The sequence below is a fragment of the Melitaea cinxia genome, chromosome 1, assembly GCF_905220565.1.
Source record: "Melitaea cinxia chromosome 1, ilMelCinx1.1, whole genome shotgun sequence".
Lineage (NCBI taxonomy): Eukaryota > Metazoa > Arthropoda > Insecta > Lepidoptera > Nymphalidae > Melitaea > Melitaea cinxia.
The window spans coordinates 535,716-607,804 of record NC_059394.1 but is presented as its reverse complement, the minus strand read 5'-3'; the positions used below and the strand labels follow the sequence as shown (position 1 = coordinate 607,804).

The window sequence follows — 72,089 nt, the reverse complement described above, 5'->3', positions numbered from 1 at the left end:
TTATTCAAAAGCTTCATTGTCAATTTTATATTTTTATTTTTATATTTTTTAACCGATTTCAAAAAAAAGGAGGAGGTTACGCAATGCGACCGTATATATATATATAATGTATGTTTGGGGAAAACTCCGTCGTTTATGAACCGATTTTGATAATTCTTTTTTTGTTGTAAAAAAGATATCTCTAGTTTGGTACCATGATAAGGAAACCAGGATCTGATGATGGGATCCCAAAGAAATCGAGGGAATCTTTCGAAATTCCGGATAACTTGTTACTGGGTGTGTCGATTTTAATGATTTTTAGTGTAATCGAAAGCCGATATTTATCATGTGTTCGTATTTAAATTTTATCGAGATCTAATTATAACTTTTGGAGTAATCTTTGATAATGCGTATTTACTTGACTATCTTTTCGTCTACCTACGTTGTATTACTTGACGATATAATTGAAGTCGGTTTATCTTCGTTTGCGTGCAAACACAATTATTTTTAATAATTTCATTACAATTTTTACAAACCTTTTGGTAAAGTTAAATATAAAACGACGGATTAATAAAGAAAAAAGAAAAAAAAAAAGAAAACGATATTGTTTGTGTTGATATTTTCTTCGCCAAGATATTGGTAACAATATCTTCGATAAATATTTATTTGTTGGTAAAATATGAGAAATAATCTTTTTTGCACGAAGTTGTATATTTTATTGGACCTCATTTGTATATTTTATTGTTACAAAATTTATTTCACGGATATTTGTATTTTATTTACTTTTAAATATTGTATATTATTGGTGAATGCGAAAGATATTTAGAAAGTAGGTTCGTAGGGCACAGCCGGAAATTTCTTGCTCAAAATATGGAACACGCCGATTAGGGTAGTACATACCTTACATAATCACAGCTAAATAATAGTGTTTTTAAGTAATGTTGTGTTCCTGTGGTAAGTAAGGTGACCAGAGCTCCTGGGGGAATAGGGGATAGGGTCGGCTACGTGCTTGCGATGCTTCTGGTGTTGTAAATACCTTATAGGGAAGTTATCTGATAACTCGTTCTTGAGCAGCGTCTAAGCTTCAAGTCTTTATCAATTAAGAAAATAGGCTTTTGTGCAGCGGTAAGATGTACAGGTGTCGTTCCTTTAGTTCAAAACATAGTAAACAAATACTAATTTGATATCCCACATAAACCGAGCATGTATAGGATTAACCACAACTTTTTTTTGTTAGTTGACCTAAAATTTCGCGCTTGTAGTGTGAAAAAGGAAACCGATATAACGAACTCGAAATATTTAAAAGTAAAACCAAGGTTTGCAATTATCAAATTAAAGAAAAAAGGCAAATAATGAGAGATGTAAATGAGAAATGTAAAATTATTCTCGATATGAACAAGTTTAAATTTATAATGAATCTCATTCCTTGGAAGTGCTAATTAAGTTCATTTCTTAGCGAAATTATGTTAATTTAAAATTCATATTCATGTTACAATTAATCCTATAGAACAGAGGCTCCCAACCTGTGGCACCTTTACCTCTGGTTACCTCACCATTGGGGGTGCAGCATTAATCCTATAGAACAGCGGTTTCCAACCTGTGGTATATTTACCTCTTGTGTACGTGTACCTTACCATTGGGGGCGTAGCAATGTACAAATACAAATTTCAATTCCGAGCGGGAATCAAACTAACAAACCGCCGGTCGTGTTGTCTTAAGCGCTAAATTGACGCACGCACCGAATCACTAGATCACCGAATGAAATCACTAGATCAGAGTGATTGTGTTAAAGCTTACTTATTACAAACGATCACTTCTTTCAAGAGACAATAACCTTTAAACAAAGGAGACCTATTTTCGGGATTATGTAATTATCAGATGGTGATTTATAAACGGATACGAGAACAAAAAAGGTTGAGAAGCACTGGCCTTAGAACATCACTCAGATTTAGAGTGAAGCATTTCAAACACTATTATACTTACAGAATATTAAGTAGAAACCGAACGCGAGGCGGTGTGTCAGCATTTCACTCGTGTCATGTGTATGCTGTTAGTCATTAATTTTCCTTGACTTATGTTTACTGTACACAAGAGTATATTTTTGCCTTTGTACGTGTCATGTATATTCGATTGATCTGTTTTCTTTATTTTTTAATTTGTAATTGCTAATGTAGTCAATCTTCGTCATGCATTTTATTCATATATCTTATAATATATGTATATGTGGGTACGCCACAATCACATTGATTTGAATTACATTAATTTTAAATGCCCTAATTAAACATGCAGCCCTTTTTTGTAGTACACCTAGACCCATTAAAAACCCATTAAAATTTTAATTAATACACTAGCAAACTTTATATGAACAAATTTGTGTTGGTTTGTTGTTTTAAAAAAGCCCATGTGTGTGTGCTTTTTTTAAATTTATAACTAGCTCGGCAAACAAGCGTACAGCTCACCTGATGGTAAGCGATTACCGTAGCTTTTAGTCGTCTGCAACGACTCAATTCCCCCCAGGAGCTCTGGTCACCTTACTCACCACAGGAACACAACACTGCTTGAAAGCAGTATTATTTAGCTGTGGTCTTCTGTAAGGTCGAGGTACTACCCCAGTCGGGCTGCACCAGATTTAGAACTTGATATTTCCTGCTACACCATACCTCAGTAAAATAATCCTTTTTCATATTCTCCCGTTGTAACTAAATGTAAATATTATTATTGGGCTACGCATCTTACCCAATGAATTGTTATACAAGTTTTTGGTTGCAATAAAACACGTTTAATAGATAGCCAAAGTGAGTTATTTATAGCCGGCCGCGAAAAGTATGTTATAGGTATTATATCTCAATTTTTCTCCCTTTATTATATACTAGTGACCCGCCCCGGCTTCGCACGGGTGCAATGCTGATACTAAATATGCTACAGAATGTCTTTATTTATAGTATGAAGCTAGCTTATAGTATGGTTATTAACATAATTACAACATTCAAATATGCGTCGTTAGATTACAAGTTGTTACAGAATGCGTTCGAGAAATAAAGGTTCACTGCTCGTTTCCCGTAGGTGATAGCGTGATAATATGTAGCCTATATGTTGACTCGACTTCTTAATAATATTCGTGCCAAATTTGAAGTAAATCCATGCAGTACTTTTTGAGTTTATCCCGGAAGTACATACAGACAAACAGACAAAAATTCTAAAAACTATATTTTTGCTTTCGGTATTGATTGTAGATTACTACCCAAGTATTTTTTTAAAAAAATATTCAATGTACAGTTTTGACTTTCCTACCATTTTATTATATGTATAGATTTACGACTTGTTTGATAAAATCGTTTCAAAATTTATTTGTCTAGTTACTTGCGTTAGTTGCGTTTCTTAAGTTAAAATTGAACTAAACTGACACAGTTCGTAACAAATTTACATTACCTGAACAAAGAAATAGCCAAAAGAACATTGAGAAAATATATTTAAAAAAATTATTTTTGAGTTTCTTGATTAATGAATTGAGTTGATTAATTTTTAATTCAATTTTAATTAATGAGTGATGCTTTGCTTTCCGTTCTTGTGTACCTATTCGTAAGATCTTAGGATCAGATCCGTTTGTACGAGTTTTTAAATTATAAGTTAATTTTTTACTATTATAGATATGTAGATATAAATTAATACGTGAAGCATAAAACTTTGTACCCCTTTTTTACGAAAATTGCGCGGACGGAGGAGTACGAAATTTCGCACACTTATAGTTTATATAGAGATTTTTTTATAGATTTCTTTATAGATTTTTTTTAAATTATGCATAAAAATATATTAAATGAATAAAAAATATATATCACACACACTACCATGTATTGGACACACACACGCATATTATACTCTTTTTATTGATAGTCAAAGTCTGTAATCAAATTAAAAATTTAAAAAATGTTCTTTATTTTCATTATTTTTTGTTGTGTTTAAATTTAAATTTTAAAATTCAAATTTCGACCACTGGACGACCACTAGTAAACATAATATTAATATCGAAATCCCACAAGATCCAAGTTGTCCTGTAGAGATCATATTCCTCAGCACCAGTGGACATGTGTGGTTGATTAAACAGACGGCGAGAGAATTTATCGTATGTGACGTTGATTTAAGCCTTTCTATGAATATCTCATGAGTTTGGTGTTCTGATTAACTAATTCAATTACCATAGAAGATTCATTTGCACCATTAAATTAATTAAAGTACGTCCATGCAATCAAACAATAAACACAATTTATATAATTATATTTTTACTAGCTGACCCCGCAAACGTTTCTTTGCCATATATGTTATTAAGACGCTTAATCCCCCCCCCCCCCTTATAACTTAGGGGTATGAAAAATAGATGTTGGCCGATTCTCAGACCTACCCGATATGCCCACAAAATTTTATTAAAATCGGTCGAGCCGTTTCGGAGGAGTTCAATGTTTAACACCATGACACGAGAATTTTATATATTAGAAGATTATTTTTATACGACTTCACAAAAAGGGTAAGTTTTTATCGGTTGTATTTTTTTAAAATGTATTTTCCCCGAAGTTCTTTTTGGGCAGACCGATTTTGATGATTCTTTTTTAAATTAGAAGTTAGTGTTTGTAACATGGTGGACATCAGTAAAAGAAATAAATAAACAAATGCAACGATACGTTGGCGCAGTGGTCACAGCACTGGCTGTTGCGCTGGCCGTTGCTGGTTTGATAGATGTTTGTCGTGGACTTGGCGTTTGTGCTCGTGTAATCTGTGTGTATCCGGATTCCCGACACAGGAGAAAATCCTACTGGGGCCGTTGAATGTGAAGCGTTTTTTTAATTTAAGAAGCGTTTCATGATTGAAACCCGATGTAAAAAGTATGTACGAAAAACACTACAGCGATAATAAAATAAGTGTTGATTGAAGCTAATGATATTTTCAAAAAAGTTATTATTTAAATAAATAGGCTGAAAATGCTCTCCAAAAACTTTCAGTAATAATGGTAACGAACTAAAATCCATATCAATAAAAACCATCAGTACCAAAGAATGAAAACCCACGGAAGTGCAAACAAATTACCCAAAACCACAGACAAAAATGTGTTTGTGGAGACCATTTGTTGTTAAAGATATTGGCCATATGGTAGACCAATATTTGTGAAAATTACGGTGAATCATGTCACTGTATACTCCAATAAATTTTTTCATGGCCAACGTCCAGACCAATATTTTGTAACCAAATACGGTCATTTTGAAACAGTGTGATGTAATATAAATACAGGAATAGCTGCATCAACAAAGGCCTATTTAGGTTAACATATTGGATAACTAAATAGGACTCGTACCCAATGTAAATAGATGCTGGTTGGTGATTTAATGGCAAAGCTAACGAATGTGACTCATTAGGACTATTAGCTTGGCTGCGGTTGTGGCCAAACAAATGTGCCCGATACGTTTAACGGAAGAACAAGAATATGTTTCGAAGCGGAAGCTACTCTATTGGAAGTAATTTCCGGCATGTCTTGAAACAGGCAGGTAATCTTCTGCACAATATTCTGAAGATTGTTTCAAATCCGCAAAGGATGTAGGTTACAATAAATTTTGAAGGGTAGATAACCAAAATAGATTGGCGTTTACTAATTTAATTGAAGTTATTTTTATCCACATTTTACAAGCTCAGTATTATATAATTTTACGCATCCAAATCTCGCTAGGATTCGCAATATTCTTGTCATTGGGATTCTTATTTTTAATTATTAGTAAATTTAACTTCTGCAACTAATAGAAGAAAGAAAATACTGTATTGTAGTTACTACTATCTAATGATATATTTTATTTGTTTAAATTCATAAAACCATTAAGTCAACCATACATTAAAAACGTATATAAGTAAAAAACATAAGCTTTCTTCGCCAGTTATGTACCTGAAAGTAAATTAAGTGCGATGTATTGCCCCTACCCCACCTGCCCCTGGTTTTGAGGTTTTCAAAGACATTTGTTTAATTAACAGCGAAGTTGAATCTCTTTCAGGAGATCAAATAACTTTGTTCTTAAGGAAAGAGGTGCAAATTATAATTAAACTTTTAAATGTAATTGTTTGATTAAATATTGAATTTACTTCTCTAATATCATTAGTTTAACTTTTATCATTAATCTTCTTTTGAAGTTGAGTTCTAGATAGATGCAAAATATACCCAGGATATTTACAGGAGCTTTTGAAACAAAAATCAAAAAAAAAATCTTGATTCAAGTTGGCCTCATTATTACTTTGGTTTTCAAAATATAATTAATTAGAAAGAAGAAACTCAAGAAAAGAAAAAACTTTTTATAACTTTTTTTTGTTTTTGTTTTAAAACTGTTGATAACAATAAATTTCGGCATGTCTTACATGAGACACAGTTCCACTTAACCAACACATCGCTTACACGCTTCACACTCAACGGCCCCCAGTAGGATTTTTTCCTGTGTCGGGGGTCCGGAAAGACACAATACACAAGAACGAACGCCCATACTACGACAAACATCTATATGACCCAAACAAATGTTTGTAGTGAGCGTGGATCGAAACCGCGACCGGTAGCGCAACAGCCAGTAGTATAACTTTATATTCAAAAGCCCAATAGACCTATTCTTACACCGAAAAATGAATATAACACAATTACAATTCAAAGCGTAATTAAGATATCGAATTATACTCAAAGTACCTAACCGAATTGGTGTGACCATGTCATGGCCGTCTAATGCATAGAGCGGCACTTTAGGCCATTAGTGCGAGTTATCAACGCAGTTTCTGATAGTGATCGTTAACATCTCAGGTAGTTAATTAATTTGATGTGTTGCTGTTTGCCTCCCAGAGGGGTTCCAGAGGTCAGGCGCCAATCGATCCACTATCTGAACTATCGCATAGTTAAGTGAATGGTCGTGTTACTGTGTATATGGAAAGGTAATGGATTGGAATTGATAAGGTTTTTCTAGGCTAGGTTTTTTCAGTTCCTTTACTTTTTACCTAAACTGGTTAGTTTTTTTATTTGCACTTGTATATTTATTTTGAGCCCAAATGGGTGCTCTAAAAATTCACACTCCATTATCACAAATCCACACAAAAGTTTCCTTATAATATTTTAAGATTCTTAGTATCTAAATTAAATATTTTTATTTAAAACAAGACAATCAATTCACACATTACAATTATCAAAAAAAAAAAAAAGTAAAAAAACGTCCTCTCGATCCTCAAAGTTCCGACGATATTGAAATTTCGTTTAAGGTTGAAGACAGCACAGTGTTTTAGACCAAACACAAATGACCCTGTGACCTCAAGACTTCTTTTTTTGGAGAGTCCTAGTTGTGTGGAAAGTTGGATACAGAGTAGGTCGAATGGGTCGCTGAAATTTTTGGCTGTCTAAAAGAGTCGTGATATGAAAAACGATCGGAAACTTAGCTTTGCAAAATATTTGGCATATTTTCATACGCCTGCCTAAAATGTCAGTAACTTAGGTATACATATGGCAAAGTTCCTTCCCATATTTTAGGGTACTTTAAAATCAAAATCAAAGATTAATTTATTTTCACTAATTAAATATATACTTTATTAGTTTCAAAGAAAATAAATTTTAGTTAATGTGAAGCTACACGTACATACGACTCACTTGATGGTAAGCGATTACCGTAGCTTATAGACGTCTGCAACACTTACCACCGACCCTACCAAGGAGCTCTGCCCACCTTACTCACCACAGGAATACGATCAGTCAACGAGAGCAGACACGAGAGGCGTATATAAAACGAACGTTGTCATTGTAAAAATCGCCATCAAAGATTTGTTGTTTAAATATCAATTCCGTCACTCGATGTTTGTATGGTTAGCAGCGGTGCTGCGTGTGACTGTTCAATTTGTACCGCGGGATTGATACGTAAATAAACGTTTTATTTCCGACGCATGGAATGAATTCGGTTTCGACTTCATTGGTGAAAAATAACTATGTATGTAGGACAAAATCTCTTGCAGTTACTTGTCTTTTTCATAATGCACGCCATGGAGACTTTACAGCTAAATGTGTTAGTATATTTGGGAGCAATCAAAATCAATATCAAAAATAACTTTATTAAAATAGGCCCCAAGAGTACATTCGAATCTTCATTTTACAAATTAAAATTTAATGGTGTTTATTATCGATTTATCGAACCCACAACCTCCGACAAAGAAAGCAGGGTCACTAGAAACTGCGCCAACGGGCTAGTCAAAATCTTTTTAAAGCTCTTAATATGATTTGGTTGTATTGTGATAAAAATATAAAATGTATTTCTTCATCTCATTTCCTTTGAATCGAATCGAATATAAGAGAGATCTTATATAATTACATTAATTACTGTATATTCATATATCATTATAATATCCTAATTAATATATTTATTGAAAAAAATATCCTACTGTTTGAAGCGTTTTTTAATCAAGGCTCGTATTGAATATTGTTCGTTCGTATTGTACAGAAAGTTATTGCACATCTCATAATTTTTAAACATGTTGTCGAAATTAATAAAATTTTATTTAAATTAATAAATCGTTTAAGAAAACGTTGTGAAATTAATACAGCATGAGTAAGCTCCATTATAAATGAAGACAGCGTAGTTCTCGGCTTACTGCCATAAATTCGCGGTGACCGCCCCCTTTCCCCACCCAGCGACCCAGAGAGAAGTCGCTTCTTTGGTGAACTGGCTGTGTTCACCGTCTGAGTTACAAGCTATAGCGACTGAACCGTATATAATATACGATAATAAGTACTAAATTAATAAATAATTGATGAAATAGGAAATAATTAGTAAATAGTATAAGATTCTAAGCATTCACTCACTCACCCTTTGGTGACTTTTAATGAAAAATAACAATTTCGTTAGATGAATCTATATCACTTTTTACTTTCAAGAAACTACTTAAAATTTATATACAAAATCAATCATTATTTCAATATTCATATTATTTAAATTTTAACTAAATTAAAACTACAAATTATAGAATTAGTCAAGGAATAAAGAAAAATAATACAAAAAAAATTTATAAAAATTATATACATATAATATAGTAAAACAACAAATATTTGGCACTTCTTAGGTCCAACATTGATGACAGGAGTATTAATTTTTTCTTATAAACATAAAATAAATCTCTAACAATGACACTTCCAGTTGCGCGTCTTTCTATTAACTTTGTGTACAGATCTTTTAATCCTACCCTCCACATTGGTTGTTTCTTGTCTCGATTATGAATTGTTTTCTATGGTATTGCGATGTACCCAACATATAAATTTTTGTTTAATTTTAATGTGTCTAATTGCTCACATGAGCTAAGTAAGTTAATTGTATTATTTGTGACAAATAAACGATCATCTTAAATCTTATTTTAGTAAATGTAGGGTAATTGCATATAGTAACAATTATTATTAGCAGTAACATTAACTAACTAAAACGTGTTTATACATTATTTTTCAAAAGAGTAACTGCGGAGTTTCTTGCCAATTCTTATCTACACTCGGAATCTTTGGAGCTTTACTTTTACAAAAATAATAATTTATTTTTAAAGTTTTAATTTGTGAAATGACGATTCAAAAGTGCTCTTGGGGCCTATTTGAATAAAGCTGTTTTTTATTTTGATTTTAATTAAATCACTTTGAATTTGCAAACAGCAATTAAATTTCAAGGTGTAATTCTACTTCACCAGATCACTACCATATCGTTTATTTATATTAAAATACAAAAAAAAACCTAACACATATTGCACATACATACAAAACTGCTGCGACCTTTTTTCGCAACTCTTTTGAAGCCAGTGACATAATTGTTAAATAAAATCGACTAAATTAAGACAAACATTTCTGACTGAAAAGTTTTTTCATCAGTAGGTACTTTCTGTTTCACTGTTCTAGTTGTAAATTTAGTAGCAGATCTCCTAACTTGGGCCGCACGAGATAAGTTACAGTCCGGCGTCGCTTCTGAAACTTCTGTATATTTTGCTTTGCATGTTGCATGTATGCGATGTCATTGTGAGATACGGCCGCATAAGTAAGAGTGCTATCAAAACTTGCTTTCGGAATTCAGCAAGAAACTATTGAATAACTCATTATAGCAAAACTTTTTCGGACTTTATCGTGGTTTATTAAGTTTTTAGATGCCCGACGAGACGGATACTTTACAGCAACCATGGTCATAGGAGTCCTCCCCTCGTCCTCCGAAAAAGCTATATCATTATAATGAGTAAAATTCACGTAATCATTAAAAAACAATATTGAATAACACAATAAATAATAATAATAATAGGACCTGGGTGACCGAGCTTAGCTCGGTATTTTTAGTAAATCGTGTTTTTTGAAAATCATTTTTAAATACGAATTACATATTGATAAAATATGAATAATATTTTTCGATTTTATTTTTTTTAGAAAAAAAAAAGAAAAAATACGATAATCGATATGGAATACGTGAGGATTCGAACCATGATCTTTTCGGTCGAGCGCTATCGGCCGATTTCCCCTGAGCTATTACAACTTTATTGACAGATGCGAAATTTACCTTCTTATTCTAACGATATTGTAGCCATTTTTTCATTGCCTAAAAACAGGGATAAAACGACATTTTCTAAAAATGAATCCTAGCTAGATTTATTTATCTCCCCCGTAATCCCCTGTATACTAAATTTCATGAAAATCGTTGGAGCCGTTTCCGAGATTCAGATTATATATATATATACAAGAATTGCTCGTTTAATAGTATAAGATATTTAATTTTATTATGAAGTGATTTTTGAAATAATATTAGCTTATTTCGTTTTACAAATGTTGCTGGTTTTACATATAACAATTCGGTAATATTGTTTTAAATCTAAGAACAAAGAGAAAATGTTTTTTGAGCTGACAGAATAAATTTGCAATAATAAGAAAAGTACAATAACAGATAACAGAATTAAATTTCGACAGTCAAAATATTGACTGGCTAGCTGCAAATGGACGAACTCGGAATTACTATACTCGGTATTGACTACTGCTGTCTACCGACTGGAAATAGCTCCTTAAGCCCGTCCTCCTTAAGTCAACCGGTCAAAGCATATTGAGACGAGACCTTGCCCAATCGGGCCGAAAATAAGTCAAGGTTAAAAAGTTCTGGTTGCTATCAGAGATGATTTAACCGGGCAGGTAATAACGGGCTGCCAAACCCATCAAGGTCTGCCAGGATAAGCAACACATTTATCACTACTCAACGAGTCATGTTTTGTACTATCTACCACTGAAAAATGATTATCTGGAAATAATATAATACTCTTATTGTACACCATTAAAATATACAAAATAGTAGTACAATTTGAGGAAGATGTATAAAGGCGGTCTTATTCCTAAAAGAGCCATCTTTTCCAGAAAACCTTTCGGTAAAAAATCACAAAAATGTACGTATATGTACGTGTATGTGTGTGTTTACGTAATATGATTAAAATTAACTTCAAGCATTCGATCGTTCAATAATTGCACAATTATCGTTAATTATCTAATTGAACCTAAAACGCCGACGTTTTATATAATTGTCACATAATAGACAGTTCGAATAATATAAATTTTGAAAGGTTAAATTATTGAAATGTCATTAGCAATAATAAAACCCTTATTCGATATCTCATAAAGTATAACTCAATTGAATTCGGTTCCGTAGCGACCCTATTCGAACGTCTGAGATGTGACTTCATAGAAATGTTAAGTACAGCCACGCACTGAAGAATTTTACCCATATTTCCACTCTATAGTTTTTTAATGAAATTGCTGTTATGATAAATGTTTTTATTTTTATTTTAATATATTCTCTTTCTAATTTTTTTTTTACAACTAGGCCGGCAAATAAGCTACTAACTACGGCTACCCTGTGGGTAAGCGATTACCGTAGCTTATAGACGTCTGCAACACCAGAAGCATCGCAAACGTACTGCCGACCCTACTCCCGAACCCCTAGTTACCTTATTCACCATAGGAACCCAACACTGCTTGAAAGCAGAGTTATTTAGCTGTGACCGTCTTTAAGGTAGATGTACTACCCCAGTCGTACTGCTCTAGATTTTGAGTAGGAAATATCCTGCCGTGCCTTACTTTGGTTAAAATTATATCTTCAATTATAGTTACCATACCTAAGTCCAGAAACAACAAAATTCAACTAGATAAATAATACCCTAGAAAGATTATTTATCAAAGAAATTTATATAATTATTCTCAACGCAAATCAAAAGCTCCAATCATTTATAAGTATATTTTAATTCTTTATTATGTCAAAGACCAAGCTACAAAATTAATTGCTTCAAATAAGACGTTTAATGAACGCAGTGATGACGTAATTGTCAATAAAGTTCACAGTGTGCGTACTCGGCGCTGTCATTTCAGTTTCGATTCAGGCACGAACGTAAAATAGGGAGGCTTCAAAGGAACTAATTTGCATAGGTAAATTGAAATCTTGCTGATATTTACGCAACTACCCCCAGCGAGGGTACATGCGTTTACGTGGAGAGAAAGAATTACATGTAATGTTAAAATAAAACTATATCAGTAACAATCCATATTTGATATTGTCATAATGACAAAGTTTGTACCATTATTGTGTATAAATGAAATATTACTAAGGTAGGGAACAGCAAAAAATATTCCGTTTGCAACTAGTAACTGCAGTCTATTAAAGTTCGTCGTCTATTGTAATCAAAATCAAATAAAAAAATAGGCTAGGACTTTTCACGTAAAACGTGATATATTACACTTATACACGTTCTGTGATTATAATGTTTTTTCGACTAAAGAATGAGTTATTTAAATAGTTTCCTCCGGTAAAAAGTTGAAGACACATAGTCCAATCGAGAATTTATTTCTAGTTTTTGAAGTTCGTTAAAAACTCAATTAGATAGTGTCGGCGAATACCAAGACAAAACACGAACGTTACCGAATAATCCCGAAAAGTAATGACGTCACGCCCGTCGTTTGTTATTAATGTATAAAAAATAAATAATCTGGGGGCACGGTAGTGCCCCCGCCAAGACGAAACAAAAAAAAAAAAAAAACGAAAAGCACTACCTATCTTTTCTCGAAGTGCTTCGTCGTTTTTTTGAACCCTCATAACTTGGGTCTGGATTATACTAGATAAACAAAATTCTGGGGATATGATGTCAATAGTGAACTTATTAAACATACAAAGTTTCAATTGCATAGCTCTTATACTTTAGATTTTATTGATATGTAAAAAACCCCGATTTCGTCACTCACTGATGATCATCAAAATTCATAGAGTACTTCCTGAAGTCCCAGAAAGCTGAAATTTGGTATGTAAGCTAGTATTAGTACACAAACAACAAAAAAATTCTAAAACTTGGAACTTTTATCCCCCAACCCCTTAAACTAGGAGATGGAAGTTTGTATGAGACTTCCGCAAATTTTGATGCTAGAGGTCTGAAAATTGATATAGGGACTCCTTGTTATTAATAATAATAATAAAATACATAAAAAAATAAAAATCGGTTATTAGTTTATGTCGAAAATTTACATTTTGTAATTTTGGTATTTAAGTTTTGGCGGAGATCACCGTTTGCATATCAGTTCAACATAAAATCAAAAACAGCGTGCTTAAACCGAATATGGTGAAGATTGGATGATATTTATGGTATAAAATGTGTCGGAGGTAAAATGCAACTATAATATTGTCATAAGCAACTTACAAAAAGAAGTGAAATCCCACCAAAAACATTTTCATGTAAAATGTTGCCAAGACGAGATCATATGGCTCGCACTGTCAAAAAGTTATCAGATCTCATGTAGAGCCAAGCTTCTAACTCTACACGCCCTAACTCTACAAGCCCTAACTTCACAAACTCTACACCTTAGTCAAAATATGTGGCTTGGCCGTTTCGCTACCGTCACGTGGGCGTAAGGTGAAAATTTTTTTCACTGTTTTTTACTTTTCTGTCATACAATAGTTCTATTAAAGAAAAAATAAAAAGAAGAAGAATAATTGATATACATATAATACAAATAAAAATAAAAAGAGAAAATAGATTTATATAAATGAGACAGGAAAGTCGTCATTTACAACATCGGCAGCCGGTAGTAACGAAACGACCAAGCCACATATTTTGACTAAGGTGTAGAGTTTGTGAAGTTAGGGCTTGTAGAGTTAGGGCGTGTAGAGTTAGAAGCTTGGCTCTACATGAGATCTGATAACTTTTTGACAGTGCGAGCCATATGATCTCGTCTTGGCAACATTTTACATGAAAATGTTTTTGGTGGGATAAAATATTCTGTTTCCATCAGTTTGAAGTAGGACGAGTGGCTGTGTTCATTGACGCCTCGGATTTCAACACGAAGGTTCTCGTCGGTTGAGAGGCCCTTTGCCTTGACATGGCAATGATCTGCCATGTTGTGACGTCATAGGCGTAGAATATATATTTTTTATATTTTTTAATGATTTCGTTGAAGTTTTTTTTCTGTTTATTGATTAAATATACACTTTTTATTTTATTTATCAAAAGCTATGAATCTGATGCAGTTTTTACTAAAGCTACATATTCTTCTGTTAAAAGTGTTCTTTTAAAAAATTTTGTTCTAGGTAGAGAAACTATCCCACTATAAATAAATAAATAAATAAATATATACATAATACACACACGGTCGTCTGTTCCTAAAGTAAGCAACTTAATGCTTGTGTTATAAGTAACAGACGACTGGTATAGCTACATTTTTTTTAGATAAACCTACTTATAAATTATACGTATATAAATATATGTGCTGTGTGGCTACAGCACTAAAGAATTTAGCCACCCCCTCTCTTCCCGTGGGTGTCGTAAGAGGCGACTAAGGGATAACAAGGTTCCACAACCACCTTGGAACTTAAGAAGCCGACCGATGGCGGGATAACCATCCAACTGCTGGCTTTGAAATACACAGGCCAAAGACGGGCAGCAGCGTCTTCGGTGCGACAAAGCCAGTACTGCGGTCACCAACCCGCCTGCCCAGCGTGGTGACTATGGGCAAAACACATGAGTTCACGTTATTTTTGGCGTAAACTTGTGGAGGCCTGTGTCCAGCAGTGGACTGTATGGGCTGTGATGATGAAATATATAAATAAATTTTTATATTACCCCCAGACTCGGGTGGGAATCGAACTCACAACCCTCGGACCAGAAAGCAGGGTCACTCAAACTACGCCATATGCCAATGGGCAAGTCATATTCATAATAAATTTAACTAAATGAATTTGTGTTAAATGCCAATCGCTGAACACATACAGTGTGTCCCTTTTTGTGATAAATTGAAATGTTAAACAAATATTATTTATCATAATAAAATTACATTTAAATTCTCAAATAAAACAAAAGGTTTCCATTATAATTCATATGCAAATAAATATTTATTCAAAGTAATATTATAAGCGGATTCATTTGCTTAATGTTGTAAAGTTGAGGCTTTCGTGGTGTTGTATTGTGTATTAATTGAAATAATGACTCACTGAGTTCAATGGTATCGATGTATTCCTTTAATCCTTAGGTTGAATTTACTGTCACATAATTTACGAGAGCCTCGTCTTAGATGATTAATGAACTTAATTCGATAATAATCTTACAGTTATCAAAAATAAAATAAAAAAATCTCTTTATTTAAGATCACGGTAAAGCTTTAGATTAGGTAAAACCGAATTTCGGGACCGTGGGGGGAAGGGGGGGAGAGGGTGGGGAACGCTACCCCTGGTACCACTGTCACACCTCAGAACCCCATTGTTATGGAGAAGATCCTCTTCTAACCTCAAAACTTTAACCATGGATATCTCCATAACCATGGGGTTTTGAGGTGTGACAGTGTTACCTTGTATAGATTCCCCTACACCCTCCACCCTCCACACCCAAAAACCCCATAATTCGGTTTTTCTAATTCGGTTTTACCTAGTCTAGATTAAGATCTAGCCAAGATCACTTTTAAATCATCATTTTACAAGAAATTTGGTAGTTAATCATTTTGAAAGACTTCAAATAATAAAGAATAGTAAAAAAAACGTGTTTATAGATAAACCAAACTAAAAAGGAATAATCTTATCAAATTAGTGTATTGTCATCGGTCCTCGATAAGTCTGCTAAGTTTAAATTAAATCTGAAAGTTTGAAGTGGGTCAAAATGAAGTCCCAAGGAGTCGGTTACAACATACAAACATACAGGTGAAGCTAATAAAAGGCATGTAAAAAGGATGAAGTTCTGAATTCGACTCTTTTTTTTTGTTATGTGCGTTACCTCGTAACTTCTTACTCAATAAAGGTACCTTTCAATTATCCTTTTTTGCGCTTGTCATAGTTGGTGCTTGTCACGTGGTTCCATTTAAATTAAATCAAGATCTGACAAGTACTAGTTGAGTTATATTTCTTGACCATTTTTTTTTCGTCTACCTACATTGTATTACTTATTGTAATTGAAGTCGGTTTTTTTCGTTTGCGAGCAAACACAATTATTTCATCCTCAATACCTACAGTATTTCAGTTAATTCTAGGTCCTTTTTTGTTCCTAATACATAAAAATGATACTCTATTTTATATGAAAGATATTTTTGGAATTGTATTGTTTGCTGATGATACATTATTTACTCTTAAGTGTGGCAAAAAAATGTCCATTCTGATTACATGAACAGTGCTCTATTGTAGACTAGAGCATCATAGACCAGTGTCCCGTGGTTTTACCCGGGCTAATCTGAGGAAGAAACTTCATTGGTAAATGGATTATCCACCACAAAAATAATTTTTCAGTTTGAAACAGTATCTCGGGACTGGCACGTTTTCACAAACAAACAAAAAATGTTTTCAGTTTTCTAATATTATCACAGATATAAGTCATAAACCAAATAAATGATTTTATACACCTATTTAACCTATTGTTTTGTGTTTAACTTATTTAAAGTTTAATATTCCAATGATAATAAAAATAATCTTCAGTCAGTCGACTGACTGACTGACTAGTCAGTTTAGCCTGTTGCAGTCCACTGCTGGACATAGACCTCCCAAATTCATAGTTTTTGGTACTTATTTGTTTAAATAAACTTATTTTAATACAAAAGGAATTAAAACAACGTCATATAATCCGCACGTCGGTAACTACGTAAAAACATTTTTCGTGACAGTGGTTAAATGTTATGTTAGAATTATAATAAACTTTATTTCAAATAGACCCTTTTTGAATTATACAAACGTAACAAACTTCGATTGAAGCGTCCCCATATGAATATGAATATTCTAAATATTGTAATTATTATAACTTTATAAATATGTTTCAAATAATTATGCCTTTTTAGAACGGATAAAATAATACATTTACCCAAATTTACTGAAATAATTAAGGCATAGTAACATTCGAATTTCGAATTTTGAAATAATATAAAACTTTATTAATAGAAATTCACAAATGCCGATTAAGCGGTGTCAGAAATAAACCATTTAAATTGATTCAATCGTAATTCAATTTCATTAAAACTTTTCCATTCAAATCAACCGCTGGTCATTTTACGATATAACAAAAAAATTAATTTAAACAATATTTTATGAAACGATTATCTAAAGTAGCAGAAGTCAAAAGAGTTCTTAATATTTAAGAAAAATCTTAACAAAGTCCTAATGGCACGGAGATAGGTTTTAATTCTTATTTTAATGAATTCGCAAGAATAACTAAGTGTAAAGTGCGCTCGTTAAAAGTTTGTAATCTGCTTATTATTAAGGGAACGTCTTCTGGCGTGTAACTGTTGGTATAACCTTTATTTTAATGCAGGTATTGTTGAGTGTGACTTCACCAGCATTTAACTTAACCTTATTCTCTCACATTGTCACAGGTAGCTTCTCATCCTTCATGAAATGGTTTAAGCAACATCTTTGGACGATTTTAGTCTTTATGCAGTTTTATTATGATATAGATTATTTGGTCATTGAGGTACAGAAGATAGATAGATAGACGAACAATATTTTTGTATTGAATAGAATAACGAGCGACGATAGACGCCGCGAGGGCGCAATGGTTACAGCCATGGATTGTATCTGTTGCGCTGACGGTTGCAGGTTCGATCCCCGCACATGACAAACATTTGTATTGGACATACAGGTGTTTGCCGTGGTCTGGGTGTTTGTGCAGTCCTTATGGGTCTCCCCACCGTGCCTCGGAGAGCACGTTAAGCCGTCGGTCTCGGTTGTTATCATGTACCTGATAGCGATCGTTACGCATAGTAGGGAATATATCCGCCAACCCGCATTGGAGCAGCATGGTGGATTAAGCTCTGATCCTTCTCCTAAATGGGAAAAGAGGCCTATGCCCAGTAGTGGGATATTACAGGCTGAAGCGAATAGAATAATTGTGACGGACAAGAAAGAAAGAGTCTTAAGGTATGAAATACTTGTTTAATTCTGAGAATTATAAACACATATTATGATTGCAAATAGGTGGTGATATTAGCGGGTGATACAGTGGTATCATAAACTAGAGCTTATATCTTTGGATTTGCATAACTCATTTATCTTTCATTGTTTGAAGTTTTTAGGGTTTCGTACCCAGATTAAACTGATTCAAAACAAAACTATATACGAATTCAAAATTGAAGTTTATTTTATTTGTATAGGCTCTCCGGTGTGGTGGTACAGTGACAACTTAATACCAACCGTCGCATTTCAATTTCCACGTGATGCTGATATTTGATTTGTAAAAATATTACTGTCTGAGCTGGGTGTAAATACTTGTTGGACCCTCTGCTGTGAAAAGAGAGCGTGCAGAATTATGGGCCGTGGTTGCCTTTGTTAACTTAATAGCGAATGCTACTCATAAGAGAGAATGTACGCAGCCTGTAGTGGGGAAATGTGGTATATTAAGGCCCTACTGACCTCATCCGTGCACCGTATAGCATTTTTGTGTGAGATTACCGAGTCCTTTGTGTGTGTATCTGTCGTATTCATCATCATCATCATCATCATCATCATCACCATCATCATCATCATCATCATCGCTTCAGCTTATTACAGTCCACTGCTGGACATAGGCCTCGACTAGTTCGCCCCAAAAATAGCGTGAACTCATGTGTGTTGCTCATAGTCACCACGCTGGGCAGGCGGGTTGGTGACCGCAGGGCTGGCTTTGTCACACCGAAGACGCTGCTGCCCGTCTTCGGTCTGTGTATTTATTTCAAAGCCAGCAGTTGGATGGTTATCCCGCCATCAGTCGGCTTTTTAAGTTCCAAGGTGGTAGTGAAACTGTGATATCCCTTAGTCGCCTCTTACGACACCCACGGGAAGAGAGGGGGTGGCTAAATTCTTTAGTACCGTAGCCACACAGTACGCGTAGCCACACAGTACTATAGTATATAGTTAATATAAAATATTATTCACATATAAGCTAATTAAAAATAACGAAGGGCTTATAAACAGAGATTCTGTTTTGATTTAACCTCATAACAGTTCCTGACGATGACATCGTCTCAAGTTTAGACATTTGCATGTATTAAGTGTTGTCCTCACACGTCTTTTGTGGGTTTAGCTCTAGGGTTACCACTGTAGAAACGTAGTTACAGATTCTTTAATATCTATATAAATAAAAATAAATGTTGCCAAGCGCATAACTCGAGAATGGTTGGATCAATTCGGCTAATTTATTTTTTTGTATGTTCCTTAAGGTCCACGAAATGTTTTAAAACAAAAAGAAAACTTTTGACAGAACGAAGTATGTCCGGACAGCTAGTTTATTAATATATCCATGCTAAAAATTTTGTTCAAACTATTTTTAGGAAACAAAATAAGATATATGTCTTGAGTAATCTCTATTATGGTATTCATTCCTTTATATTACATATATGTGATGATTTAAGTCTATAGAGTGAGGTAGGACGCAGAAGAATGTATATATCCTGCTCAAATCTGGAGCAGCCCTATTAGGGAAGTACGAGTACATCGATCTCACAGAAGATCACAGCTAAATAATACTGCTTTCAATTAGTGTTGTGTTCCTGTTGGTGAGTAAGGTGACCAGATTACCTGGGAGGATTCGGGGTAGGGTTGGCAACGCGCTTGCGATTTTTTTTTGTTATCGCAGAGGAACCCATTTACAGGTGATATCCAGGACGCCCGGGTAGACAGTCGTCCTAGACCGTATGTCGGCTTCAGCACTTGGGGGTTCAATACCGACCAAACCCCTGCGGGAGCCTTCAGCCGCTTTAATTGAAGGGTCCCTGATCTGCAGGTAACAGGATCCCTCCAGCGACAGGCTGGCCTCGGCGAAAAGGCCAGACTTCCCATCCACGGGGACTGTCCGGCTCACCTCTGAACAAATCCGCCGTGTCTAACAGGACCCGGTTCCAATTCCGGCCCGACACGGGCACAGAGGCGTTAAACGCGCTTGCGATACTTCTGGTGTTGCAAGCGTCTGTAGGCTACGGTAATCGCTTACATCAGGTGAGCCGTATGCTTGTTTGCCGACTCAGTTGTATAAAAAATTGCTTAAGTACTCGTATTTCGTATAGAACGCAATACGACCATTTTGTAGTCTACTTTAGTTCTGTTCCAGTTTTTTTTTTTTTTTTTTGTATAAATTGAAAGGTATTTTATTTTCGATAAATTGCCTGAAAGCAGAAACTCTAATAGGTAATCATACAAAAAAGTCCCTTAAAATTACTTAACAAATTTCTTTATTCATCGATTTGAAATCGTAAATAAATAATAAAATTGAAGGTATCCAGAGCTCGGGATTTGCTGTGTTGACAGATAGGGTTGGCAACACGTAACATGTTGCCATGCTCCTGGCGTAGCAAGCGTCTATAGACACGGGGACCGTAATCTTACTGTGCGCTCTTGTGTTATAATGAGTCTTTATTTTGAAATCTTTTTTTTTTAATGAACTCGCTAGAGAATATTTACAGTTCTAGCAAGTAGAAAAAATCTGTCTCGATAATGTTCAATTACAATGCAACTTCGATTAGATGTTTATGAATTTAACTATATATATATATATATCTTTATGTACATATGCGACCTTAACTTATCTTAATAATCTTGATATCAGCCCTACGAAGGGATCGCAGATATGAGTATGAACATAGCTTCTCTGTTGACTTAGAGCTCGAGTTTATTTTGATAGTTTGTATCCTCGCATCGGCGGCTGATTAAAATTCATATGTTTGCTCAAACTACATTTGTAATTTGTAAACTAAACACATAACTTTAATAACGTATCATCTCTACATCTCTCGAGAGGTAGACCTTCTTCGTAATGCCTGTACCAATCTTAAATATAAATTTACTTTTTAGATATATTTTTATGAATATTGATAAAATGGTTACTAAAAGTAGGTCGGCAAACAAGCGCTCACCTGATGGTAAGCGATTATCGTAGCTTATAGACGTCTGCACCAGAAGCATCGCAAACGCGTTGCCGACCCTATCCCCATTCACCCCCAGGAGCTCTGGTCATCATACTCACCAACAGAAACACAACACTGCATGAAAGCAGTATTATTTAGCTGTGGTCTTCTGTAAGGTCGAGGTACTACAGTCGGGTTGCTCCATATTTTGAGCAAGAAATTGCCGGCTGTGCCCATTATTATTTAAAATATTATGATGTATTATTTCATTACTAGATCGATCTGTCTATATTTGATGAGACATTTTGTATATTATCTTTAAAATAAAGCTTGTTTATTTTAGGTTTAGGTTTAAGGAATTTATTCACAAAAAGAAAATTCACTTCCATGAGAACATAATAATAAATGTATTATACAAATATTAGCCTTATAAGTAATTTAATTGTTTTGACACCTAATTATTGCTTTTTTTCAAATAAATCAAAAAAAAATTGATTGAAAAAAGAGCCAGCCAATTCCATCCTCTATCACCAAACCTTTACTTGCACTTAGTCCATTTCTTTCTTTTTGTGTCATTGCCTGTTTACCATCCCTGCTATTCAAAGTAATACTTATTTATAATTACAAATTGAAATTGAAAATGGGCATAACAATAAAGAAATCAATTTGAACCAAATAAATCGATGATAATTACAATAGAAATTGAAAACAAAGCTCTTAATACTCACGTCACAATCGCTAGTCAACTCGGGGAGGTAAACCGATTTGTAACTCGGCTAGGTTAAAGATAAAAGGCTGTTAGCTTGCCTTTATCACGTCACCCGCACAATGGTTATGTCAGCTCATGTACGTTATGACAATATTTTATTTATTGTTCCTCTTTATGAATAAAAACTTAATTAACAAAGATACTTGATCGAACTGAAACTCTGTGATACACATTATTTTAACCATATTGTGTTTAATAAATATTTTTCTATGAATGACAATTATTTCTTGTTTGGATATTTTATTATAGGTTTATTTAATTTATTGTAGAATACTTATTAAAATAATATTCAATTGATTATGTATACCTTTTTCTATTTTAAAAGTTATAAATAATAAGTTATATATTATAAGTATTACGGATTTTATTATTTGACTCTTGATGTTTAACTTTCAAATACATTTAATCACGATTCAGCCTGTAAAATCACACTGCTGGGAATATGCCTCTGTCTTCGTTCAGGAAAAGGTTCGAAGCCTAATCAACCACGCTGCCCCCGATAACGATTGCTATCAGCTGTATATGGCGACAACCAGGACTTTCAGCTTAACCTGCTCAACGAGGCATGATGGGGAGATGTAGAAGGACGCCCAGAAACGAAAGAAATATTTGCACAAAAAGAAATATATATTCCGAGACGAATCGGAATAGAGCGATGTCACACATGTATGTTAAATAAAATCTATATAAATAATAATTGTGTTTGCTCGCAAACGAAAAAAAAACCGACTTCAATTACATCGACAAGTAATATAACGTTGATCGACGAATCGAAACTCGACGAAATAGTCAAGCAACCACGCGTTATCAAAGATTACTCAAAAAGTAGTTATCAGATCTCGATAAAATTTATATGTGACCACATGATAAATATCAGCTTTCGATTAAATTAAAAATTATCAAAATCGGTACACCCAGTAAAAAGTTATTACGGATTTTCGAGAGTTTCCCTCGATTCCTCTGGGATCCCATCATCAGATCCTGGTTTCCTTATCACGGTACCAAACTAGAGATATCCCCTTTCCAACAAAAAAAGAATTATCAAGATCGGTACATCCAGTAGAAAGTTATGCGGTATAATACAACGTAGGTCGACGAAAAAAGCGTCAAGTAAAAACACATTATTAGATATAACTCGAAAAGTAGTTGTTAGATCTCAAATAAATTTAAATGGGACCAATTGGCACACACCACCTTTCGATTAAAACAAAATTTGTCTAAATCGGTCTACCCGGTCAAAAGTTCTGATGTAACATACATAAAAAAAAAAAAAAATAAAAATAAAAAAAAAAAAAAAATACAGTCGAATTGAGAACCTCCTCCTTTTTTGGAAGTCGGTTAAAAATGAATGTTGCCAAGCGCATAACTCGAGAACGGGTCGACCGATTCTAATTACATCTTTTGTATGGTCCTTAAGGCCCACGGAAGGTTTTAATACAAACAAAAAATAAATTAATAATTGTGTTTGCTCGCAAACGAAAAAAAAACCGACTTCAATTACATCGACAAGTAATACAACGTAGATCGACGAAAAAATAGTCAAGCAACTACGCGTTATCAAAGATTACTCAAAAAGTAGTTATCAGATCTCGATTTAATTTATACGTGACCACATGATAAACATCAGCTTTCGATTAAATTAAAAATTATCAAAATCGGGACACCCAGTAAAAAGTTATTGCGGATTTTTGAGAGTTTCCCTTGATTTATCTAGGATTCCATCATCAGATCCTGGTTTCTTTATCATGGTACCAAACTAGGGATACCCCCTTTCCAACAAAAAAAGAATTATCAAAATCGGTACATCCAGTAGAAAGTTATGAGGTATAATACAACGTAGGTCGACGAAAAAAGCATCAAGTAAAAACGCATTATTAGATATAACTCAAAAAGTAGTAGTTAGATCTCAAATAAATTTAAATGGGACCAATTGACACACATCACCTTTCGATTAAAACAAAATTTGTCGAAATCGGTCTACCCGGTCAAAAGTTCTGATGTAACATACATTAAAAAAAATGCAGTCGAATTGAGAACCTCCTCCTTTTTTGGAAGTCGGTTAAAAATAAATTAATTTTTATTATTAACTTTGGACAGAAAATATGTTCGGGCAGCTAGTTAATAATAAAAATATAATTATATAAAAAATTACGTAAAAAAGTAAACTCTATAATTTTTTATTTCCATTGTATTGTTTGATGTCCTGTAATGTTTCACTGTGTTATGACACACAATAGTCAAGCTATGTATTACAAATACAAAGTTTAAAAAAGGAAAATGTACGGGATTTTCTTGATTAATTTTAAAATAACAGTAATTTTCCAGAGAGAAAGTTTGTGTGGCTTTGTCGTTTAAAAACATCGCATGTGAAGCGGTAGTTCTGAAGTTCAATTTTAATTGAATTTCGCTTTTCATCGTACATTTGTACAATGTATTCGAAGGCGTAGTGAAGTAGAGTTGTAAAATAATTTATTGTTCTGCAAATTAATTATTGAAATTTTAAAGGAAAAACGGAGTAGTTCTAGTTAAAATAATTATTTTTATATGTTAATGAAGTAAATGTGATTATATTTTTGTATATTTAATTTTAATTGAGATTCTCACCAATAAATAAATAAACGCCTCATACTCAACGGTCCCCATTGGGATTCACTTCTGTGTCGAGTGTCCAGAAACACACAATTCACAAGCATAAACGGCCAGACCACAGCAAAAGTCTGTATGGCCAATACAAATGTATGCCATGTGCGGAGATCGATTCCGCGATCGCCAGCACAACAGCCATAATATCTCAGTGCTCGTTGCGGTAACGCGTCATCAAGTCAACGTAATCCTCATTTCTCGCACTGCCCGTGTTCAGGAAATGTCTCGACCTCGAGCTTTCAATTTCCATGTACGTCTATCCACTTTGCTTAGCTGGAAGTCGTAGGTATTTAGCTACCGTAAGGCCTGGTGTCTTGATCTTACAGCATACTTATTAATGGAGATTCAAAGTGTAAACTTCTTATAATAAAAAAAAAAAAATATTTCTCCTCAATACTTGCATTTTTAAATTTTTTTAAATGGCAATACAGTGTTTATTTCAGTTAATCATCTTTGAAACATTATATTTTGTCTCAAATATCATATTCCGAATTTGACACTACGGCTTCCTCGGTGTTATATTGCAACGGACATCACACATGTTATGATAAGTCTTCTAAGACCTTCTCGAGTGTAAACAAATCAATAGCAAGAGTTGGTAACTGTGTTTGCTCTCAAACAACAAAAAAAACGACTTCAATATAAGTACGTTTCGTATAAGTGTAATACAAAAAGTTTACGTCTCGCTCAAATTTTACTGACACACGGCAAGCACTAACTTTTAAATTAAAAAAAAAAAAACGTCAAAATCGGTATTTTCAATAAAAAATAATGAGGCAACACAAAAAAAAATATACAATCGAACTGAGAATTCCTTTTTTGAAGTCAGTTAAAAACCGAAACTGGTTTCCTAACACTGTTTTTTTTCGATTTATTTCAAACGATATGATGATAGAAACTAAGTAGGAAGGTAACTTTTTCAATTCACAGGATTAACCTTTCGCAAAGGATGGCAGAAACTTTTTTGTAAATCAACTTTTAACGGAGCTAAAATGGAACTTTGTTTTGATTGATTTTGCAAGTGGTCTTGACTATTCTATCCTTGAATGTTTATCTATTATATATATAAAAAGTACTAGGGTGTTGTAATGGGAATCTACAAAAATGGTTACAAATTTGGTAAATTTGTAACCAGGCCAACTTGATGATGAGATGAAACTGATGGGTTGTCTGGAAGAAATGGCTAATCAGCCATAAGTCCGCCCATTGTATTTCACTGTCTGTAACTATCTTTATGCTTTGTTTGTATATATATTTGTGGTGTACAATAAAGTATAAAATAAAAATAAATAAATTTTTCTTCACGCACGCTTGACTTTGGGTGTAAGCTGGTGAATTCATGACGAGAACATTACGAAAAGTGTGATAGGGCGAAAATGAGAGGGAGATATAAGCTAGTGAAGACTGAAAAGAGAGAGAGAGTTACGTTTCGTATATCGCTGTAGGAGCAACTAAAGAAGTTGAACTTCAGTCGTGTGGTCTAAAGCACACTCGTTTTTTTCTCAACTTTTTCACTCATATTTATCCAAAATCCAAACCAGACCACCTTTACCAAAATCAAAATCAAGAATTACTTATAAGACTTTAAAGATATTTTCAAAACGCCATTTTACAAATTAAAATTGTATTAGTTGTTAACGAAATAATTATAGTTTAAGTAACGCCACCACCAATTCGGAATTTAGATTCTGCAGAGAAGAATCGGTAAGACGCTCCGCAGTTACTGTTATCAAACTCTGTCTTTTGTTACTTACAGTATGATATTACGCTTCAGCCTGTAATATCCCACTAATGGGCATATGCCTCTTTCCCCATCTAGGAGAAGGATCAGAGCTTAATCCACCACGCTGCTCCAATGCGGGTTTGCGTATATATTCCTTACTATGAGTAACGATCGCTATAAGGTGTACATGATAACAACCGGGACCGACGGCTTAACGTGCTCGTCGAGGCACGGTGCGGAGACCCACAAGGACTGCACAAACATCTAGACCACGGCAAACACCTGTATGGCCAATACAAATGTTTGTCATGTGTGGGAATCGAACCCGCAACCGCCGGCGCAACAGTTATAATCTATGGCTATAACCGTTGCGCCAACGCGGCGTCAACAGTATGATATTATCTTTTACTAAATACAAGTGAAACATCTTAGATGCTATCCCATCTCAGACAGGCAGGAAATAGTCCAATTATCCAAAGCAATTGCAGCACTTAAATTGTCAATTCTATTCAAGTGCCAATAAGCGATTGCTCCCTTAATCCGGTTACATTGACATCACTGAAATTGTTAAACGGTTTTATTTAGCTCACCCCGTTTGTTTTATTTTTTTTATTTTTTATTTATTATTTATTCTTGGGTCAAATTTAGTAATTCAAATTTCACCCTCTTCCTGTCAACCGATTAATCTGAAATTTTGTATACACTTTGGATTTTGGTGACAATACAATTATGTTTATTCATTATCATTATAAATTCAAGATGGCCGCCGCTACAAAATGGCGGATAATTTATGTTTTATTAATCCCATCAATATGGGTATCAAATGAAAGGGCTCAACAAGCAGAATACAATATACTATAAAAAATTGAAATCCAAGATGGCGGCCGCTACAAAATGGCGGATAACGTAGGTTTTATCAATCCCATCAATATGGGTATCAAATGAAAGGGCTCAACAAGCAGAATACAATATACTATAAAAAATTGAAATACAAGATGGCGGTCGCTACAAAATGGCGGATAACGTAGGTTTTATCGATCCCATCAATATGGGTATCAAATGAAAGTGCTCAACCAGTATAATCAATGTACTATATAAAATTAAAATCCAAGATGGCGGCCTCTACAAAATGGCGGATAACTTAGGTTTTATCAATCCCATCAACATGGGTATCAAATGAAAGGTCTCAACAAGTAGAATACAATTTACTATGCAAAATTGAAATCTAAGCTGGCCGCCGCTACCAAATGTCTGATAACAATTTTTTATCAATCCCACCAATATGGGTATCAAATAAAAGGGCTTGACAAGAAGAATACAGTGCACTATACAACCTCAATATTTAAGATGGGCCTTGCAATAATGAAGCACTAAATGAATTAAACAGAATGCGAAATAAAAACTAAAAACTAGAAAATAAAAATAGGTAAAAAAACTTTTTAAGTTAAACGGTTTTATGTTAAACATACATTGCAATGTTTAAGATAAATGTACTAAAAACCAAAAAATAATAAAATAGATACAGTCGTGGGAATTATAAACATATGCATAGACTAGACTAAAATAAAACCGTGGGGCACGTCAATTGTCTACAAATTATCGACTTAATGTGCGATAGAAGAATCGTTTAATTCGTCGTTAAAATAGGTAGTTGGCCCGCAGACGGTGAGGAAATTACTTACTATTTTCTTGCTCATGGAAATTCCAATAGTTATACACTCCATGTAAATAAAAGAGATGTTTCAACTAGTTTATCGTTGGACATTCACACTGCTGGCTGGCGAGGAATCGTTTCACTGCTCGTAGTTTGTCTTTAATCGACAAAACATATGATAAAAGTACTACTCGCTCACCACTATGAAACCCTAAAACTCGCTTATAATCGAGCTTGCTAGCTTGTTTCCACATTCTAGCCCTACTTATCACACGTCCATCTTTGTCGGTTGAACAACTGCCTAATTATAGTGTAACATTACAAAACAAACATTTTAATCAACGATTGTAGACAATTGACGTGCCCCACGGTTTTATTTTAGTCTAGTCTATGCATATGTTTATAATTCCCACGACTGTATCTATTTTATTATTTTTTGGTTTTTAGTACATTTATCTTAAACATTGCAATGTATGTTTAACATAAAACCGTTTAACTTAAAAAGTTTTTTTACCTATTTTTATTTCATAATTTCAAATTGCAATTAAATGTTGTTCTGATTAGTTACATTTTATGAGAAGTTATGAACCAATCTTCAAAATAATGAAAGATGAATTAGTGATTGATGAATGAAGATGTCGTTGAAACTATTACCATTTACTTTGTTATTTCAATATTAACAAAACAACCGTATTTCGCTCAAGCTTAGCATTAAGTTCATTTAACATTATGTGTCCCTTTTAATGATAACTTAATTATTTCAAAACCATTGCAGTAACAAGCTTACGTGATAATAATCTATTGATAGTATCACCAAATAATCGTGTTTGCTCGCAAATGAAAAAATAAAACTACTTTAATTTCATTGACAAGTAATACAACATAAGAAGACGAAAAAAATAGTCAGGTAAATAAATACGCGTTATCAAAGATTACTCAAAAAATAGTCATTAGATTTCGATCAAATTAAAAAAAAAAAATTAAATGGGAAAAATTAAAGTGGAACTATAAGACATGCATCAGCTTTCAATTAAAATAAGATAAAAAAGTTTTATAATAAGTTTGCATTAATAAGTAATATATTATTATTTTATATTTAATTGTATAATTAATTTTATTTTTTGTGCTTTGATAAGTTCAGAATTTAAAATATAAGTGTTGAGGGATTGCCTTGCTTCCATTCCATTCTTAACTTGTGCGTTTATTGACATAATTAGTGTTATTGCATTTATAAACATTAATATGTCGCTCAGATACAGATATGACTAATATGATTTTGTGTCAATCGGAGAAAAGCTCTCCTATTTGTGTTGTATCATTCCCAAAGAACTCAACGTGAATTCGACTTTTGTTTTGTCCATTCTGTTCTGTAATTCGGTCGACGTGATATGAGATACACATCCATCAAAACAAAACTCCATGCGGTCTGTTTGTTTGACTTTAATTAAAGGGCACGATATCAATTAAAACCTTTTGAGCTGTCTCTTTTACTTTGATAATACTCGTTGAAAAGTATTACACCGCATCTGTCTGCTAACTACTGCTATTAGGCGCTCGAAACCTAAATAGGAATCTGCACAAATTATGGTAAATTACTTTTGGCGCGGGACAGATCCCTACTAATATTATAAATGTGAATGTAAGTTTGTTTGTTACGCTTTCACGCGAAAATAGCTTAACATCATCATGAAACTTTGTAAACATATTCTTGGAGATATTAGAAATGCATAGGATACTTTTTATTTTAAAAAAAACCGATTCGAGTAAAGGCGAGGGTAGAAGCTAGTACTAAATAGATCTAAGTTAAAACTCTAATATCAAAGAAAGATCTAAGTTATATTTTTGTTTCTGTATCGATAATAAATACATTTTTTTCCTCAAACTCTTAACTTACAAGGAGACCGAGGTCTATACTCAGTCACTGCTGGTTACTACATTCCAATGGATGTTCCACACTGAATCAATCAGTCATTGTGTCTTCCTTAAGGTTAAACTCCAATTATCGATTTCACTATAATTGTGCTATATAATTATAAAAAGGTATTATAACATAGTACATGAGATTTGCTTTAATATATTTTGGTACAAAACATCAAAATAACCAACCCCAAAGCCGCAACAATTTATAAGCAGAGTACATTTCGAAACTATCTCATAATTTTCAAAACTCAATACTCCAACATTGTTGTTATGTCCCAACAATGGTCCATTTGTAAGTTTTCCGTCAAAGGAGTTTCGAACAAAAGGCCAATTGTATATTAATAGATCCATCCTCTGATGGACGGGACTCGAAAATGTTGCACGTTATTACCGACGCTGATGTCTGAAACGCTAGTTGAGTGATCTACCAACTCTTCAATAGTGTTTTAATCTCGTCTTTGAAATATATTTTCAACTATTTAGTGAATTTCTCTATAATAGGTATTTGGTAGGTCAAAGAAAAATAATTAAGTTTAATTTTTAATATATTCTAGTTTCTAATTATTCACATGAGTCCAACTAAGTTGTTATATAATTAAGTAGTGTCTCTTATTGTCTGTCTCTTATTTGTCCTAGTCAGTTCATGGTTATACTATGAATTTTGTTTACTTTTTTGTATAACGATCTTAAATTTGGAAAAAAGTGCCAAGAGTTTTTTCCTCCTTCTTTTTTCCCACTCAGCCAACACCAGGGTCCATTAGGTGAAGTAATTTGTTGTAATGTTTAGTCTATTTTGTCAAGTATTTAGAAGATACACAAATAATTATACAGTACGAAGTTAGATTAAAAAAAATTTTAATGGAAGAAGCGAGCAAACTAGATGGCGGGTCGCACGCTGTTAATGATTAGTGGCGGACGAGAACACTTAGAAGACACGAAAGAAAAAAGTGTAACTGGTAAAAAATGGTCCATTACAATGCGGACGAAGCTTTTGTACACTTACTTCATAATTAGAATATCTTCAGATCATTTATTAGCACAAAATAATCGTCTTCAATGTGAATGACCTTTCAATCAATTTTCCTTTATTTTGCAACGTTTTAGTAATTAATATCATTAAAATGAATAAATATCATTGCAAATTCACAACGATTGCTGTCATGTCAAGTATGTTACAAAATGACCTGTATTTATAAACCCATACTTAAATATAAGCATCAATAAATCATTCTACATTGTTAACAAAACTTTTGTCAGCATAAAAAGCGGAACCCATACAATACAATGAAAAGCAGTGTAAAATTCCTTAGCTCCGAAACTTCAATGGTGCAATACTGCATCGGAAGCGGAAGTCGGAAGCGATGCGTACAGTCGTAAATACTCGGGAATAGTGGGGAATAGTTGCTTATTACTAACAATTCATTCATACAAGAAACTTGGCGACAAAGCCCGACTACCGCGAACCAATTAATGTTTATGTATGACGGTGATATACTATGCAAGAATGTTTTATTATCGTTTCATTTTGTTGACTATCGTTCTAATGTTTCTTGGACAGTCTTATTAATGTCCATGGGTTATGTTATTGCTTAAAACGGACATTTGCGTTTATTCAAATTTTTGTTTTTACCTTGGAGATTAAGTAAAGTCACCAGGATTGACAGGGTCCAGTTTATTATTGCGTACATCTGACAGTGATTGAAAATGAAAAAATGAAATGGTGATGAAAATTATATCCTCTAAGTGACATTAGGGTGGTATAGCGGTCTTCCATTTGGTGAATAGGATATTAGAACCCTGAATGATAGGATGGTATTTACAGCTGTTTCAGTTACTCACAGAGCTAGCCCGTTGGCGCAGTTTGTGGCCCTGCTTTCTGCTCCAAGGGTTGCGGGTTTGATTCCCACCTGATTCTAGGTGTAATATGTGTCTTTATATATTTATATATGTTTTATTTCTATGCATATTAATAAAAAAAAATAGCTATAACAGTCGGCTGTTATACACAAGCAAGTTGCTTACCTTAGGAATAAACGACCGTGTGTATGTTATAAGTTATGGACATTACATTTCAGTTATTTTATAACATGATGGCGTATTTTCATCCACGAGTATTATCTATTACTTCTGTAGTAATACTTAAGCACGTAGTAATTTGTAATCACTTTAACAATTCTAGTATATATCTAAAAAAAAATGTAGCTATACTAGTCGGCTGTTACCTACACAAGCATTAAGTTGTTTTAGTAACAGACGACCGTGTGTGTATTGTGTAGATATTTATTATTATATTATTATTATTATTAAAACGAAATAAATCTCACTCCTTGAAGAGATACCTACGTGTACATTAACTTTGTATAAGTGGATAAATATTACTTATAACTATCAAACCGATTGATAATAAGGTTCCTCATAAGCTTCGGGTCAGGACCGTATATTACAAACGGTCTACAAGCACATAAGTTTCGGTGGAGTTAGCAAGCCAGCGGTCTGCGAGTTCGCAAGTTTTCTCATCAATAACAAGTTGATACTGTCTCTGCTTGCACTGCGAGACGATGGGATTTGTGTGTGTGTGTGAATATGATAACTGATTATATACCATCCATTATTTTAATAGCTATTCCATAAAAATAGCAGATTATCTGAACTGGTTAACCAGCTTAGTGTACTTTTTATTTATTTATTAATTTTTAGGACAACTTACAAAACATGCACTAATACAGATTTTACAAAAATGCTTACAATAATTTGCTGTGTTGTTGTTTATTTACAAGTTGCCGCGGCGTGGTTAAGGACAGTTCCATCTAAGTAGTAATTGTAAAAAACAAAAACCAGAAAACTGCTAATGACAAATTCTTATACATATTAAAATTTACAAAGAGATAGAAAGAAAAAAAATACAAGTTATCCATAAACAATAACAAGTTAACATTATACATTTTTTAAAAGAAAGATTACATAAAAATATAAAATATACACTCATACATCTCATGAAAAAATATACAGAACATGATCGATATTGAAGGACATAGTGATGCATTTAATGTCAAGATAGAGAAGAAGCAAAGCTTGCAAAAACTTTACTTTTAAATTTCGGAAGGCTGTCTGAAAATATATTCACATCAATTTCGTTGTCTTTTGTTATTCGGTTATATTGTTCAAATAATCTATTCAAGGTAGCTTTCTGACCTAATTTTGTTTTTAAACGTCGAATCGAAAATGGAATGGATTTGTAGTGGTAGAGAACAGTAATTAATATCTTGTTCAAAATTTGAAGCGGCTAGATTGGAGAAGTTACTTTACCTTACAAGAGATAATTCTGCTCTCAAATTGTATTTTATTCCGCTGCTGGGGAGGATCGGGGTAGGGTCGGCATTCTATAGTGATTGGTGATGGAATTCAAACAAAGACTACTCATGTTGAAAATAAATCCAACCGCCATCATAGTCAGAAAGCTGATCGAAGTAATTTTTAAAGTTAAGAATATACTTCAGAGTAAGGTATGTTCAGATGATTTGGCCATGTCGAGAGAATGAGTGAAGAACGATTGACTAAAAAAGTGTATAAAGCGATTGTGGATGGAAGGGTTGGAAGGGGTAGACCTAGGCGGACGTTCCGAGACCACCGTCTTGGAAAAAGGCCAGGTCAAGAGTACCCCAAACCACAATGAGCATGTATGAAGGGAATAATGAAAGTGGACGAAGCGAAAGAAGTATGTAAGGATCGTAGCAAGTGGAAAGAAGTGGTCTCTGCCTACCCCTACGGGAAAGAGGCGTGATTGTATGTATGTATGTATGTATGTAGAATTTACTTCAGCGCGATCTTCTTCATCCTTTGGCATCAGTAACAAAATAAAAGCTATTTTTAGTTTACTAGAGTATTACGTAATGTCATTATTAACGCCTAATCATAATTATTTTCTTGAGTAAAATCTAAAAAGCGTATTTTTTAATGATATTATCCACGTACATGTTCTCTCTTATTATCCTGTTAAATTACGTGAAAAAAAACCTAATCTTTCAATTTATTACATAAAGAACGGCATAGTAAAAGTAAAAAAAGGAAATTAAAAACAGTTTTACACTTATAATTAGTTCCCTATTTGGTTTTTCCACTTTTTTTCCCCAAAATTTACGATAAGCAGTTAAAACTTCCACCACAATCTCATTGTATAAAACTTAATGGTATATGTTTAAAAGGAGGTCGAACTTCATTCAGTTGCTAATTTAAAATTCAAAAGGAATTTCAGTTTCAATTGAAACGGAATAGAGTTCAAATTTCAGCATGAACATAATTGTGTTCCGATTTCAAAAGCAATTAAAATTTAGGCCAGCTCTCGAATCGTGAATTACACAAGTTGTATTAATACAAGACAGTAAAGGCGCTCGCACACAACATCAGATACTTTCCCAACTGAAAAAATAAAAATCCTGTATTAAGTATCTATAGTTAAGATGAGTTTAGCTTAAGACTCCGTTGTCCTTTTTTACGTCCTGTTGTCTGTTTGTCACCACTAGTTTCGGTACCGTAACGAGAACTTAAAATTTAAAACCTACAAGTTACCCACCCACATAATTACAACATTTCCTACCTCTGTAATACCAGTTTAAGTAAATGTTGTAATTATGTGTGGTTCTGTCTAGTCCGACTGGACTCATTTAACATATTAGGCCTATACTTATTTAATACTTAATCCATAGTCTTTTTTTAAATAAAAAAAATGCAGTTGATAAGGAACATTACAACTTACTTATTGAAGTATCGGGGATTGTATTGCTACACGTGCCGGGCCTGCGCTGGCCAATACTCTCTCTTGTAACTAAATTACTCTTGTAGATTTATTGTAACATTTATTGTTGCATTGCGGGTCACTTCAACTGCGTAAAGGTTGTGAAACTTGCAGCTGTTATTTGTTAGTAAAAGTGCAATGGATAGTGTATGTTTTAGGCGCTATTAGTACTTATAAACATACTAATAATAAATCGTTTCAGCCTGTAATATTTTACTACTGGGCATAGACTTCTTTCCACATGTAGGAGAAGGATCAAAACTTAGTCCACCACGCTGCTCCAATGTGGATTGGCGGATATATTCCCTACTATGAGTAACGATCGCTATCACGTGTACATGATAACAACCGGGACCGACGGCTTAACGTGCTCTCCGAGGCACGATGGGAGACCAACAAGGACTGCACAAACGCCCAGACCACGGCAAACATCTGTATGGTATACAAATGTTTGTCATGTGCGGGGATCGAGCCCGATAAAGACATAAACCAGTGTTGAGACCGTTGCGCCAACGTGTGTCCTTAAGAAGACATGTTCTTCTTCTCCTCGTTCCCTCAATTATGAGGATCGCGACCACGAATGGTATGTCTCCATTGAAGGCGATCGTAAGCAGTATGTGTTGCACGGCGCAAGCTGCCTCCAACTGAATTCTTGATGACATCAGACCATCTTGCTGGTGTCCTCCCTTTGGCGCGTTTCCCTTCAACTTCTAAATGCTCCAAATTCTTTTTAAAAGTGATTTATACTGAATATAAATGATCAACACTGTTTCACTTTCCTTTTTATTAATTAATTATAATTAATCAATATTTAATGCTTAACGGCAATTGCTTTGCAATAATTATGTTTTATTTTAATGCAAGTGTTTGTCACTAATAATATAATCTACAACCGCTAGCTTTAAAAATAGTTGCTATGAAAACTGCTATTAATTTAACTCAATATTATTCCGCTTGCAGTTCGCCTAACGGACGCAGCGTAGACAACTATTCCACGGTCGGATATTAAAGCGAATCTGCCGGATATATAATCTCTTAACTAATACCTGTACTGAGTAAAACGTAGTCGCTTTGTATCCGATCATTGATTGTACCCACACATGTTAAATTTTAACGTTTTCAGTTTGCTTTATGGTTGTTCATTGTTAGATACACGTAAACACATTGTTGCTTTATTATTGTAATTTTGTTATAATTTTTTTATTATTATTATTATATTGTTAACTAGACGAGAAAATAATAGTGTGTAGGGTAAGGAGAGATGTCATAAGGGTAAAATCGAAGACGTCAGAATACATTTTTAACAATATACTCAATTCAAAATTGTTTTTTTTTTAAATATATATACAACTACGTCTGCGAACAAACGTACGACTCAACTGATGGTGAGCGATTACCGTAGCTTATAGCCATAGCCAAAATAGCCGCATTACTGACCCTACTCCCCAGGAGTTTTGGTCACGTTACTCACCACATAATCACAGCCCTGTTTGAAAGCATTATTTAGCTGTGATCTGCTGTAAGGTCGAGGTACTTCCCCAGTCGGGCTGCTCCAGATTTTCGGCAGGATATTTACTGCTGTGTCCTACTTCAATTGATTAGTATTAAACGTTTTTATATTGTTATTTACCGATGTAACACACACTTCAGCCTATGGTAGTCCACTGCTAGACATAGGCCTCCCCAAGTTCGCGCCAGACATCCCGGTCTTCCGCAATCCTCATCCAGCCGACAACGGCAATCTTACGTAGATCGTCGGTCAACGGGCCGGGGGACGTCCCACACTGCGTTTGCCAAGACGCGGTCTCCACTCTAGGACCCGTCTACTCCAACACTACCGATGTAACTGAAAAAAACATTTTTTTTTTATAAGAAAGTAATAGGTTGACCGTATTCTTAGGGAGAAAGCGCCATCTACGTGTAGACGTTATTTCAAACAGCAGCCGTACCTATTAATGCTAACGGAATTTTTTCAATCCGGGCTACATACACTTAAAATTCATTGTATAAGTTTTTAAGTTCTTCCTTTAAATTTATTTTGTTGTAATTCTTATAATAATAGTGATGCCTATTTTGTATTATTAGAAGTATTTTTATTACCTAAAAGAAAAATTATAGCCGTGATTCTATTTCAACTTCGATTATTTGGAATAACAGGTTTCAATTATGTAAATAACAGACAGATAGGCGCCGCGTTGGCGCAACGGTTACAGCCATGGATTGTACCTGTTGCGTTGGCGGTTGCGGGTTCGATCCCCGCACATGACAAACATTTGTATTGGCCATACAGGTGTTTGCCGTGGTCTGGGTGTTTATGCAGTCCTTGTGGCTCTCCCCACCGTGCTTCGGTGAGCCCGTTAAGCCGTCGGTCCCGGTTGTTATCATGTAAACCTGATAGCGATCGTTACTCGTAGTAGGGAATATATCCGCCAATCTCCATTGGAGCAGCGTGGTGGATTAAGCTCTGATCCTTCTCCTACATGGGGAAAGAGGCCTATGCCCAGTAGTGGGATATTGCAGGCTGAAGCGAAATAACAGACTAGTGTCTAACTAGTGATAAACACTTACTACTTAGGTACTAACGAACATACGGATTACGAAAGTTTAGTGACTAGTGTACTTTGGAACTAAATACTAACTTAAACAATGAAATAAAGAAAACCTTATATCTTAATTAAAACCATTTAGTTCTACAATTACAGTAAATAATAACAACAATTGTGGAGCACACTAAATTAACAAATCCAAACCGCATCGATGCAACAATATGCGTAACAAGCAATTACGCGTTCGGTTATTGTGCGCCACTGCCAAGATGCCGGTGTATGTGTGCATTGAATATTATTATCATTGCGTTTAATATATTGATTTACATAACTTCTGTGTGTTCTATAATTATATGATGAAAGATATATTGTTATATGACATATATTGTAGTAGTGCTGAATTCGCATTAACATCGATGTTCAATCGAGTAATTTTTGATTTTCATTTTGATAGTTGGTTAGATTTTCGACGTGTTTGTACGAATATTTGTTTCTCATGCCATTCATGTCTTTCTACTATTCTTCGGAGTATGACCCCGATTTTCGAAGTAAAACTAGTAAGCTGGTGAACGCATGACGAGAGCGTTACAAAAAGTATGATCGGGCGAAGCGAACGGAAGTTGAGAGGGAAATATAAATTAGTGAAGATACTCGTTTTTTTTTTCGACATGATGTTGAACTGCGTAATAGATAGCTTCAAATCTTTTTCATTTTGAGAAGAGGAAACCAGCAGTGGACCATTCACGGGCTTTTTTGGTTTAGTTCAGTTAAAAAGAGAATATTTGATTGCTTGGCATTCCTTTTAGAGTTTATTAAAAAATGAATAGACTGATTTTGAATAGACTGTAAAGTATAATTAATTTAATTACAATAATTATTCTTGTAAAACGATTATTTAAAGTTTTTTTTTGTCATTTAAAATAAATCTTTTTTGATGTAATTTGTTCTTAATATCCCAGCCATTAACTCAAAAATAATTGAAACAATAATAAATTCATCTAAATATAAACTAATCATGTTAAAATAATTAATATATTTCCGGGCAATTGATTCAAATCACAACCAGTCGGCTCTTGAGTAATTAAACACGTTTTTTTAGAGGCATAATGATGCGTGCAGACAAGGCGAGTGCTTGCGCCGCTGCGTCATATCTGACAATGATAGATGCGCCCTTAGAGTGCTGAACACTTTAAAATAAATATAGAACGCTAGTTTACGCTTGTCATTCAAGAGTTGAAAGCAAAGGGGATATTTTTTTTTACATAAGCATTTCGAATGTATATATTTTTTGTAATATTTATTGAATGAGTCAGATATATTTCGCAAAAAAATATTTTTAGTATCTGATGGATTTTGGAATTTGGAAGTTAATTTTAATATAGCTCCTGTTGTTAAGATTTGTTGTAGGTTAATATTAATTAGTTTAATAATTATGATTTATATTGTAGTATAATCTGTATAAGTGAGTTCCTAAGATACCTGAATTATTTATCATTTGATTAGACTGTTAATTTACTTAGTTACCTAAATGGCGAGATTTAAAATGACAGTTTTATTATTTATGGTCTTCAATTTAAATCGACAAGCAAATGTGAGGAATTTATATATTTATGAAATGTCTATTTTAGTTTTATGTATTACTTTATAAAACATTTCAAAAAGTAAATCGTTAAGATTATACCATAATTACTTTCATATGTTTCATTTGTGGGTCTCCCCACCGTGCCTCGGAGAGCGCGTTAAGCCGTCGGTCCCGGTTGTTATCATGTACACCTGATAGCGATCGTTACTCATAGTAGGGAATATATCCGCCAACCCGCATTGGAGCAGCGTGGTGGATTAAGCTCTGAACCTTCTCCTACATGGGGAAAGAGGCCTATGCCCAGTAGTGGGATATTACAGGCTGAAACGTTACTTTCATATTGTTTTTTCTAGAATCGCTAATAGATGTTTCTCAATTATATTGAACCCACTTGATCAATCTACACTGTACGATTACTAAAGGGACCATTTGGAGACTCTTAATACCATTATAAATAAAACATAAAATCGATCAACATTATTTGCCAGAAAAAAAAAATACCTTTTTGTTTAAAAACACCGTTTTTCCGAGTACATAATTTAAACATGTTTATATAAAAAAATATCTTAAAATACCTAATTAAAATCGATAATTATTAGAAAATAATATTAAAGTCTAAACTTTGACATAGCTTCTGAACGTCTTCGTTACGAGGGTTATTGTGTTCTTAGTTATTAGGACAAGATTTGTATAATTTTTTTTTTAAATACACAACTGATATATTAACAAAAAAAAAAAAAAAACGGTACGTTAAAAAAAATCGGTAAAAAAATATTTTGCTAGCTCAGCAAGCTTAATGCAATAATTTAGTACAAATATTTCAATTAACTTATAATTTAATACAAAAATCAAAAATCGTAATTCATTCCTAGTTCGAATATTTTAAACGCAATCGGAAGGATTACCGAATATTCAAAAAAAGGCTGCAAAAAATACGCTCGGGCCATTACGTGTTTGCGACCGCTGCACTTTTTAGCTGCCGCGTTGATGATTTTTTTTTTCATTTACATTTTTTTGTGCAACTTTGGCTACCGGAGAGCGTGTTTATTTAAGTATTCATTTTGTATAAGAAAACGTTTAAAGGTAATTATTTAAAATTATTGCTATTACTTAGTGAGACTTTAAGAATAAAATACGAAATTCAAACTCTATATTATACGTCACTTATCTCGTACTTTCATGTTGTCACAGCTGATTTATTATTTAGAAAAGGAACTTTGATTTTTAAGGGTACAATATCGTTACATTTTTTCTAAATCTTAGTAGTGAAGAAAAACCAACTTGTTCTTAACCATTCACCATTAAAAAGATATTGTCACAATACCTTAGTTTTATGTACAAATTTTTATAAAATAACTTACTAAAAGGCATCTTCTAAATGGTTTTTTTTTATATGATATAATTTATTGATTTTTGAAAATTAATTACGTTTTAATAAAATTATCACAAATTGAAAATACAGTAATAAATAAATGCTAATTTAATTAACAAAAATAGTTTTAAAAAAATTCCTACTTGTTACACCCCTTATCATCTAATTAAGTGTTACTAAGTGGAAATTTCTTGTTTAAGATTGTAATCACATCAACGGGGAACTTAGTAGTTATCTAAGTTAGATTTAAGCAATTAAGTGACATAATTTAGAATCCACTAATTCCACCGACTCACGGCTTTTATAGGTATTAAGTGCCGTTTATATACTTCGGCTTGTATGGTTTTAATACTGAGTTATCGTCTTCATATATCACAACTTTGAATAAAGGAAAATAATTTAGAAAAAATTAAAATTTTTATTAAGTAATAAAACTTGGTGTTGTTTTTGAGAAGTAATTGTATTTGAGAAAACACTGGCGAAAATAAGACTACATTTGCTAAATTTTTTATATACTAAATTATATTTATTCAACAAATAATTTATATTTATAATAATTAATAAAAAAAAACTTTAAGTCATTTCAGTCTATTTCAATCCACTGTTGGTAATAGGCCACTCTAAGTTTGAGCAAAACATCCCGGTTTTTCGCAATCCTCATTCAACGGCAGTGGGGCTGCCGGCAACTGGGGGCCGAAATCTGCCGCGAGCGAATGAAACCTAATTAATTATCAAGTTCTTTCTTTTAAAATTTAGATAACTAGTAGTTACGTTACCCTATGTTAATATCATTAATTGTAATTTACAATGATCAACATACCTTGATAACACATTTTATATAAGTTTTCATTACGTATAATGCCGATGCTAACTATGCATTTTTCGATATTTAATTACTACGAAAAAACATACGAAAATTATGTAAATGCACAATAAAATACAGAGACAAAACTATGGCCAACCGCTAGTAAATATTTAGGGTAAAGCTGGGTATAATGATACTCACTTTTAAACAAACATTTACGTTAGGTCGTTACAAGCATATTACGAAGTAGTGGTACACGTAAACAGGTAACCATTGATAGCGAACAAAGTGTTTGTATATTTAATGTCGCCTAATGCACTAACCCTTAGTTCCAAACGTTAATATATAGGCCAACTAAATCATTAAGTGCGAAATTAGGAGCGGGATTAGTAAACACAATTTGGTAATATTTTTTTATAATTTAAAGTGATTATGGTCGAACTTCGATCAGTGGGCGACCGCTACGTTTGATAAATAACCGACACTTAATAGTTACTTAAAACAAAAGTTTTTTTGATAAACTTTTCCTTCTAACTAATAAATACCAATTTACGTGTCAAATATTTTCATTTAACCAATGTTTTTGTTTATTAGTTGAGGTGAAAAGCTCAAAGAAAATGTTTTATTTATTAGCAGTATATACAGACAATGATAGCTTTCTGGTAACTGATTCGTAAGATAAACCTTATCAGCAATCGGTGAAACTGGTCGTTACTTAAAAAATCGCGACTCATAACTAAATTATTATTTTTTTACACATGAATTTGTATCACCGAAAATAATTCTATTTTACGAGATTCGTTAAATTGTTATTTAATTTACAATTTCGCAATTACTGCGCGGCGCCAGATTACAAAAGACCTGAGTTCCATTTTAAAATGTTCTTTATCTATTCGACCTCGTGACCGAAACAATGCTATCAAAAACTTCCAACGTTATGTGTTCTGTGCGTGTTTATGTGTGCTTATGTGTATTGTGACGTTAGTTAAAGTTTTTAAGTGATGTTGCCGTTGGCTGAAACGAAATATAGAAAGTTGACACTTAGAAATTTAGGTTAAAATCTTTGTAAATTTTATTGTAAAAGTTGAGTTATTTGTATTATTTATACCTTAATGGCCGATTTTTATGTTTAAAAGAAGCTTCGTTTTGTTTACAAAACAGTAAATTACATTTTTTTTTAATATTATAAAATTGGAAAACAAGTGTATAGTCCGTCTGATGGTAAGGGGGGACGTCTGAAATACCAGCAGGATATCAAGCGTGTTGCCGAACCTAGCCCCGACCATCTTTAGTCTGGCTACCTTACCCATCACAGTAACAATACTACTGTCATCTGTGATACAACTTTAAAATTATACCTGTACAAAAATGTTTATACTGTAATATTCGCTTCTGCCTGTTATAACCCACTACTGGGCATAGGCCTCTTTCCCCATGTAGGAGAAGGATCAGAGCTTAATCCACCACGCTGCTCCGATGCGGGTTGGCGGACATATTCCCTACTATGAGTAACGATCGCTATCAGGTGTACATGATAACAACCGGGACCGACGGCTTAGCGTGCTCTCCGAGGCACGATGGGGACACCCACAAGGACTGCACAAACACCCAGCCCACGGCCAACACCTGTATGGCCAATACAAATGTTTATCATGTGCGGGGATCGAACCCGCAACCGCCAACGCAACAGGTACAATCCATCACACACACTTCAGTTCAGTTCACGCGGCGCGTATACTGTAATATCAGACAACACAACTCCAGCTCTAGCAACACTACTTAAGGTACTGTGACAGCGATCATCTAAGGTCAAGGCACTTCCCCAGTCGGTCTGCTCCAGATTTTGAGCGAGATACTTCCTGCTGTGTCCTACCTCAACGAGTTTTGTGTTGTGCATGTGTGCGTGCCAATGCAAAGGTGCAACCTTGAAATATGATTTGTGCGACAGTGACGCGGCAGTCGCCGCCCGAGTAACGTATGTCCTTTGTTGTGCGATGACAATGATAAATATAAACTTGACATATCAATACGAACGCGCATTATTTTAAATATGAAAATTTATTTCGGAATACTTTTTTCAAACGTATTAACGTCTTTTGGTTGCTTAACTTACAAAATAGGCTTTTCTTATATAGATCAATTTTGTACAATGATGTTATATGTATAATGTATTGTCGTTGTGGTGTATTAGCTACTAGTAGTTTTAATACAGTCAAAAAATAAATAAAACTAATTTTAGGCGTAGGTAACTTATTTGATTTTATCGATTGTAATGTAATTTCGATAAAAGAAATTACAGTACATAAAGTTAAGTAATAGATTTACGGCAATAGTTTTAACATAGACTCAAATCGACAACATTTAAATTTACTGATTTAGATTCTATATATTTTGTGGTACAGATAGTTAGGATGAGATTATAACATAAAGGTTCTACGAAAAATTATCAAGGACTTTATAAAGAAACATCAAATAAATAATTCTAATATTTTTGAGCAAAGTCAAAATTTATTTTAATAACAAAATACCGTACAAAACCACGACATATCACTAGTCTAACACATCAAACCGCGAAACTGAACAAATCCAAATCGAAGAAACCGAACATGTTCGTGAGAGGAATGAATAAATCAAGCTTAAGTAATACGAAGACGCAATAGAAAGACGGACCCATATCATCTCCCTGAACGTTCCTCGTTGACAGCTCATTCGAAACGCAGCGTCGTAAATACAAAGCAAGAGCGTCCGCACTGACAGTTTTATGATTTTCTATTAGAAAACACGACGGTAATTTACTAAGAAACGAAAAATGTCTTTGACGACGTCAATTATCCGGTGCGAACGTGAACGCGATGCGTTTGACGAATTAGCAGAAATGATTTTCGATATTATGGAAATATATGGTAGAGATAAGTCTCCTTACCGAGTAGCGTACGAAAGTACGTGGTTTATATTTTATACATAAGCACGAGTTTACTATTTTGATGGTGATTTTGTGACGAAGTGTTAAAAAAATGTAGGGGAGTGTGCGTTAAGTTTATGATAGCTCGTAGTGACAGCTTTATGTTTTACTATTAGAAACACGAGGATAATTTAATAGGAAATGATAGTAATTCTGGAATAACAAATGAATTTGACTAAATAACATTAGTAAGTGATAGTACGATGGAATTGTTTTTAGGAATGGATTTTAATTTTAATAAAACAAAATTTGTTGAAGACGATTATTTGAGTTTCTATCTATACTAATATTACTAACTTAATTTGTTTGTAGAAAATACTCGTGTCACAATGGTAGTTGCAATTATAATACTCCTCAGAAACGGCTGGACCGGTTTTTTATGACATTTTGTGTGCATATCGGGAAGGTCTGAGTCGGGGAGATGTATCGGCTAACATCTATTTTTCATACATTTAAGTTATGGGGGGGGGATTAAGGGGGTTTAATAACATATATGGCAAAACAACGTTTGCGGGTTCAGCTAGTGTAAAGTAAATCTAAACAAAAGGTAAAAAAAAATATTAAAAATATATATTTAAAAGAATAGCTTTATCGCGGTTTCGCATAAATCGTGAAGCAGACTAGATCGGTGGTTTGACATACATCCTCGAAATTGTTATATTTCAATCGGACAATTTAATAAAATATAAAAAAAATTAAAGTGAGCAAACCGTAAGTACTAAATGCGTTGGTTCTATAATTGTTAGTTTTTTAGTGATCTATACAATACTAATTTATAAAAATACACAAATTAATTGTGCTAATAAATTAATTGTTTTTGATATTGAGAAAAAAATATATAAAGAGTGATATATATATATATATAATATAATTGGAAGCTGTTTTAGCGGATAGCTTAGCTAGACCTAATTAGCAATTATTTAATACACAATATAATAAATTTTTATTGTAAAACAGTTGATAAAACATTTTATAATTAACCCTTATTATTAGCCCCTGTTATTGTATCATTTTTTTTTCATAAATTAATATAATTACAAAATTTCTCACCAGATAAATAACTGTTGGAATAAAAATGTTCATCACTTAATCTGATCTTAATAGTTTTCATTGAGATTTTTCTCCATCATTAGTAGTTCTAAAATCAAGATTCCTATTACATAACGTCTCGGTCCAATCAAATTACGTCCCAATCTCTCCGAGCATTTATTGTAAGCGTCCACACTGGGTTAATCGTTTTTTCGATGACCTTCCTGCCTTGAACGCTCCCGCGGTCACTTTATCACACTCATTCCATCGTTCACATCGTCAATCTGATCATCCTTATCCCCGCTACCACCATCGTACTTATATGCATCGCTATAGATTTCATTATCCCTCGTATGACCAGAATGACTCACTTTAGCTCAAACATCGATATCATCTGCAGTCGCTGAAGTCTCTATTGTATTTGCAATAAAGTCCTTTTTTATATTTTCACTAGAAACAGAAATGGTCACACAATTGCTAATTAAGGCGACATCCATCTAGTGTCAGTCAGCTATGGGCAATTGATTAAGTTGGCAATGTGTCATTTTTTGGGTAGTTCGGGATTGTCGGAGATAATTAGAGGGCTCGCGATAACTGTGTCTTAATAAGACAAATGTTAAATGTCGCTTCCACTCGGCCCATTCGTTTAATTCGGTAATGTGGGTATTATTAAAATTTTATTAAGATCCATAAATTCACGAACGAACTAATTATATTATGTTTTTGGTCGTGTAGAGAACATGTGTAATGAATAACAAAGCAAAGGGCAAATAAACGCGAAGGGAAATTCAACCAGAACAGAGACAACTGGTCTCGAGGGTGAAACATGGGTACAATTACTATTAGATGTGGGGCTTTGCTGACTTTGTTAATTAATAAGCAGAACCACCTGACACGTGTATGTTTGTTAAGGGAACTTGGATGACCTCGGTGTCCCTAAAGTATATTCAATTACAAAATGTTATATTTTATTCAAATAGGCTTTCGAAACACTCTTGTTCATTATTTATTTGATTGTGTAGAATGCTTACAATATACGAAACTTTTCTGGTAATTTTTATTTTATACTTTCATCATCATCATCATCATCATCATTACAGCCTAAACAGTCCACTGCTGGACATAGGCCTCCACAAGTTTACGCCAAAAATAACGTGAACTCATGTGTTTTGCCCATTTTATACTTTATTGTATTATAAAGTACAATGGGTGGACTTTTGGCTGATTAGCAATTTTTTACTGACCCAGACATAAAAAGGAAACTTAAAATCGAAATTGGATAGGTAGTGTAGTTGTATAATAAAATTAAATACCAATGTCTACATTCTAATACGTATAAAAATAAAGTAATTTTATTATTTATTTTAATTAGTAGTTACTTTATTAGCCTAGTTCAACTTCGCTGTCGGAAAGATTATGAGAAATACATCAATGAAATCTGTCTCGAAATTGAACAACACGCGATGAATAACGAAACCAGATATCTTTTTCAAAAAATAAAAGAATTAACTGGAACTCGTAAGCCAAAAGCCTGCGCCATTGAAGACAAAGACGGGCGTCTACTTACTAATATGGACCAAGTGTTAGAGCGCTGGAGAAACTACTGCGCAGGGTTATACACGGGAGAGTCCAGTAACGCTAATATTTCATGGTCGGAAGAAGAACCAGATATCCTTCCATCTGAAATTGAGCATGCCATCAGAGCTCTTAAGTGTAAGAAGTCACCGGGTAAGGATGCCATAACAGCCGAAATACTTCAAAATTTAGGTCGGCGAGGCACGCACGCGATTACTGAAATTTGTAACACCATCTGGAAGACTGGAAGGTGGCCAAAAGACTGGACGGAATCGGTGTTCATACCCTTACATAAAAAAGGTTCTTCGAAAGACTGTGGTAACTACAGGACGATAGCGTTAATATCTCATGCGAGCAAGATCCTCCTCCATGTGATTAACCGACGCCTGAACTACTTTTTGAGCCGTCAAATGCCCGAAGAACAGGCAGGATTTGTGAGAGGCAGAGGAACACGAGAGCAGATACTCAACGTTCGGCAAATCATTGAGAAGAGTAGAGAATTTAATAGCCCCGTGGTCCTATGCTTCATTGACTACACTAAAGCCTTTGATTGCGTCCAATGGGACAAACTGTGGAGTGTGCTACTTGAGATGGGAACTCCGGAACACCTCGTTGCGCTTATTCACAATCTGTACACTGAGAACCGTTCTTTCGTCAGGATTGGTACGGAATGCTCCAGTATGTTCCAAACAAAGAAAGGTGTGAGACAGGGTTGTATTCTGTCCCCCGCACTTTTTAACATATACGGAGAGTACATTATTAGAAAGACGATTGAAAATTGGAGGAAAGGTTTTCCTATAGGTGGAAAAAGACTATCAAATCTCAGGTATGCTGACGACACCATTCTTCTCGCAACATCCGTAGAAGATATGAGAGAGCTGTTCCATAGGCTGGAGTCGGAAAGTCTAAATATGGGGCTTGCAGTAAATCGAACGAAAACCAAGGTTATGATAGTGGATCGAGCCGGAAACCTATCAAAAGATACTCTCAACATTCCGGGCATTGACACTGTCGATCGCTACATTTACCTAGGTGCCCAAATCTGCAATGACGGCAGTTGTGTCCCCGAAATAAGAAGGCGTATTGGGATGGCAAAGGATGCTATGGCGCGTTTGAACAACATCTGGAAGAAAAGGGGAATCGGTATCAGAACCAAGACCAGGCTGGTACGAGCCCTTGTTTTCCCTATCTTCCTGTATGGAGTTGAGACATGGACAATCCTGGCCCGAGAAAGGCAAAGGATTGATGCATTCGAAATGTGGTGCTGGAGGCGAATGCTGAGAATACCTTGGACTGCGAAACGCACTAATGCGTCGATCCTGGCCCAGCTCCATATCAAAACCAGGTTGTCCACCATATGCCGACGGCGTATTTTGTCGTACTTCGGCCACACGATGCGCAGAGGCGATAAAAATCTGGAGAGACTGATTGTGGTTGGGAACACGGACGGCAAAAGATTGCGCGGTCGTTTACCAACGAGATGGGTAGACCAGGTCAAGAACTCATCTGCCACTAGGTTATACACGGTCGTAAGAGACGCCATGGACAGAGACCGGTGGAGGCACATCATCCGCTCCAGATGCAACCCTGATGCTGACCACGATCCTCAGACATGAGGGACCGACAAGAGAGAGTAACATCTAATATTATTTTTGAGAGCTTATAATTTTAAAATAAATATTATATGGTGACTTTTTACTTATGTTATCAAAACACAACAAATTAAGTCTTATTATCGTTGAGATTGTAACACCTGGACCTTGCAGTAAAAACATTAAATAATTTCAAGTTATTATTTCGTGAACTGGTTATTAATGACAAAAATATTCTTTTGTCGGATTCGTTTAATTTTTTGTCCAGTGAATTAGAATTTGATTTAACGGGAAAAAGTAAACACACGTTTCAGCGACACCCGTAGAATCTATATTTAGTGACAGATGTCCAAAACTTCACCGAGTAAAATTACATTCGTATCTTCGCATATCTCCTCAACCTCCAGTGTATCAGCCAGTTCTCGTGACAGTCACGTCAACGCGTCATCTAAATGTTGGCAACATTCTTGTCCTCATTCCATGCGAATGTAATTTACTTCATTATTGTGTAAGTTATAAACTTGTTTGTGTGTTGAATTTTTTATATATTCTATATTTACTCAGCATGATTAACGTTCTGAATTGGCGATAGTTTCACTTTTTAACCGACTCCCAAAAAAGGAGGAGGTTCTCAATTCGACTGTGTTTTTTTTTATGTATACTACTTCAGAACTTTAGACTGGGTGGACCGATTTCGACAAAAAATTTTAATCGAATTTTTTTTTATCGAAAGGTGGTGTATGTCATTTGGTCCCATTTAAATTTATTTAAGATCTAACAACTACTTTTCGAGTTATATCTAATAATGCGTTTTTACTCGACGCTTTTTTCGTCGACCTACATTGTATTATACCGCATAACTTTCTACTGAATGTACCGATTTTGATCATTCTTTTTTTTTGTTGGGAAGGAGATATCCTTAGTTTGGTACCATGATAAGGAAACTAGGATCTGATGATGGGATCCCAGAGAAATCGAAATCTGCAATAAATTATTACTGGGTGTACCGATTTTGATAATTTTTAATCTTATCGAAAGCTAATGTTTATCATGTAGTCACATTTAAATTTTATCGAGATCTGATAACTACTTTATGAGTAATCTTTGATAACGCGTAGTCACTTGAATATTTTTTCGTCGATCTACGTTGTATTACTCGTCGATGTAATTGAAGTGGGTTTTTTTTTGGTTTGCGAGCAAACATAATTATTCTTATAGTTATTAAATAATTAAACAATTATACTTCGTGAAATGACGATACAAAAGTTCTTTGAAGCCTACTTCAATATATTTTTTTTTATTTTGAGTAATTTCCCCATAATTATAAAACTTTGTACCGGCTCACACCTACTTATAAGTGTTAACAGTGTCCACATAATGGTCACTCAACAACGCAATTATGCGCATGAAGTAGCTCAGCCACCTGCGTTTAGTCCTCGGCCATTCCATAGCTAATTCCATTACACCGCCAAGCGTTTCACCTATTTGGATAATTGTATGTGACAATAATTCTGTTAAGTATATTATCGACAACATTTCCTTTCGAACACCTAATTTCATTAACAGAAACCATATCTTGTCATACAATATTTCTTATAATATGGTGTTATTCTTTCGTATCTGAAATTTGAATTTTTCTATTTCAAGTAGCATTTACATTGCTACTATTTTGGAGATTTTGTTCTCAAACTAAGATTTACTTTATTCGTCTACAAATATTTGCTGTAAATGTAAAGGTATGTTTGAATATATAAAATGTTTGCTGATATCATAAACCCATCAGTGTGTGATGCGGTATTAGTTCGATCGAGTGATTTTCTATCAAATTCATTTTCATAAAGTGCTTATATGGGGAGTTTTGGCAATAAACCGTCCCGGCGCGATCTGATAGCGCATAAAGTTGCCAATCAGTTAGATCAATCTGATTCACATAAACTAGGATGTCGACGATCGTAAACCAAAATTTATATAATATAAAATTATCTTTAACATTTTAATGGAAAAATATTTTAAATATGTTGGAAATATTAAACTCCTGTGTAAGTGCCAAAAGTGCTATTATCGCTTACGTTCGCTGCTGGTACGATTCCGACCCGGAGCCTATTTTTGTATTTTTTATTTTGAAACATATTCATTTTTGATTTCTGAAGATCGCCCTGCGATTCTCCGTGTATCTTTTAGAAAAAATTCTTCTGACTTCTGTCAAACTTACCATTAGTTCCATAAGGTAGGGAAAAAGTTTGAGATATATGTGTTTGTAAGTAGGTACATACCCTAAGCCGTAACAGTGTAAAGGATTAAGCCTTAAATGTTTAGCAGCATTTTCTGTTTGACACACATAAACAAATGCAACATTAATCATGTACGTCCTTAATTGAAAAACTTTTTAAATATTTGTGAAAAGTGTTCGAAACAATATTTTTGTTTTCGTAGTAATTTCACCGTTTAACACAAATCACACCAATTTCCTTCCGTTGGCCTCAAACTAATCGACTCGTAATTACTCGTTAACTCCCGCATCCGTGGAAACGTGACGTATTACATACAGCTACTCGATACGCACACACTCACACATACACAAGTAACTAGCATATAATCCTACCCCAAGCAGGAATTGAATAAGCGACTGCAAATATTAAAGTGACTTCTAGCACCTCTGTACAACGATTGTCACTGCTGGTAAGAATACCTTAATTCTGAACGCATTTTATTTGTTATTTATCTGTGACATTTCAGTGAGATTGTGACACTTCGTTTTTTGACGCGTTACCCCAATTGTGTTTCACAATCAATAAGGTACAACGTGTGGTTAGTCCATGCACATATGAAATAGGCGATGTGCAGGGGCAAACCTTAGGACGTTTCCACAGCTCTGACCTTACTCCGTTTATAGGCATGACGGGGCAATATCTTCCTGTACAGCCTCGTCGATTACGTGGGCGACTTCGTGTTCAACCCGACACCCCCGTAACACCTCGTGTAGACACTCACCCATCCACACTCACTCCACCTCGACACACTTACACCAACTCACTTTCGGGGCGAAATCGTGATTTGGAGGAGGAGGATGTAACGCGGGCAACACGAGCGACACCGCAAGCTCGCCAGAGACCACGGAGGTTACCGGCTCGTTATCTATGAACTGTCAATTTTGAATATTAAAAAAATTATATTTAAAAAGAAAGGAACTGTCGATTGTCGAATTATTATTATTATTCTTCTTTGTCAATAAAACTATAAAAAAATTATTATACAAAACATTTTTGGTGGTTTGATTTTTATCGACTACAATATCAAATCTTGACTCGTCTCCCTTCACTTATATACATATATAAAAAAAAATTAATAGTTACAAAAATAGATAGGCTTCTATAAATATTTCAAACACAAAAGTAGATAAACGTATAATATCACTTCATCATCATCATCACACAGCCTATCGAAGTTGGTGACCGCAGGGCTGGCTTTGTCGACCCGAAGACGCTGCTGCCTGTCCTCGGCCTGTGTTTTTGATAGACAGCACTTGGACATTTATTGTAGTGCAACTGTGTTATCCCTTAGTCGCCTCTTACGACACCCACGGGAAGAGAGCAGGTGGCTATATTCTTTACTGCCGTAACTAAACTGCATACGTACAATATAAGCGGCACTAAATTAAACCACATAATCAGTAAAATAGAAGCACTCGTTAGTATTTGTAAGCCTATCTTGTGACTAGATATATTCGGCGGCTACATATTTACTGATTCTTGAAACTAAAACAAAGTACCACAATTACTAAACTTTCATAACAGTATCTATTTATTCATACGTGAAGCAAAAACTTTGTGCCGCTTTTTACGAAACGCACGGACGGAGGAGTATGAAATTTCGTACACTTACAGTTTATGTAGAGTGCAGAATGGTAATATATATTTTAAATTATACATAAAAATATATTAAATCTATACTAAGCATAATTACACTCACTACCATGTATTTGACACTCACATGTATACTCTTTTGTATATTATTAGAAATAAGTAGTCTTTGGCAAAAGAACCTTAATAGGGTTCAAACTTATAATTTATAATTAATTATGGCCGAATTTCGACCACTGGGCGACCACTAGTCTTTACAATTCGTTTTCAGTTTAAACAAAATTACCTCATTCGTATTAAAATACTTGTCCAACGTGATAAATGTTAGTATTAATATCTACGATTGTATTTTTTTTTGTGTTCCCCCCCCCCACATTAGGAATTATAAAAATTTTTGATATGTTATTCAAAAATGTTAGTATTATCTAAACATATAAACAAACTTCCTAACTTTATTTTTTAATTTGACAGATAAATATAAATAAATATAGATAAAAAAATAGTGTACGTTGAGTGAATGTATTTTTATACTTGTACGAATAAGGGTATTTTTCAAAAGCTTATTTCTATTTACAATGAAAGCTCTGATAGAGCCTGAGTCTTTGACGAGGCATTCTATCGCAAATAAACTGAACTGCAACTCAGAATAGGAATAAAAAAATTATATATATTTTCCGGCTGTCGTCATAAATGTAATCATTGAGACTATTACAGGTAAATTTAATTAAAATCATTCCAGTTTTTTATTTGTCGTATTCATTTCATTTCTTATTTATTTATTTAAATTCCATGTTTGGTCCTTTAGCTTACTAACCACATTATATAACCACATGTATTAACATTAAATTCTGTAAATACAGTAGGAATCATTACTAGATGTAATTTGGTCAGATTCCACACAATGCGTTCCGTTCTTCAGCTTTAATTAAACAATTCATACAATGTGGACTAGGACTTAGAGAGTGACGGTTAATTTACTTCTTTGTCTCCTAACACGGCCTCTCCTAATTCCTCGTATTTATTCACCCCCTATTGAACAGGCGGAGTTAATGCGATGTATTCTTATAACATTATACTGGAGATATAATTTAGTTGATTGTTTGTATTTGGTATTATTTGTTTTTTTTTAGAGTAAATTTAGTATTCTGAAGATAAATATTTTTTTTATATGAAATTTTTGTAATTTTTATTTTGAGTTTGTGATATTTTAGTTTTTTTTTAAATAGTATTTGTGGAATGTCTTGCTAATTTTTGCTCTGCAGAATCTACATTCAGTTTCAACTATAGTTTGATGAAAATATGACCTTTGGCCAGATCTGTTGACTTTCTTAGTAATTACTAGCGGACCCTGCAGACGTTGTCCTGTCCGGAAAACAGCTACCAAATTTGATTGCTTACATACCGACAGCAGCGCCACCTACCGGGTTCAAATGAAATAAAAACTAATCTATCTCCCAAGGTGGACTAATTTACAGGTGCTAACATAATTTTATAAAAATCAGTTCTGTAGTTTCGGAGCTTATCGTTAACATACATCGTGACTCGAAATTTATATACAATATATAGATTATACTACAATAACTCAAAGCACTGTCAGATAAAAACATTGCTTAGTATAATGACTGGTGTCTCAAGTTCTTAGCGTACAACACTCTTACTGGTGACAACACTTTTGGTCGTAAATAATGGAATAGAAGTCGATAAATTCTTAACTTGTTATGTTTTAAAGTATTTTAGCCGTCAGTGTATGTAAGCTTAATGGCAAAATACTCGTACGTACATTTAATGATTTTTATTATATACCTACATTATATATAACATTGACAATGATCTTTATAAATTAGAACGCCAGCGGGACTTTATTAGTATGATATTTATAATGTCATCTTTCTCGAAGAAGGATCGTTCGCCTTTATCTTGAAATTGACTTCTTCTTAATTTAATTCTTAAGCACTATTTGAGTCACCAACACGGTCACCAACCCGCCTGCCCAGCGTCGTGACTATGGGCAAAACACATGAGTTCACGTTATTTTTTGCGAAAACTTGTGGAGGCTTATGTCCAGCAGTGGACTGTATAGGCTGTAATGATTTGAGTATTCGTATTAATTTTATTAGTACGAAAGTTTGTGGGAGTGGATGAATAGGTGTTCATACTAACCAGAACTTTCATTTATTTGTGATGATTACTAATTATTTTGACTATTTTAATCGAACGATATTTTCAAAGTTTTCAAGAAGATTTTTATTCATTTTATTTAAAAACTTATATAACATTAAATAACATCTTGCGCAAAAAACGGATTTAAAGTCACACAACCATATCTACCAGTCAACCTTAAGACGTACAAAATGAAAAAAAACCTCATTGAAGAAGTTTTATACAATAGTAAAAAAATAAACAAACTTCTTTTGTTACAGGTATTTGCGATGTAGCCGGTGGCGCGGGATCGGTAAACGCGTTGCCGGCTAACGGTGGAGCACGTCTAGCTCCCTCCTTTGACGCGGCCACTCCGAGGAACGTCACAGCACTTGTCGGAAAATCTGCCTATCTCAGCTGCCGAGTCAGAAACCTCGGGAATAGAACGGTAAGTCATAACTATAAGCAGAACTTTTGACAGGAAACTTGGACTTGAATAACTAAAATTTTTGACTGATTTTATATGTAGGTATTTTATTATCCTTATTAATCGTACATATACTGTGCAATTACTGTGGTATATAGTTTACGTTACTGAGAAGTTTAATCACGACCGTTACTAAAGGTTTAGACATCCCAAACTTATTACAAAACACTCGTAGTAGTAGATTTGATATTCGGAAAACGTATTCCTAGAATATTTGATCTGAACTAACACGAAAAACAATACCAAATATATAGCTGTAAAATATATTGTTTTGCATTGGTATGTAGTTTTTAAATGTTACCATTTAGCTTCGAAACCTGCAATAAAATGTGACAGCGCTAAAGCTGTGTTTAAAAGCTTAGAGTGTGGATATAGTCGTGAGTTGGGGCTTTACTTCGAATTACCAAACTACATTGTGGATACAAAATAAATTGAACTATCCATATGTTGTGCATACGTTGAATTGTATCATAAAACGTGGACACGTATTCATATATAGGTGAACCGTTTTCGTGCGGTAGAATTGGCGTTTAGTTTTATTTTATAATTAACTGATATTGTGTGTCTACGACATTAAAGAATATAGCCATCCCCTCTCTTCTCGTGAGTGTCGTAAGAAGTGACTAAGGGATAACACAGTTTCACTACCACCTCGCAACTTATAAAGCCGACCGATGACGGGATAACCATCCAATTGCTGGCTTTGAAATACACAGGCCGAAGACAGGCAGCAGCGTCTTCGGTGCGACAAAGCCAGCCCTGCGGTCACCAACCCGCCTACCCAGCGTGGTGACTATGGGCAACACACATGGGTTCACGCCATTTTCGGCGCGAACTTGTGGAGGCCTATGTCCAGCATTGAACTGTATAGGCTGTAATGATGAGTTACTCCCTGTAGTTGTTGTCGGTTACACAATTTTACAACTTAAGCTGGCGGTAGTAATTATACTCGCGGGTACCGACAACTATCGTTGATTTTTAATCACCCACTTGCTTCCCTTTACACAGCATTACTGTAATCAAGATACGTTCATATATGTGTGTATACATACGGATACCGTTTTTTCTATTAATAAAAACCATTCATCTCTCTTATTAGAACTTTGTGAGTAAATTACGAAGTTACTAAAAACTATTTATATAATAGTATTTGTATTTTCGTTAACTTAAAAATCGTCCAAGTTGTTAAAAAGACAGTAAATTTTAACCCGAAACTTAATATATTATCTAAAAGATATTTAATACATTAACCTATTTGTTTTTTTCATTAATTTCATAACCAGAATCTCATATAAAATATATAAAAATAGAACAATTTGTTGTGTCTAAATAATTTATCAGCTGATTATTCGTGAAAAATAATAACAAGGCAACCTAATTAGCATTATATACAAGTGTAAGAATAAAACTTGTTTAAGCACGTAGTTTCTACTTACGTCCCTATTAGGAAAATTAAAAATTGAAAACACTCGAAAGCCTCCACATTATTCAATGTGCTATGAATGCAGAGTAAGTTTTAAGTAAGATAAAAAATATCTCAGTGCTCCTGTATGATCGTTATGATCGTGCGAAATTCGACTTTATATTAATATGATAGGGGTGAATACAGCGTATCGCTTAAATGGAGTAGTTTTGCAAAATGCGTTTAAAAGCTTCACGTTTTTGTGCGTGTTTTAATGAACGTGTTACCAAGTGCGGGCGATTTTGACGCTTCGTGATTATGAAGGCTCTTGTTTATACCACCTTTTGTGGGGTACAATTAGAATAGTATAATATGACTTCTAATACATTGGATTTAAAGGATATTTTCGTGTGTAGAGATTAGGAAGGAGACGTTTTAGTTTGGTTTGAAGATTGAAGGTGCTCGACTACTCATGCGTTGACTGAGTGTTCTTGTGTAAGAAATTGCGGAAGAGCTTAGGGTTACACCTCGGGCCTGTCTTTGTTTTTCTGTTTTAGTATTTATGTGTTCGAAAGGGATATGAAAGTTCTTTTTATTACGATAAACCCGATGTTTCGCTGTTAAATAGTATGATTTTCTTTTACTTAAACAAGGATGGTAAAACATAAAAACAATAGCAAAAAATTAGTGTCTAATTAGTACATCTATACAAATAAATAAAATTGTAGTGTCTGTTTGTAATATTAAAATCACCGATTTTTACTCAATGCTTGTGAATGTATACACGGTATATATACCAAAATAACATTTTTTTTTACAATTTTTGGCTGTCTGTTTGTTCCGGCTAATTTCTGAAACGGCTTGGCCGATTTTGATGGGACTTTCACTGTCAGATAGCTGATGTAATAGAGTCACTTAGGCTACTTTTATTTAATTTTTTTTTTTTGTAACTGCGAACTGGACAATATACATATTTTTTTTTATTCACTGCAGATGAAGTGGCGGGTACAGCTAGTATAGTAATATAATAGTATAGTGTAGTATAAGTTACTTTTAGTGTTGATTTTTAATGTAAAATTTATAATACTATTTCTTACGATAATGTTTAAGTAAAACTTATTTATGATTAAGAAAGAAAAATACTTATTATTGTATTAACCGAACATAATTAATGTTGGCACAAAACACAATTTAATGACAAAGAACAATTCAATGTTTTAATTATAACATTTATAAATCCTCTTGATGAAGGAATTTGCCAAAATACTTTTTAATTATTTACAACGACAAAAAATCGAAAGAAGATGATTTTGAAATATATATCTCTTATTCCATTCTTTTATTATTTACAAGTTGACCTGATAAACTTCGTCCAGCCATATTCCTTTCGTCAATTTAACAATTCACATTAATTTTCGTTTATACAAACCTTGGATTGACACAAACGGATATAAAGAAAATGAATTATCTAATTGGGTGCTGTCATTCCGAACTTACGCACGTATAGATATATATTTTTTTATATTTATTGTACAATAATACTCGTATAAAAAGTAACAAAATATTGAATCAAATATGAAAATAAATAAGGTCCATGTCGCAACAAGCATGTTCTTTTATCTTTTTAACAAGGAAAGGAAAAGATTATAAATTAGATATTACAATTGATATGGTATGTTTGCAATGGGGGTAAACTAGCGGACGAAGCCATCTGATGCTAAATGGCTACCGTCGCCTGGACATTTGCGACATAAAAAGATTTACTGGTACGTTGCTAGCCTTTATGGTAAAGATACACTCGACGCAAGGAAATCCCCAAATCATAGCATTCAGGTAAAACCACATGAGGGAGGTCATTTCAAGGTTTACGTGTGCGCGGAAAGAATGCGCGTAAACGCGTAAATTGGTTGCAAACCAAGTTCCATTTAAATTTGATCGAGATCTGCGAGTACTTATTCAATTATCTTCAATAATGCGTATTTACTTGACTATTTTTTCGTCTACCTACGTTGTAGCACTTGTCGATGTACTCGTCGTTTTTTTAGTTTGTAATGTACCTATATTTTCCTATTCTTTAAATAATCCAAAAAAAGAAAGGTAAGGAGAGTTAAACTAATCAAACATCTAACAACGATAGTCGCACCGTAGGACAGTCAATTATCAGGTTTTTTCAACCCAGTATACGAATTAATTTTATCAGACACGTGTAGACATGGCAAAGTAAAAACAAACATACAAGTATCTAAACTAAAGATACAAAACAATGTCTAGAAATCTATAATTATTCTAATAATAATTGTAATTTCATTGTATTACAAACGCAAATTAAAAAATATACTTTTATAACTCGTATTGAAAGCAAATTAACAATATTTTAAAAACCCAATATTCAAATGGAATGAATGTCACGAATTGCTCAATCTGTAGTTATATTTTAACGGAAATAAAATTTTCGTTTCATTTCAGATCTCAATGACATTTCACTTGATTATCCAATGCTATTTGCGTTTCGTGGTTTTACTTGCATAGCTTTTGATTCGGGGAAAATCTTGCAAAGCAGCCTAAATTTTATTCCTTTTTTTAACAAAAATAGGTCACAGTCAAAAATATTCTGTTAGAAATCTGAAAAAGCTCTACTGAGGTAGCACCTCGACCTTACATAAGATCACAGCTAAATAATACGGCTTTCAAGCAGTGTTGTGATCCTGTGGTGAGTAAGGTGGCTCCTGAAGGTATTGGGGGTCGGTAACGCACTTGCGATGCTTCTGATGTGGCAGACGTCTATAGGCTGTGGCTATCGCTTACCATCCGGTGAGCCGTATGCTGTAATAGTTGTATAAATACAAAAATTCTTGATCTCTCTGTCTTTTGCTATATCTCATCATCATCATCACAGCAGCCTTTCGCAGGCCACTACTAGACATAGGCCTTCACAAACTCACGCCAAAAATGGCTTGAACTCATGTGTTTTGCCCATAGTCACCACGCTGGGCAGGTGGGTTGGTGACCGCAGGGTTGGCTTTGTCGCACCGAAGACGCTGTTGCCCCTCGTTGCCCTGTCTATTTCAAAGGTAGCAGTTGGATGGTTATCCCGCTTTTTAAGTTCCAAGGTAGTAGTGGAACTGTGTTATCCCGTAGTCACCTCTTACGACTCCCACAGAAAGAGAGACGGAGGCTATGTTCTTTACTACCGTAACCACATAGCAAAGATAATGACTATTAATAAAAAGAGATTTTCCTTGATTTTGAATTTTGGATTATATATTTCATTTTTCCTCTTAATAATTTCATCGAGATAATGACCTTTCAAGGAAAGCGGCGCTGTCACGAAAACTCGCATAATCCGGTTCTTACGCGGTATTTGTTTATGATAATCCGGTATGAATATTCATACATCCACGCTACAGCTAATGTACCCCGAGAAGTATACGGTTTATGGAGCATAACGGAATACAACGGTGAGTTATCATCGCCTCGATGTAATTATAAATTATATATTTTTCTTTTTGTTCAAATTGTTTGTATGACTAGTGTGGTTTTATTATAAAATAGTTCTGATCATTTCAAAAACAAACTGTCGGATCATGAAAAAATTTCTGTATGACCAATACAAATATTCGTCATGTTAGTGGACTAATTCCGCGATAGCAAGCTCGAACCAGTAGATAGTTTTATTTATTTTCTTCTTTACATTTAAGTTTAAACTTATAAAGCGATGCTGTATTTGTTGCTTTTTTATTATCTGTTTTCTTTTTTTAAATTTTTTTTTTGATAAAATGTTACTTTTAATTTTCAAATTCCAGATTTTGAGCAGGATATTTTAGTGTATTTCTAATTGAAAGAGATATCATAGTAGAAAACGAACATACTATAAAATATATTTTTATTATAAAAACACCAAATAAAGAAGAAAAATTTAGAGCAACAACAGCCTTTTATCTAAAACTTGCAACACCGATACTTCTTAGAATTAACCCCACGAAGTCGTACAACGTTAAGACCGACAATAAAAAGTATTACTTTAAATTACACGTTTATCGAATGCGAGGGTAATACAAAGTACTATTTAACTGGATACATGAATTTTCGACCTTATCTTCATGATATAAGACAGCAAATAGGTTGTGAGGGTGGAACAGTTTATGATCGTGTATAATTATATGGGGTAACAAGGTTTGCGAACAGCTCTTCGAAGTACTTGAAGGTATTGGTAATATGCGACATTGTCTGTCAAAATAATTCGCTGCTGATAGTTTTATTACAAGCTCTCGTTCAGTACTAGTTATTAAACTCGCTCTGTTGGTATGTAGTAACTTGCAACTGAGTTTTTGATTAGTTGCCGTTTATTGATTGAGCTACGATTTCAAGTAATAGTTTTGTAGTTTCATAATGAAATCAAAATGTAAAAATATAGGTAAATTTTATTCTTTAGTTCGGGCGTAGGTTTTTGGGTAGGTCTAGAATTTTTGTTAACTAGTTCCAAAGTTTTTGTTCCTGTAATTCTTATGATCACCATCCAGGAGTGGTGATAGCAGTTATCTATACTATTAAACGAGCAATTATTGTATATATATATATAATTTGAATCTTGGAAACGGCTCCAACGATTTTCATGTAATTTAGTATGCAGGGGATTTCGGGGGAGATAAATAAATCTAGATAGGATTCATTTTTAGAAAATTTCTTTTTATCCCAGTTTTTAGACAATGAAAAAATATCGTTAGAATACGAAGGTAAATTTCGCAAATGTCAGTAAAGTTGTAATAGCTCAACCGACCGAAAAGACCACGGTTCAGTCTCGATCGATTATTATTTTTTCTTTTTTTTTTTCTAATTGCACTCGTTATTTTTTATTTAATAACGTATGTAAAATCGAAAAATATTATTTATATTTTATCATTATTATTAATATTATTTTTATTTTTGATTTTTTTTTATTATTGTCGGTAAAAAAAAAATATTATTCATGTTTTATAAATATGTAATTCGTATTTGAATATGATTTTTAAAAAACACGATTTACTAAAAATACCGAGCTAAGCTCGGTCACCCAGGTACTTACTCTAGAACTAATTAGCAGTTAGAAGGTAGAATAACGGATAGACCAACTGTAACAATTTCGATTTTAAGTGTAACGTGCTTTTGTAAGTATGATTTTTAATGTTTATACTGAATGCGTATCTCGGACGAAATGCTAAGAAAATTGAATCAAACCGTCCGTAATGGAATTGTGATGACGTATTAAATGGCGCTCCAGTATTTTTCTGTTATATAAATTAAAGAATTTTAGTTTAGTTTAGTTTTGTCTATTAATCGTAGAATAATTATATCTTTTTAATACAGTTGCTCAAAAAGTGACGTATTGCAGGGACGTATAGCGTTCGGGATGTGGGCTATTACATACTCGTGCTTTTTTTACCTTTCCCGAACTCGTGCGTTCTCTTTCCCAACTGTCAAAATAATGTCTATTAAAAAGAAAAACCAACCATGAAGTTTTTACTAAAAAAATTCATAGAAGTTTTTATGATTCATGCAAATACGTATATTTCTAAAAAGAAGCTACTTATTTGTTTCAATATCAGATTTAATGATTTGATTGAATGAGTTTGGTTAGGTTTCATTTCATTTCATCTCATTAAATTTCATTTTCATTTCATATCAATAAAAAACTTCTACTGAAGACTTGGCTGTATGGGCATAGTTCCCTTTGCCTACCAGAATGGGTGAAGAAAAAAAAAACTCTGCTTATATTCTACGGTTGGCGCCATTTTCCAGAAATTTTCTTTTTATTATTTTATTAAATTGCTTTATTTTTTCGCAACTGTATTAAAAATAGTCGTTCAGTACACGTGCGGAACCGTCATTGCAACTTGTTCCGACTGTCAACCCTTGCCTTCGGCTGCGCCTCGGCGCGGGTAGACATTTGTCGGAACTCTGCCATGACAGCCTTTCCACACTTGTAATGAAATATACTATTTCAATATTTTTTTTATGAAACTAGGTCGGAAAACAAACGTACAGCTCACCTGATGGTTAGCGATTACCGCAGCTTATAGAAGTCTGTAACACCAGAAGCAGCGCAAATGTGTTGCCGACCCTATCTCCAATTCCCCCCAGTAGCTCTGATCACCTTACTCATCAACAGGAACACACTGCTTGAAAGCAGTATTAATTAGCTGTGATCTTCAGTAAGGTTGAGGAACTTCTCCAGTAGGGCTGCTCCTTATTTTGAACAGGAAAGTTCCTGATGTGCCCTACCTCAGTTAAAGTTAACTTATTTAGAACAAAATATCTTTTTGAGTGTACATATGTGTATTTAATTTCAAATATGTTATTATTTATATCCAAAGCGACTGTACGCGAGCGTACACTGAGCAAAGTTTGCAAAATTATGCTCAAATTCGTAATACGGCACGACCAACTTTTGCTGTAACAGTAAAAGTTTCAAAAACAAAGCGCATATGTTCTACAAATGTATAAACACATTTCAAACATTAAATCTGAAATCTCCGTACATTCACCTATATATTAAATTCTTGGTCGACCGAATAATGATGACGTTCAAATAAATACATGATTATAAGGTCTGTGATTGAAATATAATTTTACACTATTCCAGTCCCTGTGTCTATTCATTTAAAAGCTAGAATGACGTAGATATATATTTATTAGTGGAAAAGCACCCAGGGCCGTTTAATGAGGCCACATCAAAGAGCGTGATTTGTTTGACGCGTTCGCCCGTAAGCGATACGGATCAAATCTGCTTACCTTTAAATGAAGTGGGTTTTTTACCAACAGACTAGTGCCAAATTATGGTAAACAAGAATATTGCATTTTCAAAAATAAGCACAGCCATAGATTTATTGCAATAACGCAAATGTACGGTTTGGGAATTTTTAATGTAAGAAAAATTTGAAAGCTTTGGATAATACTATCCAGTTCTAATTATTTCGTGTTAAAATGTCTTTCAAAGTTTGTCAAAGTAACAGTCGTACAAAGGTTTCCATACAATTATATTTGCAATTTCAAAATTAATAAACCAAAGATATTTATTTATTTCTTTAAATTGGTTTGCTGGCAGTTGTTACATTTATTATACTTGAAAATATTAATTTTATCATAGACTACATTAATAAATGTACAACCATATTAAAGCAAACACGACATGCAAAGTTAGGATAACTTTGCATGTCATGTCATGTTAAGATACATTATTATAATTATATTTATATTGATTTACTTAAGTGACATTTTTTTTAAATGTATTCTTTCTTACAAAAATATAACAAATAAAATTGTAAGCATTGATAATTATTACATGCAATAATTTATAACAAACTACACATTATTTACTTTCAGTCTCTAACCAAACCGTGCTAAATTTTCGGATAAATACCAGTGCCGTGCATGCACCATATCCAGTGCAGTATCAAATAGCAGTGATACACAGCGAAGTTACAGATAAACAAAAATAATCAAAGGCACATTAATTGGCTTCATTATCAACTAAGAGTGCCAAAAAAAAATTTAAAATTATTTTCAATATCCAATAAGCTTTTCTGTGTATTAATGACTTAATGTTTAAAGAAAAATATTTAAATTCTATTGTATATTCCTTTAAAATATTGGTATAAATGAAAGAATGCGAAAATTCGATGGTACCTACTTATTTCTCATCTTTCAGAGAGTAAGCAGATTATGGGAACATTTTAATCCTAAAAGGTTTTCTCTGGTTCGTGTTTTATTAAAGTTTATTAATATTTTTGTTAGAAAACACGCTAGCCGAACGGATTTACGATAAAACGTAATATTATGTCTTGATAAATTTTGTCATTGACATTTATTGCTCAAATATGGATCAGCCCGACTGGGAAAGCACCTCGACCTTACAGAAGATCACAGCTAAATAATACTGCTTTCAAGCAGTGTAGTTGTTCCTGCTGGTGATTAAGGTGACCAGAGCTCCTGGCGGGAATCGGGATAGGGTCAACAGCTCGCTTGCAATACTTCTGGTCTTGTAGACGTCTATAAGCTACGGTAATCGCTTATCATCAAGTGAGCCAAACGCTTGTTCGCCGACCTAGTTATTATAAAAATATATAGAAAGAAAAAATATTTAAAAAGAGGAAAAATAAGCGAATGAGCCAGTCGACGGTAAGTGGTTATTGCTGACCCATTGAGGGTCATAAACCTAAAGTCTATTCCTAATATAGGCTAACTTAAAACCTGTTTATTTGCTGATATGTTATTGATATATAAAAACATACATTACACAGAGACTCGAGGATGGAATCGGGCCTACGATCCCCGGAGTAGATAGCAGGGTCACTGCAAATCGTGCAAGCATAAATAAATGAATACTTGAATCTACCACTCGTGTTATATTTCCGACTAATATTTCTTCATAATACCGACAACTAACGGTTAAACAACAGAAACGATACTTTAATATCTTAACCAATCGTAGCGACAACCGTCAGCTTGACGGCGATAATGACAGTTTTCCGCCATGTTGAGAAATATGCCTTGTATAGCAATTAGACATATCTCAGTTATTTTTAATAAAATATTATAGATACGAGTCACTTAAATCAGTATTAAGTGTTGTTTTGTAAATATATGTAATAATGTCAGCTTTCATAAGTAATTCAAATCGACAAATGTAGGGGTAAATTAATCTTTTTCTTTCCATATACAGGTAAACTTTATATTAATCCTTTATATATTATATGGATTAAATTCAAAGGAATTTGTGGCAAAAGGTGTTAAATCAGTGTTTTGGATGTGCTCATACTGTGTAAGTAGTAGTCAGTAATATAATGATAATGAGAAATTATTTCTTGTGTTTTGTCCCCGCTCATGACAAATATTTGTATTAACCATACAGATGTTTGTAATGGTCTGAATGGTTGTTTGTATGGTTTGCTTTCCCCTGACAAAATATTCATACTTCTGAACTAATGCCACTGATAGTGAAGCGTTTACTTGTTACTTTTCTCTTTAAAACATTTAGAAAACTGATTGTATCAGTGAACCTTTACGTTATAATAACTTCACGAATTTATTTGCTAATGTATATCTTCGCATGCGTGACGCCAGGCCCACAATTTCCATGGCCGTTCGGTAACACAATACTCTGTTACATAAAATAAAAGTATCGGTGTTAGAATGGCCGTGGTCAGTACGGTCGACAGAAATGTATCCCATTTTACGCAATAATAACCCTTAAGGCAGTAGTAAAATAAAGACTACAGTCCCGTAAAAATTTTCAAGACAAGAGCACTTTCCTTTTGGAAATCGTCCAATTCCCACTGGGAGCAAATAACCGATCCCCCGATTAAGTTTCACAATTCCAGTGAATAACCTTCGAACTGATTTTTCGGATAAAATAATCCGTTTGGAAATATATTTCAATTGTAAAAATATAGATTTATTTTTAACATAATACGCTTAGTAAAGTTACGGTATCGATGCGTACTCTTGTCGTTTTGATCGAGTGGGCTCTTATATGAATAGCAGTTTAGTGTGCCTAGACAAAGTTATCGTGTGAGCGATGATATCGTTTGTAGACGAACAAGTGTATGAAAACAAACATGTCTGAAAGCTTTTGTAAGCTCATTGGACCGTGTTAATACCAAAATTGTTTTCGTTAACAAGCCTATTCAGAAAGTAGATCATTCAAAGAAAAGTTTCGGATAACGACAAATGAATATTAAATCTATAACTTATAAGCTCTCAATCTCACGAGCGTCTGGGATGTAGTGTCTGATGTTCCGGAAACACAGACAACACAAACGCTTAGAATGACTGAATGATTATACTATTGTCTTTTGCTCATATTTGACGTGGGCAAGGATTGGCCAGCGCAGTAATCACTTAACCGATCCTTGTGATTGCAGCGGAAATCATCGACTACATTAATAGTACCCGCGATGCTATTAAGCTAGCCTATGAGATAAACTATGCAAGCTAGCTTCAGATTAGCCGTTTCATCAAAGATGTGGCCTTCATGGTTTCAGGTTATTTAGACTTAATATCGACAGCTGCGAAATATGTTATTACTGTCGATATACAGAAAGACAACGAAAAACCAAGTTTTATCTTTTACATGGATTCTCGAATAGATACTCTCCAAAAAAATCCATAATTATTTCAATGCACCAAATTTTAATATCAAATTTTATGTTCAATACTTGATTACTAAGGCAAGACACACACAAACACACACACACACACACAAACACACACACATTAATGTGACTGCCATATTTTGTTAAGCTTCAACTGAAGTAGGAAGAGATACATCTTTGTTGTACGATTTGTTCTCCTACATCTAGAAAAAAGCCCATGCCCAGCAGTGGAATGTTACAGGCTGAATCAAACAATCTTTATGTTCAATGCCCTCGGTATAATGGTTTTATTTTAACTTGTGAAAAATGAATATATATTTTTTCACACAAAAATTTATAAAATACTGACCAAGTTCCAATACATTAAATTTGGAAATCGAAGTAATTCGAATAAGGAATTCAAGCAAAAAGTCTTTTGATTTATCCTGAATTTTGCTTTCATGCTGGTTCAATCCACTTCAATTAACAACATTTCACGTTTATTTTAGTATTTTAACTTTTACTATAATTTTAAAACGAATGTAAAAAAAAACAGCATAAAAAATAAACATCTCACAACATTCCTGAGCCAAATATTTCAGGTTATTCTAAAGACTATTTCCTTTACTTGGTTTTGTAAGGATTCTGAGTTATTACCTCTTCGTTTCCAGGTGGCGGAGAGCCACTTTTATGTATTTTACCGTCTTTAGGTGAATTTTTATACACTATTTTATGATTTAAAGATGGCTGACTCGATTTTTATTCAATGTGGGTTAAAACTATGTGCTTATCTTCAGTTTTCTTATAGATCAAATATAGTTTTATAATCACTTAAGTTATCATAATCACTTAAGCGAATTCTTTTTTTTTACAAATTTCAAAATAATTAAAAAAAAAAACATATGTAACCTCGATATTTCACTTTAAGACCTTTGTCGTTTTAAGTCTAAGTTACATACCGTAAACCAGTATATCCCTTTCTAATTTTAGTTTTTTTCGTAAGAATTGTTTATTTCAGTGACGCTGTATTTCTAGCAAGATACTACAAACTTCGTTTTAAAATACAGTTTATTTTTTAAAAAAGAGTATCTGCGTAGTTTCTTGACAGTTCTTCTCTGCAGAATCTGCATCCCGAAACGGTGGTGCCGATGGCTTCACTTTTAACAATTTTAAATCTGTAATATGACGATTTGGAGGTGCTTTTTAAGCCTATTTATAAAAAACCTATTTTGATTTGATTTTATATTTTTATTATTATTTCATATAACAAAGGTGAATTTTGAAGTACTTTATATTTGTTTCTCATATATTATCCGCTGTCTCCATAACTTTGTATACACTTCAATAAGGAGCCGCAATTTATTTGCTTAACGTCAGGGATTCTATTCTGGTAACTCTTGTAAGTCCACCGGGAAAATTACAATGTATCTTGACCGAGAATACATTATGGTATATTAAGTCATATGAAATCCATTTACAGGTATCCCCATGCGAGCTCTTGAAATTGTTCGTATATTATTAAGTTAAAAAATTTGAACTCAAATTACATGTCTAGATGTCATATTTTTTTCTAAATAATATATTTCTTTTTAAAAATGGCTACTTAATTAAATAAAAATATTTAAATTTAAAATTAAGAAATATGTTTATTTATTTGGCAAAGATGAATTATGTGAGTTTTACGTTTATATAAAAAAAAAAAACACTCTAGAAACTGAGGTAGGGTGCATGTGTATAATATATCCTGCTTAAAATCTCGAGCAGCTCAACTGGGAAAATACCTCGATTAAACAGAAGATCACAGCTAAATAATACAGATTCAAGCAGTGTTGTGTTCTTATGGTGAATAAGGTGATCAGAGCTCATTGAATTGATTGATTGAGCTGGATTGAAGCTAGGGTTGTCAACACGCTTGCGATGTTCCTGGTGTTACAGACAGGCTCATAAGCTACGATAATCGCTAACAATGAGCTGAGGCATACGCTTGTTTGTATGTAGTAATATGTATATATTTATTAACAACAAATGAAAACACTTTGTCGTTCAATGAATGGGCTAAATTTTGATTGCAAAATATAAAATAATCTCTTCAATACGAAAAAAAAATGAGAATATAGATAAGCAACAGAAATGAATGTCGATACAAATTCAAATATTAGATGAAATATTTAGTAACTGACGAGAATCCTGCAATATTTGCTGTTATTCATAATAATGAATATATCAGTGATCTGGAAGTAATCAACGAACTAATAATTTAAACCGAACTGGAAGAAGTATTCGAAGTTCTCGACGTAGAACAACAAAACTTTATAGTTTCGATATTAATTTATCGAACTAATCATAAAATAAACAGTACCTTTAAGTCAAACACAACAATAGGTTTTGTAAACGGAGTTTTGAAACTAACACAATTCGATGTTAATAAATTTACGAAACAGCCCAGTTAACGTAAACTAGTTCTCGTAATAGCCTTAGTTTGATTTAGGTTCTCAGGAGAACACACAAAAAGTAAAGTTGAAATCGAATTATTGGTGATGTTCTCAATTGATGGAAATTTATTAGTTTCTTAACATTTTCCTTCGGGTAGTTTCGTTTTTATCGAACTTGGAATGGTTTTCTACGTGGTGTTTTTCCGGTTCGATGGAGAGATGGCGTCGTGTGAGGCTGTTTTAAAATTTCCCCTGGACGTCGTCTATGTTTTGATTGTCGTCGTTTTCTTTGTTGGTTTCTTATAAAAGATTTTTTACTATATTAGTCTGAAATATTCTAGGTCCAGACACTGATATCTAAGCTGAAGTCAAACTGAATAAGTAATTTAACTTTTCCAAGCCCGTACACTTATAACTACTGCCTTATGAAGAATACGTCGAAATATTATATAATATCATTATGATATAATAAATATGAAATTTGAGATTATTTAAAATCATTTTTTAATTATATATGTTAATTTATATTATGTTAAATATTTGAAAAGTAAGATTGATTAATTATGTATTTTTTTTTTCATTACATTTCAAGTCACCGGTTAATATTCTGTAGGTATTTATTAAATCTTTTAATTTCATTTTATACTCTCAACTTTCCATGATCACGTTTTGTCAAATTTATATTAAAAAATAAAATCCTAGGAACAAAACAGAAATAAATAAGAAGCGTAAGTGTTAGGTACACTTCATAAATATAGCAGTTTTTACGCAAACATATACTTAAATTAACAAATAAAAATCAACAGTAACATTAATATCAAAATATTGAACATTATAACACTAAAATCGACGCGATATAAAGTTATTAGAAATAGTTTCCTTTTAAGAATGTTCCCGTAACATAAATATGTCAAGAGAAGTAGTGGTGCAGTCTTAAAGAGGACATTCACGATAAGGCACTCAACACACACTAAGGCATGCGACTAATAGACTTAGCATTTGTACATGTATCTGTGTGATACACGATGACTATGTGTCAATGTGTGCATGATGATTATGTGCAAAAATTATGTGTAGTTTTAAATACTGTGAAACTTAAAACCGGGGTTTTGGATAACTTTGAGTCTATTGCTAAATGAATACGTGGGGGGAGGGAAAGAGCACCAGGCACTACTCACAAAGGGGTGCCAAATGATCTGCAAAACAAATAATTGCCAGTATTTTTTTTATTTTGCGACCATATTATATGGTTTTCGAATAGGAGGAGGAGTGCTAATAGGTATTGTACCCCGGACGCGAGTTAACCCCGGTACGTCACTGATCTTACTCTTTAGTAAACATTTGTATTGACCACACAGATGATTGTCGTCATACTAAAATACACAAACAAACACCCAGACTTTAGCGTTTGTGTATTTTTGCGCATCTGTTTGTGTGTTTTCAATCTGTCAATAGGTTTTTGTCTATTACTACTACGCTGTAAGGTGTGAGCCTTTTGCACTTCTGATATTTACATCGTTACCTACATGTATATTATCAAATCTTTGCCGAACAGTTTCGTGTATGAGGAGCGACTGTCGGAGCAGGTATGGTAGTTTTAGATATTGAAAGGCAAGTACATCGTCTGCTATTTTTCTCGCCAGTTATAATTCAATTTAGTAACTTGGCGCCTGTGCTATCGATGTTATTGGAAAGGGTGGGACTTTGGTTAGAACGGTGAATGTTTAGGTTAAAATAGTTGTGACTTTTTTACCACTAACTAAATATTTTAAATTGATGTCAGTTATGTTTCTTTAAATAAATCCGATTTTATTAAGTTATTATAATTAGTCACTTATGATGTTATACAAAAAGAAGATCACTTTTTTATATAGAAATAGGTCGGCAAACAAACGTACGGTTCATCTGATAGTGAGCGATTACCGTAGGCTATAGCCGTAGCCGTCTACCTCTAATAATAAAAGCATCGCAAGCGCATTACTGACCCTACTACTCTACCAGGAGTTCAGGACACACTCACCACAAAAACACAACACTGTTTCAAAGCAGTACTATTTAGCTGTGATCTTCTGTAATGTCGAGGTGCTTTCCCAGTGAGCTGATCCAATTTTGTGCAGGACATTTCCTGCTGTGCCCTACCTCAGATAATGCTGTATGTCTACATATATCAAAGAAAAAATATATTTCTTAAGGAAAACATTAAGAATATATATGACAAAAACCGCTATAAATAGAACCAAACACAAAAATAGAGCAGGAGCAGGGAACAGGCGAGGGAGCAGGCTCGAATACTACTCATAAATCTTTCAGTTTACTCGTCCACGGTGCCGTGACGTCTCACCACAACACTTGATACATAACTCGGCAATATTCACTTGAACCTTTTGTTTGATATAAGCGGGTATCGAACCAGCTACGCAACAGTCATTTGTTGTAACTATGGCTCGTACCCAACATCATAATATAAATTATCTGAAATTATTGGTTTCAAAATATTTAGTAAGAAACCAATAAAAGTAAAAGTATTACGTCGAAAACGCAAGATAATCTTTAAAAAAAATTGATACGTAATAACTATGAAATTGCCTTTCAAAATCGTTTTTTTACCAACGATGGAACGATTATATAGATGGAAAAACCGGGACCGATAATCAAGGAAGCATAAAAGTACAAACTCACGCTCCCCGATAAGTTTTACTAAAAGTCTTTCAACTCGAATCGCTGTGGATGGTATTTTTTTAACAAGAACAGTAATGACCGGCTTTGATAAAAGATGGGATGTCTGATGTGTCAATAGATCTTTACAAATGTATTGAATAAGAGTTTTAAAACAGTAAAGGCAGACATTGATTTTGCTGTACTGAAATAGGTCGTAAAGTGGTATTAGTAATTTGTTACTTGGTGCCTAGTTAGCTGAGTTTTTTTTATTTCTCAGCATAATTACTACATAGTATAAAATAAAGGCGCTTCCCGCTGTCTGTATGCTTAGATCTTTAAAACTACGCAACAGATTTTGATGCGGTTTCGTTTTAGTAAATAATGTCATTCCAAAGGAAGATTTATATGTATAAAATACATGCATAATATAGTAGAGGAACACTGATAGTTTAAGAGGTTTCTAATGTGATGTTGTTAATAAACACATTTTTTTGCGTTTACATTGGAAATATTTATTTTATATTTTATATTAGCTATGCCTGCGACTTTGGCTGCGTGGAATTTAAAAAAATAGTTATTGTTCAGTTCGTAGAGTTATAAAATAAAAAATCTAAAGTAAAAGTAGCCTAAGTTACTCCTTATTATACCAGCTATCTGTCAGTTACTCTCCCGTCAAAACCGGTCCAGCCGTTTCACAGATTAGC

At 33.8% G+C, this 72,089-nt stretch overlaps 1 long non-coding RNA gene across 1 annotated transcript; it reads right to left on the bottom strand.

Annotated features, from left to right (window-relative positions):
- Positions 1–33,219: 33,219 nt before the first annotated feature.
- On the bottom strand, positions 33,220–51,413 carry LOC123654870. Its single transcript, XR_006743285.1, has 3 exons — positions 51,333–51,413; positions 40,245–40,249; positions 33,220–33,230 (listed from the first exon to the last, which is right to left on the bottom strand). It is a non-coding gene; the product is annotated as an uncharacterized LOC123654870 (long non-coding RNA).
- Positions 51,414–72,089: the final 20,676 nt, after the last annotated feature.